Source organism: Lytechinus variegatus, chromosome 10 (genome assembly GCF_018143015.1).
Source record: "Lytechinus variegatus isolate NC3 chromosome 10, Lvar_3.0, whole genome shotgun sequence".
Taxonomy (NCBI): Eukaryota; Metazoa; Echinodermata; class Echinoidea; order Temnopleuroida; family Toxopneustidae; genus Lytechinus; species Lytechinus variegatus.
In genome coordinates, this window is record NC_054749.1 from 24,969,992 (window position 1) to 25,042,080 (window position 72,089).

Sequence of the window (72,089 nt, forward strand, 5' to 3'; positions counted from 1 at the left end):
AATCAAATTTCTAACAATTCAAAGCTGAAATTTTGTAGGACAAGTTGACCGGGCCCCCTTTCATAAAGATTATTTTATGATAACAAATGCACAATTTCTATGAAAAGTTTACAGCCAAATTGAATCATTTCAGTAGCTTTAAACTGTTATTGCAATTATGTTATAATAAACGAGCCACTTTTTTCAACACTGAATAATCCAATCAAGTTATACGACCAAGGCTCCCAGTTCAATAATTATTTACCTTCTTAATTTCCCTTCCGTTCTGACTTACTCTTTATCCTATTGTCCTATTTTCAATATACTTGACAAATCATAAGGGGGAGGGGTGGGGCGCCCCAGATTCAAGGCCATATCAATGCAAAATACAAGTTAATTTGAAATAAGGATACAATTATCATTCAATCTTCGGGAATTTCGTCGAATTCAGATGTGAAACTTTGAAGGTAAAGGAGTAATTCGTGTTCTACTTAAATTTTCTTGATAATTTGATTATCAGTTGTGGTGTTAGTGACGTCACATATTTTTCTTTAGGGTATTTCCAATCACAATCTGAAATATAAACATGGTCTGACCCCTTATGGAATAATCATTGCGATTTTGTTTTGATCTCCTCACACACTTTGCATTATATTTTAGAAAATTAATAGTTTTTATATACCTCATGCCATGAAATAAAAATTATGAAATTTCGTTTTATTTTTTTATTCTAAGCATTAACTTTTGCTAGAATATAAATCTAAAATAAAATACATTTTAAATTACATTTATAATCGGCCCCAAAATCCCAAAGTCTAAAGTCACGTATTCCTATTCTCAAAAAGTCACTGTACTCTGACTAGTAGGTCCATGCTCAGAACAAACACAGGCTAAATGTAAACAAACTGTTTTTTTTGCCTGCTTGTATATTGATTGCATTCCTCTTTTGATATACTTGCTAGTCATGAATTTAGTAAATGGTTTTAAAAAAAATGCATCAAGTTGATGTGCAGAATCGTTTTTTTAATTCAAGATTATAGTCGCACATGTCAATAGTATTGATATCAATCAGAAGATATTTTTCAGATATATTTTCTGCTAAATAATTGATCAATAGAATATCAAATGACAAATCATTCAAAAAAATATGAATAATATAAACTAATTTAAACAATGGAAAAAAAAGAAATTCTAATAGAGTCAATGATCACTACTATGTGTTAGAACTCTGAATAAAACCGTTCAACTGGATAAAATCCGTAATCCTTTTTCATGAACGATGTGGGGCTGTTAGGAGGGCAGATACCGCCTCCCGGTGAACTTTTGAAGAAATTACAGAGCGGGCAATCGAGACTATGCGACGGTACGATCACAGGAGCGAGTTGAGATGGACTACCGTACACGAAGACAGTATTCGACGTCATGAACCGGTTTTCCGGCCAGATGACGTGGGGGTGAGCGGGTTGCAACTTTTTCATGACGGACTCGGCGATGTCGTCACCATGTGTATGGTCTTTATTGGAAAGGTTTCCGTTCATGTCTTTCAGCATGGCGCTGCTGTGTTTCATCGTCTTGCGTCTGTTTTTGGCAGCGCTGACGCACCTGTCTCCCTCATCGTTGCTTAAAGCTCCTTCGGAGAGTTCGGGCGTGGCGATTTCACTTCGCATCGGCATCTTTCTCTCGTCAGTTTCGGAACTCGTCGGCCGCGTCGTGCAAGCGATCGTGTCCGAGTTATAACCGCATTCGTTTCCCTCCCAATGAACTCGATGTTCTTTTGAGTTGCAGCTGTCGCTGTCTTTGTCACCGCCATTGTCATCATCTTCAAGTCGTGCGAGGATGACATCTTCCAAGGTTGCAGTACTTAAATCAACATCGACGTCGATTGGTTTATTTTCGACACGTGGTAATCGGAAAAACGCTGACCTAGTTGGTCGCTCCGTTTCTTCAATTTCCTTCGTTGGTTTTCTTTCCTTTGCTGGTGGCAGCTTATCCCGATTTCTTACTTTCTTTCTTTTCGTATCGTCATCACTCCCGTTTGACGACACCGACGATGTCGCTACCTTGACACTGGCCTTACCTCTGACCATTCCCTCGCTATCACCCCAACTGACTGAGTCTACTTTCGATGTCGAGCATCGCTGTCTCCGCTCACTTTTCGTCGCTGGTTTGTTCGATTTCGCCCGATCAGCAACTGGTGCCGACAACGACTTCCTATGTTTCTGCAAGTTTTTCACCATATCTACCCTGCTGCAACTTTTCCCTCTAACTCGTTGAATCCCATCCACTGCATCTTGCTGTTTGACCGACTCCTCTTCGTTCCCCGAATCTTTCCGACTGTCCGACGGGGATGACCGAGACGATTTTGTCGATGACGTATCACTCGGCTTCGGCTCGGTAATTTTCGGCAGCTGTAGATCCTCCTGATTCCCAGCTGGTGCGGTCGAAGGCTTCGGTGGGTTAACGATCCCAGCATCCTTCCACATCTCTTCCATCACTTCATTCGCCGTTTTCGTCAACATCTCCAGTTGCTTGTCACTGACCCTCCCAAGAGGCCGAAAATCGACCCTCCGCTCAAGCGACGATAAACGCCTGCAATGCTGATACTGATCGCTCTGCGATTGGCTGACATTCCGACTCTGCTTCCGCGACTGTCTCTCCGATGCATTCGAATGTTTTTGATTAACGGCACTGCGACGTTTAATCGACGTCGACGCTCGCCACTCCTTCTTATATCTGATACTGGTGACCGTTCTTTCGACCGCCGAGAGGGCGATTCGAGCTGGGGGATGTGAGAATGGGGTGGTAGCGAGCAAGGTCGCTGGCATCACTTCCATCATTGAGTCTAATCTTATATCTTGCTTCATCCAAACTTTGCTTTCAGTCAAGTCTGAAGACGGTTTTCATTTTGAGTTGATGAGATCTTCCTCCCTGGTATCAATTCATTTACACCCATCTGCGAGAAAATGAAAAGAGGAATTTTATATTTAACACAAATCAAAATCAGAATAAATCAACAGTTAAAAAACCGAATCGCCCAAACTTAGGAGCTTGAGTAACTCGATTCTGGTTCATAAATCTTCGAGTAATTGCGATTTTTTAAAAGATACTATTGCAGGCTGTTGAAATGATGTAATCTGATTTATCAACATAAAATTTGTCATATAATTTGAGCATTTCTTTTTAGCCGTAATAATAAGTCAATGGCTTTCATAATGAAATATTATACGTTGCTATAACGTGTGTTTTATTTAGTGTAAGTCATAAATTATGTGAAAGAATTCCAATGTAGTATTTACAAGAGATAAAAATCTGGAAAAAAGAAAAACAATCAATAGCAAAATTGTATGAATTATGGTACCCATTATATATTTCAAGAGAAGTCTGTTTTCATTAATCATTAGTTTCAAATTCACGGTATGAATGACTTTGAAAATAATGTTTCCTCGTTACCCCCTCCAACAGTGGTTCAATCAATAATGAACGGAATATTTTGAACTCATTGTACTGAAATAAATATCTGTAAAGATATCAAAATCATACTGACAGTGATCCATTTTTAAATGCAGTTACAATGCCTACACTCCCGTGTATACAAATATAGACTGATTCAGATTCTTCGAACAATTTCTACCACCTCGTATCAATTTGTATCAACAGGTATACTGCGTGCATGATTGGCACTAAAAGTTTGTATTGAAGTATTTATTTATTCCTCCATTCTGAATGAAATCTCTCCTAGGGCGTGGATATAATTACCAACAATATTTACCCCCTTGGAGTGACGAACGATATACTTTGGACAAAGGATTGTTAGGATTAGTTTTCAAATTGGCTTGTAAATGAGAAACCGTTGTACGTTGAATAAAAAACAAGCAAAATAAAAAGGTGTATTTTTCTTGTATGATCATGGAGTGTCAATGTTTAATTTGATCCGGTTATAGTTAAATGAACTATTAGAGTCGAAATAGAATTTTAAAATGAATTTGACGAAGTTACACATGCACTAACATGAACATCGCTCTAGACTCGGACCAAAATAATCAATTTCTAAAGATGTCATATTATTATATCTATTCCTGGTATTCGTGTCATCATCATCGTAAATATGGTGCAAGATATTTGTCAGGTTAACAACACAGTATAGGTATTGCCACTAAAAAGCTTTCAGTGCCCATCAGTTTTATTTATCAGTTTTATTTATTCAACAATACAGCAACCAGCTGTAGATCTCCGGGATCAGCGGAGGAAGAAGATCAAACATTATGGTTAAGTATTGGATTGATCATAACAACGTTATTATATGAAGGAACGGTTTTGCCATTTTTATTTGATTCCTTGTCAATAAAAAACATTGTTAATGAGATTAAGAGCCCCTTTCGGTGTCATTCAGTGTCATTATTGAAAAAATCGTCATCATCGTCACCATCATCATCATCATGTGTTATCATCATTATTACTACCATTATAATCGTAACAATGTTAACTTGATCATCATCGTTATCATTAACTTTTAAGGATATTACAATTGTCACCTTCATAGCTATCGTCATTACTTTACTATTGTAATTTTCATTATCGTCACTATAGTTATCATGTTAATTAAACTGTGGAAAATCATCTTCGTTCTTAAATGGATATTCAAAACGCTTAGGTTGTTCAGTGGTCCTTTACCGAATCATCAGAGTATGATTTTCTTTTGCTTTAGACATTATAAAACGAACCTTAACAAAAGCATGTATAAATATATCTACATTGCATTCATTTCAAACAAAATTAAGCCTTTTAACGTATAATCTTTCAGTTTGTCTGAAGTTGAGTTAAAACTTTAAAAATGAATATTCTTGAGAAATTAAAGCTAAACACAGATTGTTAATTTACTTACCTATGAATTGAACATGGAGGATATCCTTGTTATGTTTTCAAAAGAAACCGTCATCTTCATCATATTGTTGTCGGAAGTAAGACAATGATCATCTCTCTCACTTGAACAGTCGAAACAATGATGTAGCTGCAGAGATGCAGCTCGCATTCCTGCACTAACCTCTCCAAACGTGAACTCCTCAGAATACAGTCTTCGAATTACACCTGAAACTTAACTCTTGTCATCGGCTACTGTTAACTGAGATCACGAGGTCATGTCAATGAGATCAACAAATTAAGAAAATATAACCCTAAAAATGTCAAAATAAAGATTCGAGAAGATCATATCGCTGTATGATTCGGATTGAGGGTTGCATATACACGCGAGTATAATGTCGTCCCGTTACCAAAGCAAGTTTTACAGCTCCGCGATGTTGATGAATAGAGCGAATCGTGTTCTGAGCGAACAGGAAGAAAGAAATCAAAATGTAAATCGATTTAACTCGAAGTCTCGTGTACTACAAAGCCATTTGGAATATAATTCCTTTGTCATAGAGAATTCCAAATCAATATTAGGACCTTTCAATACAGTGGTGCTTCATGTTTTTCGGGGGAGATAGAGCGAGGAATCCCTTAATTCTATCAATGCATCGCTACCCCCAAATTTAACTACTCTTTTGCTAATAATGTAATAATTACACAGATTTATTGATTTCTGTGGTGCAAATGTAGTATATATCAACCACAGTAAAAAGGGAGCCCGATAATTATGTAATAAAAAATTCCAATATTTCTTTTATAATCCTAGACGTATGCAATGACGAAGTTATTGATTGAATAAAAGGTTATAAGTTTAATTCAGAGGCGATTCAAGTCTATCACTTCCGGAATGATTTTGCGTCACTCATCGTCAGAAAACATCAGGCGGGCTGCTTAATGAATTGATAAAGTAATAATAACTAATGAAACAACATAAATCAGAGTTTGGAAAACCTAATTCCGATATATGTTTAAAAGTAATGATTATTGTCATTATTTTTTATTATTGTCACATTTGTATAAGCATAAAAATGAAAATATAATGTCTTGTCTTATCAAGATGTTTGCAGGAAACTTATTTGCATAATTCATGAAGGGTGACACTGAATACATCCGTTGGTCCTGGCCGGCAGGTGTTTATACCACCAGATGAAACAACAAGGCTAGGTTTACCAACAAGGAGTGCTTGTTGAAAACGGTGACAAACGTTTCTATTTACCTTTAACTTGAAAAAACCCATCCTTGTCAAGCGAATATCGACAATCTAACCACTTGAAGAAAAACATCGACCGTGTTCCTCGAGTACCTCGCCCGAAGAAAGTCGGTACCAATTAGAGTTCACTCTGTATAGAACAAAGGCTTTAAAACAAAGGGTCCGTGAATGAGATCAGTGTCCGAAAAGGCCAAAGATCTATTCAGATCAATGACCCTTATTGACATCTCAGAGAACTTCATGGATGAACTCTTGTTTTCAGTGTCGAAATTATAGTGCGTGCAATAGATGTCGACGGGTGTCTTTAACCCCCGCGTTCACCCAGTTATTGAGTCAACTCAGGTTTTTTTCGTTATTCTTGTCATCTTGGCTTACGGACGTCAATCGTTCTCGGTTAAAAATGTAAGCTAGCCTCAATGCAAAAATATCTGTTATTATGCCAGTCATTAAAAAAAACTTTTTACGGGAACTTTCAACCAATCGAAAGCACGCTTGATTATGTGAGTCGCGATTAAAAATCAACTCTTTTCGCAACTGGCTCCAGATGAATGGGATTGGTTCCCTAATCAGCTTTACACATCGGTAAAACAATTGCTGATTATTCTTTGGTTGACCTATATGGGCATTTTAACGCTCTGGTGTGTTTTATTAACGTTTGTTGATGGAACAGTCAGATTTATCCTTGATTCTGGTTGGCTAAGAAGCACTGTAACATGATAACTGTTGGATAAAACATGAATTGTCGGACAAAACTTTTGACAAAACCTTTAATGAAACGCTCCATAGATCGAATTCAATTACACATTCAGTTCCTTTTTAAATGTCGAATGAAAAAAATAGGACACATTTTCGCGAGGATCGAGGGCGGGTCCCAAGCCCGATCAGTTTCTGGTGCCTAAATGAGAATAATGGAATCACTATTAAAACATTAACTTCTGATAATGTACTTATAGATTGATAGTCACCTTGGGCAAATCTTGTCCAATTCTTTTTCTGCGCAACCTGATTTTTATATCAAAATTTAAAACTCGTCTTGCTCATTAATGTGTGAAAATGAATAATTTAATTGTATGATAATGTAAATGAAATATCATAATTAATTTGCATTTGAAGAAAAATGATATGGGAATCCCGATTTCCTTTTTTTCTGGGACGCACTGTATTTTGAACAAAACGAAAGAACGCTTTGTTACTGTCTAATTCTGACATATGTCTGCTTTGGAATATTTTGAAAATGTATACCACAGCGATTGCTTTAACATGTTTAAGCACACAGCAAAAACTGTGGTGTTAACCGGTGTACATAGAGGACCACACCAGTTATTTTACACCGGTGTTAGTTTTACAACTATAGGTGTTATTACAACACATCTGGTTGTTACATTTACACTCTTTGGTGTTCCATGTTCCATCTCTAGGGTGTAATTTTAACACCTCAGGGTGTGGTCCCCTATTAACACCAATTGGTGTCAGTTTTAACACCACAGTTTTAACAGTGCATGTCATGTTTAAATCATATACGTAGTTGAGAAAAAACGCCCCAAATACGCGAAGTTCTGTCATTAGTACCATTAATCTGGAACATATAAAAAAAAATCTTCCTTTAATTCGGAGGATGGGGGGGGGGGGTGCATTCAAAGGTTTGATCCTTGCTTTGTCCGTTTGTGATGAAGCCGTATCTTTCCTTGCTGGGCCAGAGTCAAGACATTATTACAGATGAAGATATTTTTAGGAAGATTGTTAATAATTTATTGATTCAAAAGAAAAAACCTAACTAAACATGCATATCATATGTTACAAAAAAGTATTGTACTTCCAATACTAAGAGGGAGAGTAAGTGGGAAGAGCTTTTTGGGCGCCAGCCAAAAGAGATAGACTGGTCCATAATACACAGGGATAATTTTAGATGTACAATAGAAACTCAACTGAGAAGTTTTTATTTTAAGATTTTTCACAATGCTTTTGGAGTTAATGCCTTTTTGTTTAGGATAAGGAAACGAGATTCCCCCGATTGTTATTTTTGCTCAGAAGAACCTGAAACATTGGATCATTTATTTTGCAACTGTAATAAAGTAGTCCCTCTCTGGGAAAATTTGATGGATAAAATATATACTAATTCTGACATTTCCCGTGAATTAGTATTCTCAAAATTCAATTATTATTTTGTTTGGTGTACATACGGGAAGTAAACATGACTCTTGTATTAATGTTCTATTTTTGTATTTGAAATTTTACATTTACTCTTGCAAACTTTAGGAGAAAGAACTGAGGTTTGAAGCTTTTATCTCAATGGTTAAATCAAAACAAAATGTAGAATATAAGATAGCTCAAAAAAAGAATAAGCTGAGTGCTCATTTTAAGAAATGGACCATACAGTTTTAAGGAAATTTATCCTGTTTCAATTATTTTACTTATTTGATGTAATTTGTACTTGTTATGCAGTAATGAGGGTCCTCTTTTATAACATAGGAAAGTATGCAGAAAGTTAAACTTTATACAAGCTTTTAACATTGGGAAGAAGTGCGTGTGTGTGTGTGGGTCTGTGTATGTGTGAGTGGTATGCTGTGAGGATGGATGTCTGTGGCTGATTATTAAGTTAACTTTAGATGATTTAGCTTGTTAATGTGTTTAAATAGCCTTGAACTTATTGTCAGCCTATATTGCTTGTTACTGTTATTTTATGAAAACCAATAAAAACAGAAAAAAGACATTATTATAGAGTGGCTGGTTCTGAGAGAGGCATACAGTTTGGAACACATACATGTATACGCATGTGCGTGCGCATGATCAGATGAGTGTCGTTTACAGCGTTTGTTGCAGAGTTGCAAAACTTTTGAGGGTCTCCTATCTGCGTGCAGTCACAAAAATACGACGCGGCGGGGATATTTTTTTTATGTTTTAACTTCGCTTTACTTAAATGAATAAATAAAGGCAAAATATGTCTTCGTCTAAACTGTTCTTGAATAAGTATATTGTCGAAATTAGTTTTTCTTGCTTTCTTTTATCGTTTGATGCATGTGCATATAGCTTTCTTCGTAGTAGTTTCGGTTTTCTAATTTTGTACATTAGCATTATTGTTTATCATTGGCTTTATTATATCACCTGTTAAATTGAGAAAAAAAGGAACACAACGGCTGGAAACAGTCTTTTTCAATCACGGTATTTGATTAAAAATATATTTATAGATCCTACATTAGGAAGGTATGATAAACCAGTGTGGGTCATACCTACAATTTGAAATGCCCGACCAAACCGAATGGATTTATGGTCTTCCTATATTATATAAAATCGCATCATAGATGAAAAACAGATCATTCCTAGGAGGTTCAATATCATGTTGATGTAGAATTTTTAAAAAATGTTGATTCCGGTGGCCAGAACAATTTCTAATTTTATTTTTAAAAATAATAACATAAATTTCCTGCGCCAACATCATAGGTTGCGGGAATCCACCTATCATTCGGTTAACTTATACATTCAGTTAACATCATCATCATACTAATGATGATGATGATAATAATAATGATAATAATTATTTTTTGTATAGCGTATATATCATGTACCGTTTACATTTCTAGTATATGTCTAAGCGCTTTCAAAAGACATGGATTTTGTTCCCTGACTTTATAGCCCAGCATGCGTCCAAGTTTTTCAAGGAATAAACTTCATGGAATATATTTCAAATGACGCAATGATGGATCATGAAGATACTATGGGAAGAGAAGAGAGATAAACCAGAATCAAATTTCACGTTTCAATTAAGAAAGAGAGAATATTTATTCCTCTTTAACGCTTTCACCCTTTCCTTACAAATATATTTTTTTAAATGCCCTCTCTTTCTGTACCCCCCTAAATTTCTGTCCCCTCCTCTATTTTATTACGTTTTCTAGGGACCGGCAGTGGGTCACATGCCTCCATGGCTCGTCTTGTGACGTCATGACATCACTCATTATGACGACTAAAAAGGTAAAGGAAAATGATCAGTAGATCAAGATTTGTTGCATCGATTAAAATATATTTCAACTGCTAGAAACGAAGAAGAAAAATAACTAACAAACAAGGACGACATTTCGAGGAAACATTTCGCTCTGGGTGTCAATTAAGAGTATTACTATTGTTTCCATTATATGACTCAACATTGACATGGACAAAGTCTCAATGAGATGAGGAAGGAATAACTTTGACCAAAACAAGATTACAATGATCAGTTCTTCCGATGCAGGTCAGAAAAGAAAGGAGGGTGTGTGATCGACAAGAGATGACAATAGAAAGTTCACATTCAGCATTCATGGGAGTATTGATATCTATTAGAAAACATACGTCACTCAAGTCTGGGGATAAAGCCCTAAAGACAATGGTGAGATTACCCGGAAGCGTGAAGGACATACCCGTCAGCGATGGTTTCAATTGAATTAGCCACTCAATTAGGTTAATTGGGAGAAAAGGTGTCATCTATTAGGGTGTGATCCATTTCAGGCCTTTGTAGCATCAAGTGGTCAAGTGCCAGGCAAAGAATCGTTCTCATAAAGGATTTCAGGATAACAGGGATAGATCGGGTCATTGAAAAGACGGGAGTGGATAGAGAGTAGGACACAGTTACGATCAGAAATGATGGACATCTGACGATTTCATAACGGCATTTGCAAGAGATCTTAGATTCACTTTCTTGTTCGCAGTCGAAACGAGAGGACATGACTAGCAAATTTCGTCCATCAGTGTCAAAAATATTGTATTTAACTCTGTTAAATGACACTCTCCTTCCGAAGTTTCAACTATTTTGAAGTGACAATTACATTCATTCGAGAAAGACAATTTCCAGTTTGGAAATAATCTATTTCGTTTTTCATCGAGAGAGTCTTTTTCCTGCCTTCATACGACTATTCCATCTGTGAATGTGAATGCCCTCAAGATGGTGGTTAAAGAGAGCACAGAACTGCCGATGGGAAAACGACCAAGATCACCTAATGACCACAAATCGATCTGCGAGAAAGAAAACAAGCGACATGACAAACGTGACAAAGACAAAACAAGAATCCATTCCAAAATTCGCTCAATCCTGACAGCCAACGACAAGCATGACATGGATTCTTTCACAAAAAGCGGTTCAGAGATCGACGTCGACATGCGGACCCCGAGTCCGTCGATGTACGACGTCCCAGGGTCGCCGACGGCATCGGCTCCAAGGCTTCCCAGCAAACTGAAACATGTGCTTTTGTATGAAAACACGATGGAACAGAGGCTTCTCGATCAGCAGATACGAAGGCTAGACTCACAACAACACCGCGGAGCGATCGCCATGGCTACCGACATCGCCAAAGTTCGTGAATCGTCTTCGAGACTGAAGCGATCGGCGCGGAGTTCGAGAATTAATTCAGCCGACGCTGCTGGAGCATTGCGATCAAGCTTGCCTCCCATCATCAACGACCTCAATCAACATTTTGCAACTTATGCAGGAGCACCGACTATTCGCGCACAGAGTCCAACGGAGGTGATACGACAACGGGCTCTACGGCAAAAGTCTCGTTCGGCGGGAACTTTTCTTCCTAAAATTTCGAAAGACGAGACTAAATCTGAGCAGAAGCATAAGACCAAACAAGCCAATGTTTCACTGCCCAATCTGATCTCTTCCAAATATGACATGAGTACTCGAGTGCAGAACGTGCACAACGACGAAACGGCGTCGCGTCCGAAACCATTGTCGCATTCGGCGATTACGAGGCGATCTGTCAACGACGAACGATTCAAACAATTACAGGAACGTCTCCTAGATATGTCAAGTGTTTTGGAGTTGGAGAAGCGACTTCGACCGTGGGTGTTGAAGAACGCCAACGGTACAGGTACAAGCGTTGAACAGGACAATGCCAAAAATGTGAAGGGAAAAGAGGACACGGAGAGGGTCAACAAAACTGTGGTCAATGCTTTCGAAGACGAAAATGATGAGAACCTGTTCATTGCAGACTATTTCGACAAACGGCATCCTAATACCCCAGTGAACAATTTCAAGTGTAATGATGTAACTATAAATGAACTATGAGATCAAATCGAATTTATTAGTTGTTCATGTGCACATTTTTGACAATTGTCTAATTAGCATGTTTGGTGTAATTAACTTTATATTTGCATAATTATCGTGTCTGAGATTACCATAACACAATGAAGAATGTTTGCAAATATTTTGAGTATATTCTGTCGTGCAAAATGTGTGTTTATTTTATATAAATAATTTGACAAGGTTTATTGGTTAAATCAACATAACACGATGAACATTCTGATCAAACTACCTCATTAAATATGACTGTTATTGATGCATTTCATCAAAGATAAATCTTAATATGTAATTCAGACATGTATATAATATGTAATCTAACATTGCCATTAGCTGGTGCTTGTGTAAAAGGTGAATACTACGGTATTATGGAATGACGGAAACTTGTCGGCAGATATCTCTTTCAATCTAAAATAATTATAATATACTCTGAAATTACAACACTTGGCACGTTTATCTTTCAGTGCGTATGAAGGAGTGAGAGTGTAAAATAAAACCCCAGAAGTGTTTCTATAACATATTATTTGAATAATTTTCAGATCTTCGTTAGGTTTTGATCGGCCGCCGAGGAGCCAAAGTAGGCCTATTTGTAACTTTTATTATGGTTAACTGTCGGATAAAACCGACTTTGTCGGATTCCATTCAAGTCCTTTCATAAAATGCTCCCCAATAGAGACGGGGGTGGGGGCACTGGGGGCATTCCATGAAACGACTTGTCGGATCTTTTATCCGGCAAAGTAGGATTTATCCGACAGTTATACTATAGCAACAGTTGGACACTAATTTTGCCTTTCAATAAAAAAAACCAAGGAATCTATTCAGATCCGACAATGGTCTGATTACAAATATTGATGAAACACTCCCCTTATCCGTCTCAAAAGATGGTGACGGCGACGATGGTAGCTTATGATGATTGTGCAGGCAATGGTGAAGGTTAATGGTGATGATGATAGGCCTATATGACGACGATTTTTTGTTGATGATGGTGTGATGATTAATTTTTTGTTGCTAATGATTTTTATGGTGACGATGACGATAAAGATGATGGTAATGTTGGTGATTAGATGATGACGGCGACAATAATGTAAGAGTGTTGATGATGGTGCCGATGACTATTAGAGGACGATGATGATGAGTATAATGATAATCTTGTTTTTGTTTGGCGAATGGAGTGAGGCAGATGATGATGTTAACGATAGTGTTGCCGATGATGTTGCTAATAATGACATTGCTGCTATGATAATGGTATATATCACAACCATTGTTTTGCTGCTTATGGTTGATATAAGCGAGCTATAGATTTCATAACCTAGCCCAAGACCCAGAATCTTCTCTTCATCAACGCAACGCTCTCCTCCTTATTCATGAGCAGTAAGGCTACTTCTTTCTCTCTCCCCCCCCTGTCCTTTCACTCTCTTTCTTTCTCTCTTTCCTTCCATCTGTAATCCTGCAATCCTCCTGCTCTTTAAACTTACTCTCAAATCCCCTGTTCCCGTCTGTTCACTTCTTTTTTTGTCTGTCTTTCTCTCGGTCTTCTCTTTCTCAGTCACACCCCCTACCCATCTGACTTCTACCCTCCCTCCCCCTCTCTGTCTGTCTCCTGTTCTCTCCTTTTCTCTCCTCATTTTCTCACTGCCCCCATCACTTTTCTCCACTCTTTTACCTCCTCCATTGGCGGCGGAAGCCAAAATCTTTAAGGGGGGGGAACAACCAAAATGTTTTGACAAGCAAAAATATTTTTTTTAAGTTTTCAACCAAAAATTTTAGTGGGGACGCAGGAAACAAAATTGACAAGCAGGAAACAAAATTGAGAAGCAAAGAAAAAAGGTTATCAACTAAAAATTTAGGGAGGGGGGACTGTCACCCCACCCCCACTTCCAGCACCTATGACCTCCTCTCTCTCTCTTATTCTCATCCCATCTCTAATGCCCCAGTCACATATTAGCGAATCAGACTCCAAACCAAACAAATCTATGACACCGTTTCCTATGACATACCATCGGTCAGTTTGGAGTTATTTTACTCAGTGTGACTGTAACTTTTAAATTCAAATCTCTTTATCGCAATCTCATAATGAACAAGATTGGTAAATGGATATATTCAACTTCTAGAATCTCTTTATTACACAATTTAATAGCTCAAAATAGAATCTTGTGACATAACAATATAAAGCACCACAACCACTTAGTACTCAGTATAGATAATTAGTAGAAACATATGGGTCAATATGATAGATGATGTCCATGTTAGTTTATATGTCAATATGATAGTTATCAACATAAGACACAATAAGTAGGGCCAATGGGAAGGTGAAAAGATTGTACTTTTTGGACCAATTGAGGTAGGTAATTAATCTCACAATTCATGATTTCATTAAATATAATGGTCTTATAATAAGTAATTAATAAAATAACATTTTTTTAATTGAACAATTAGTGGAATGCATAGAGTGGATGAAGGAAGGACACATACATAAAAATACAAATCATGCACAAAAGTATTTATTTTTGAAGTAGATAATATAGACTAAAATTTGTAGTAATAGAATGTCCAATCTAAAAAAAACAACATTGATAATGTGTTTGAGTTTGTATTATATGATAATGTGAATAAAAAACCAGAGTTCACAACCGGGTAGAGAGCATTAGTATCACAACTATCACATATATTACTGTAGTAGGTTTCACGGTACACCATGTATCTTTCTTGGGCAAGTGTTGGTCCTGAAAAGGACCATCCAATCTTGACGTTTTGACAAGTGTGTTCTTGTCGTCCTCAGGAGAATGAGCAAAGTTTGTAAAAGCAGGCCTTATATACTCTGCCAAAGTGCCGTATGCACGGAACCTTCCAGGGTACACATCTCTGATTGGCTAGATAAGTCACATGACATCCACATATGCGGACGTGGGTGACAACACACACAAAAAAAATGAATATCACATATATTGATAATATAAGGAATTTGCAGACTGAGGAACCCTAACCACACTTGTGATGCGTCTTTTAGCTAGAAAGGTGCAACATGACTCTAACAGCCACCTTAGGATCTAGATTTACCGATGTGATTCGTTTTTCAGATCAACCTCACCCACATATGCACAGATGAGTGAGGTTTGAAATGATGAGAAGAAAAAGAGGACAGATGGATGGAGGCACAATACTTTCTGAACCTTTTTTTTGAAGTTTGCACCGCCAGGGCAGTAGACTGCAAATCACCAGCGTGCTGCTCACGTGTGGGTTAGAGTGTTGCTCTAAAACTTTCTACTGATGTTTTATTTTTTATATGAGGATTTAAGTCAAGCTCTGATTGTTCTAGGAAAGAATGAGTTTTTGTAAGTTTCTGTCCGGGCAAATGGCACTTCTATGCGAGTACCACTATTCTTCCTCGTCTCCCTTGTCAAAATCAAGTTAATGTATTCCTCTTTGTTTATATTAAAATTATTATTCTGGGTTTTGTCCATCATTGTCAGTCTGCTCTTTTACCTTCTACTTTCCAGTGTATCGAGTTGGAGATCTTTTAACATTCCACTAGCTTGGTCGGTAGAGCGGAGGTTTCAGATTTCAGTGACCCGGGTTCGATTCCCATTAGGTGTGCTAGAGCCCTTGGGTAAGGCATTATCCTGCTTATAAGCAATCATGCTTTTCTTAGCAATCACATAAAAAATCACCACCAAATCACTTTTAAAAAAAATAGTACCAGAGGCATGACACTAATTCAAAGAAAGTAGTGATAATAATATTACAGGATATTAACTCTTTATAACCGTACATAATTACATAGAATTATTAAAATTATGAATATATTGATAGAAAAATATATAATAGTACTATCATAATTGATAATGACCAATGTAAGTCAATTTCGGCAAAAAAATCTACATTGTCCATTGGGAAGGAAGCACACAAATTTCTGATAATTCCAATATAACACATCACAAAAATTTGTAATTAAGAAGGCATTTACACATGTACAGTTTTGTTTATAAATTTCATCACTGTCATGTATCTTAATTACAGGCACTTTATAGTCTTGAAATAAAAATAAGTCTGGCAATCTCATACATATATGAAGACATATATAGTCAAATTCAAACAAATCGCCGTGCAATATCGGATAAAGAAATGGCAATTTGTTATTCAAACGTTGCAGAATAATCTATACACATTATGATTTTATAGACTAATATACTGATATTCACAGAATGACTTTGATGGCACTTGCATCACATAAAACACTCAAGTCACAAAGCCATCATCGGTAATACTGTCTTTCTTTTTCCTTTCCTTTCTTTTCTACTTCTAACTACAATATGTATTCAGAAAAAATTCTGCTTGAAAAACATTTTTAACATCATCCACTTTTTTTCTGACAAAATGACACAAAAGCATTTTGATTCTCTATTTATATTCAAAATGGCAGATACTATTTGAGGCTTTGTCAGTAAATGATTTCACCCACCATTTATCACTGCTTCATTTCTCGGGTCGTTGACCCCATTCTCTCTGTCTCAGTTCCACCCTTCTGATCTTCCCGCTGGTCGTCTTAGGAAGCAAATCCACAAACTCAATCTGAGAGGGGGTAAAACAAGAATTATTCATCGATTGATTCTTATACAGAGTAGCCTGATAGGCATAAAATTAATCAAACAAATGCAAAATAGACCTTTAAAAAAAATCAAATGGGCATAATGAAGTCGAATGAAGATCATATCTTCAGGGAAGGTCACAGGAGAAAACCTCTCCCATAGATTTTGTACACATGACTTGGCAGGCCTTGACTACATCTCTACATGTCTTACAGTATGAAAATAGATGAAATCTTGACTGCACAGAGTAAAAATGGCCTGAATTCACAAAGTGGTTTTGAAAACCCATGGTTGAGTCCATGGTTTATGCAGATTTCCTGTATAAATTAGGCTTATTTTACCACATATATTAAAAAATGTCCAATGCTGATGCGGAAAATTGACGCCTGTTCTGTGGTTATCCACGCTACTTTGTTAATGAGTCCACTGTTTTGAATGAGTCGACTCTTCGAACAGTGGACTCATGAATAAAATAGCGTATCTAACCATGGTAACAGGCTTCAATTTGGCACACTGTGACAAAAGCGCAGACCAGCATTGGACATGTTTTTTACACGCGCCTGATACGCACTAAATTAAGCATAATTTATACAGGAAATCTGTATAAACCATGGATTCAACCGTGGGTTTTCAAAAACCACCTTTCTGAATTCAGGCCAATATGATTCTCTGCAACTGCCAGATCAACAATAGGCTATATAACAAACCAAATTCCCAAAATTTTTATGCATGTAACTTTGCATAAGTGAACTCACTTTGGACCACAGAGTTCTGTTCGACTTGGGAGATATTTTGGTTTATAACCCATTTTCCATATTCCAGTATTAAAACAATGCTTCACCTTGGCTTCATTAACATTTCAAGTGCTTAAATTCCATGACATACATGTAGACCTCTCACTTAAAAATTATTCCTTCTTTATTTTTCTTCCATTTCCACCACTTTTTTTTTTTACTTGAAAAAAAAATTGTAGTGGGAAGGAAGGGGGGTTGCAGGCTCCCCTTGATTCCTGCCTACGAGGTGCTGCCTCTGCTAAACGACCATATGGTATAAAGAGAAACAGGAAAAAAAATAATGAAATAATAATAATAATAAGAGCATTTATACTGCACAACTACTATAACAGAGCTGCCAACCTGAAAAAAAAACATTTCAGTATCTTAAAAAGTTGAAAATCAGTATTTTGGTGAGGAAATCAGTATTTTCAAAAAATACCATAGGACAACACATAAAGCTGAAACTTTAGAAATCAGTATTTCACATTTAACTATCAGTATTTTTCTCACTTTTCAGTACTAAATACTGAAAATCAGTACTACTTGGCAGCTCTGCATAGTATAATATATTCTAATTATAATCAAGTAACCAAAATGGTAATCAGACCATTTCAATGTTGAATAAAAAAAAACTTAAAATAAATCATGAGCTTACCTTTCTAGGGTACTTGTATGGTGCGGTGAGTTGCTTGGAGTGTTCTTGGAGCTCTGTAATAAGTTCAGCTTGATCTCTACTCTTGTAGTCCTCTGCTAATACCACAAATGTTTTCACGACCTGGCAGGGACGAACACAAGACATTACGTACAAAGAATTATTGAATTATGAATACAAGGCGATTGATAAACAACAATAGTATGCAACATTTATAAAGCCATTGCTACAAATACTGCTATCGCTGGGCTTTAGAGAAGACACCCTGACCAGGTGCTTGAGCATTCCATTGACCTTAATCATATGACCTGAAATTCAGGACAAGTGGAATGCCTCTGGCCGTCTCACCTGCACCACGCGGTTCAATATAGCAGCAGTGCTGACTTTGAATACTACTCTAACTCGCACAAGATGTTCAGTGATACATGGTTACTCTTATGTCCACTTTTTATGAACTAGACCAATAAACTTACAGAGATATGATGGTTATTCAACAAAAAACCCCAACATGGCCAAAGTTCATTGACCTTACATGACCTGTGACCTTGATCATGTGACCTGAAACTCGCACAGGATGTTCAGTGATACTTGATTACTCTTATGTACAAGTTTCATGAATCAGATCCATAAACTTTCAAAGTTATGATGGTAATTCAACAGATACACCCAGTTCGGCCAAAGTTCATTGACCTTTGACCTTGGTCATGTGACCTGAAACGCGCACAGGATGTTCAAAGATACTTGATTACTATAATATCCAAGTTTAATGAACTAGACCAATAAACTTTCAAAGTTATGATGGTAATTCAACAGATATCCGCAATTCGGCCAAAGTTCATTGACCCTAAATGACCTTTGACCTTGGTCATGTGACGTGAAACTCGTGCAGGATGTTCAGTGATACTTGATTAACCTTATGTCCAAGTTTCATGAACTAGGTCCATATATTTTCTAAGTTATGATGACATTTCAAAAACTTAACCTCAGGTTAAGATTTCGATGTTGATCCCTCCAACATGGTCTAAGTTCATTGACCCTAAATGACCTTTGACCTTGGTCATGTGACATGAAACTCTAATAGGATGTTCAGTAATACTTGATTAACGTTATGGCCAAGTTTTATTAACTAGGTCCATATACTTTCTAAGTTATGACGTCATTTCAAAAACTTAACCTCAGGTTAAGATTTGATGTTGACGCCGCCGCCGCCGTCGGAAAAGCGGCGCCTATAGTCTCACTCTGCTTCGCAGGTGAGACAAAAAATGATCACTGATACTTGATTACCCATATGGCCAAGTTTCATGAACTAGGTCCATACACTTTCTCAGTTTTGATGACTTTTCAAAATCCTTTATTTGTATTTACGACTCCTGTATAAGAAGTGATATAGCGCCAGCTGGTGGCAGTTCACGTGTTGACGATAATGTAAACAATCGCCCTCTTTGCAGCACTGTATCAAATCATGATGTTCCTATAAAAAATGGTAAGCACTTTATCAACAATTGTGATCGAAGTGCCTTTTTTTTATTGTCATTGGTTAAAATTTTCCACCGCCGTCATCAGAACGCAATGCCTATAGTCTTGCTAAGTTATTGGAATGCTAACCTCTCCCCTTGTAGGGTCTGGTGAACTAACTGCAGCTACCTCAGCAACAGCCGGATGCTTGATCAGAGCACTCTCTACTTCAAATGGTCCAATCCGATATCTATTACAATGATAAAAATGCATTATTGTTTTAATTTCATTGGGAAGCAATCAAAATAATACCTGTGCTGGGAGAATTCATAATAATAATAATATAGGATTTGCATAGCGCACGTATCCACCTTGCTAGGTGCTCAAGGCGCTCCTATATTACCCCGGCTAAGCTAGTCTACCGATTCTGGTGCGCACAGCTTTTCATACATGTGCTTAAACTTATCTAATAAACACCTAGCAGAGATAGAACAGGGGGGTGCTTCACAAAGATTTAAGTATGACTTAGAGTCGCACTTAAATACCGAGTTGTGTACGGTATGAAAGGCTTGACCGCATTGGTCAGATCTTGCCATGAGGACGCGCACTACTGCGTATCTATCAATAAGATCGCGTGTTGCATATCATGTACGCGTCTGCATTTAAGTATGACTTAAGTCATACTTAAGTCTGGCTTAAGTCATACTTAAGTATGACTTAAGTCATACTTAAGTCTTTGTGAAACATCCCCCAGTAGTGGTAACTGAAAAGAAGTCCTGTTGGAAGCAGTCTTATAGTATTCTGGATGCATACAAAGGTATGTGTGTGAAATTGAGTGACATTCCTCCCATAAATTTTGATGAATTTAGTGCCTTTATCCAATTGAACCAAGATATACTGGTCAATCTCAGCGCTCAGATGCCTCCATGCCTACAGGTGTGGATGCATCTATTATGCTTTTTTGATAATCGGCTAAAGAGACCTTTTACATACTGTACCTATTTCTGAATCAATTTGCCCAAATAAATGGTGAATATATCAAAAATCTGTAATTTAATGAAGTTATATGTACTCAATTTCACTACATCTGATAAAGTAGTTAGAAATCCCAGGTGCTATACATGTATCTCTACACAATGGCACTTAAACATGACTCTTCACTCTCTCTTCAACGTCCCCTGGGGCCGTTTCATAAAGCTGTCGGTAAGTTAACAATGACTTTAAGAACGACTGGTGATCCTTTCTTACGCGTAAACCATCGCCAATGAACATTTTGGCATATTCCATTTACCACAAGAAAGGATCACCACTCGTTCTTAAAGTCGCTCTTAACTTACAAACAGCTTTATGAAACACCCACCTGAAATTAATTTGAAGGTATTTCTCACAATGATCAATAGATTCCATGGATGTGACAAGAATAGAAACTTTTTTAGGCACCAAGATTTAAACTGACAAAAAGGCATATCTTACCCTGCAGATGTTATGACATCATCATTACGACCCATTAACCAGAAGTAACCATCTTCGTCTTGAATGGCCTTATCTCCAGTCACGTAATAATCTCCTCGGAACACAGACTTTGTCCTTTCAGGATCATCCTATTGGGAAATTTAGTAGAAAATTATATACGGCAGGTTCCCCCAAGTTTGCGCAGTCCCCCTTGTATGCGCACACTCGTATCTACGCAACTCTAGTAAAAGACGCAACGAGCACGAACTTTAAACATGCAATAGGTATTCATTAAAAAATCTGACTCAAAATGGTGGAAAAATAATGAATTTAAGGTATTTCATGTGATGGCCTCAAAATGCAGCCTTTCTCTTCAAAATCCCTGAATTGTGTGCAAAGTGAATGAGTGCGCAGACATGGGGTATCATTTTTTTTCAATCTGAAAAATGATTGCCCGAGGTTTTTTCAAGAAAATCCTATATTTTCTTTCATTTTGTTAATGAGAAATTTGATAAGGAACGTTATTAACTGAAAGATTTTGTGAAATAAGAAGATATTCATGTTAAATCTTAACTCAAATTGTTAGGTGCGCACACTTGGGGCCCACCATCATACTAATGGTAGGTAATTTATTTCAAAACTGATTTAAAAGCATGAGCTGAAAGTTCAATTCATGTTTAGATAAAAAATCGAAAGCAGAAATATGGAAATATTTGATAAGAAATACTAATACAAAATATATACAATGAGTTAAGAAATAATGAACCGATAATACAATTTTGAGGACAACATGAATGAAGTTTAATGACATCATCAGCAGAAAATTTCAAATAATATTAATAATGATTATAGTTAAATCTATAGGTTTTCATATATGCTTAATAAAAAAAAAGGGTTGGGTTGGATCAATCACAACTTTTTTGTAAGACAGAGTATTTTTGTTGATCCTCAATATTAGACGTACAAATATCACAGAAAAATACACCATAAATGTACTGATATTTATCTTCACATAAAATCTCTTTCCCCTAGAATTTCGGCATTTTGACAAATCTATATATAGGCATGTTTTACAGGCTCAGGTTCCTGTAAGTTTACATACAGTATCTTTGTTTAAAGACTTCGATTTTCTTTGCAGTGCATGCGATATGGAATACCAGCAAATATATATGAAATATGAGCACAAAGATAATAATCAAATGATGATCAAGATTGTAAAGGAAGCTTTCTCTTGTCATAGTACCTTAACACAAAATGTATACTGTATCTGATCAATTGATTATCTGAGTAAGAAATACAATGACAACAAGTAATACTTTCCGCCTTATTAACTAAATAATCACTCCCTTTTATTCTTACTTTAACACCCTTTCTTTCAACCAATGCTTGCAAATAGATAATTGTTGCTATTTGCCATGATATGTTTGCTATGATCTGAAATTCGTAAAAATGTTTCTAGAGTTACATGTATGCATGACTATATGAATGACATGAATATCATTCTAGCTGGTATATCAATTGAATATCAAAAGCGCTATCTCTCCAACTATTGAACGATATCTTTAATGAACAACTTTATGGAAAATACCCTCAATTGCTGCTCTTACCACATACTGAGAGAAGAGACCTAACGGTCTAACAGGTTTCACCTTCATGCCAACGATACCAACCTCCCCTCTTGGGAGTTCATTACCGTCCTCATCAACGATGGCTATATCATAACCAGGACAGGCCTTACCACAGGATCCTGGCTTGGTCTGAATACAGCGATATGATGCTATCATTGCTACCTAAGTGAACGAAAAAAGAGAAATCAAACACAAAAAGAAAATTCTATTATTGCAGGATGTGGTTGTACAGGATCCATGTAATTTGACTGATAGATAAATCTCCAATTTGATATGATTTTATTCCATTCAATATAGAAATTGTGATATCACCAGGTATAAACATGATATTTAAAGTACAATATTACATTCATTTAGATAAAATTACATGATTAAAATGGAAATTGGTGGCTGCAAACAAGCCTAGAAGGTTTGTATGGACATCCGTCAAAGATAGAAGAAGAGTTTAATATGAAGTTGACCTGAATATAATGGAAGCAATTTGACATCTCACAGTAATAACTTCCAACTTTCCTATCTCTCTAAGGTGATTAACTCTCAAGCCCAGCGCACACGATTGGACACCGGAGATTGCATCAAGATCCGATTACAACAAAATCACAGATTGTGCGCCAACCTACAACCCGCTTTGTTGCAGTAGGATCGCAGACCAAATCTCACACATGTGACAACTCAAAGCTTTCTATGACTTTTCAGCGATTTTGCTAATTTCAGCCAATCAGACTTGTTCTAGACAATGGCGTCATGGCCAATTTGCTGCACGAACATACGGGTAACAGAAGAGGCGCCATGGATATGCAGGGCATTGCAGATCTGTTGCAATATGTGTGAGGCTTTATTAAAACTGACATAAAGTTATTAAGAGGAACCAACTTACAGTTTCCGTTTGTCCATATCCTTCTCTGATAAATTTCCCACTAACTTGTCTCCATGCCTCGTTCACCTCAGGACTCTAGGAAAAAAATGAAGAGCACACCATCATCTCTTGACTCTTCTCACACAGTTTCACTAGGGAGACCAATATAAACATCCACTTAAAATTTATGGCAAGGAATATTATCACAAATTCAATTTTCAGAGGAAAATTTTTTTCTTGAGCATCTGTAATTGGTAAACTGTCACACATCCCATTGTCAGAGGAGCTGTTTTCACAAGATCAATTGCGAAGATGATAATTTAGGGGCTACTACTGATATATTGCAACAGGACCATTTTTTTTATTTCTGGAGCAAACATAACAAAAACATTCCCCATATGAAATATTGTAATAAAATTGTTATGATTTGATAAGCTTTGCTTATGCTGTAAATTGTTTTTGTGTTTTTACAGAAATGGGGAATATAAACTTTGAATTTTGAAATCATCTGTCACACACTGTGTACTTTGTCAGTGGCGCAATTATTATATCAGCAAAAACAGGAGGAGCTTTTATCAAGCAAACTATGTAACAGAAGCAACATTATAACATCAAGTGTTAGGTATATAATGCCATGCTAAAATCTCAATATATGCTGATCACAACCAACCTGGTTTTCAGTTTTACTTTGCCATGGAAATTGTTAATACTTCATAAAATAAATCAAATATTTCATGGAATTACCAAAAACTCTCCAGCACTGACGCAGTCCCTCAGAGATCTTAGATTATACTTTGTTGTATCTTGCTGGACCATCATATTGTAGGCTAATGGAGGACCACAGAATATTGAGATTGGATAGTCATTGAACACCTACCAAGAGGAATACAATTTAGAGACAATGGTGATGACCATTTAATCACCATAAGATTGAGGTGAGGAGAAGGAAGACGGAAAAGGAGAAGAAGCAAATGATATGTTTAGGAGCAAAAACAGGACAATAAGGAGATGAAGGAGAAGATGGAGAAGGAAAAGAAAATTAGCAGAAGTTCACAGAAGAGTAAAATAAGAGATTGAAGAACAAGAACAAATACTGTATGTATGAATGTATAAATATACAAGACCTACACATACACTCCGGTGAAAATGTATCTTGCATTCCTATGATCATAAACCAAGCCAATGACAAATTTACAAATTCAAAAAAATGAGGACTCTGCAATCATCTTGCTATAGCAAGAATCGGGCTATATTTAAATATGAAGTGCATTACAAGCTATACAAGCTTTTGTTTTAAGAGGGGGTATCTTGCCAAAAATATAGTTCTCATGGACATTCCACAGTGGACTATGAAAGGATTAATGCTTGAATCCTTGGATATTTGACAAGCTAAAAAATGAAGATGGGGAGGTCGCACTTGTCTTGCAAACTTCTAGTTTGCAATCAATGCCATGCAATACAAGGGACACAATATTGACAATTAGAAAGTACAACAAAGCGCAAAGTTGATGATCCTACATCCTTTGTGACGGGAGAACAGGAAATTTGACACCTTACCTGCAGGGTTTGAAGTGGGTCAAATCGAGGTGAATGATGAATGAATACACACGATCCCTGGGTCCACGGAGCAAAGATGTTGCTGTAAGCAGACTTGGCCCAACCGGTATCTGACATGTTCCAGAAAATATCATGCTGCGTTAGATCCAACCAATACCTGGTGGAATTTATAAGTGAAATGAATTGTTAATCACAAAGTTGCTTTTAAAATCGTAGCGGTGGTAAATTTGATGGCATCTACTGGACTTGCATCGAATATATAGACTCAAAACATCAGTCGTGAAGATGAAAATATTACAAATGCCTAGTAGATAATGGGTGGGGGGTGATCTACTAGCTAATATCTGTAAGGAAAAACAAGATTCTTGTAATTTCTTGTGTCAGTCCTTCCTTTCTGGTCTTTTCTTGTGAACACAAAAAATGTGAACTTAGGGAGTCTCGCAAAACAAAACAGAAAAAAATAATGGAATAATCCCCCCCCCTGATTGATGGATCTGCCACTGAAAATATAAGATCCAGGGGAAGGCGGGTAAGTTAAGCCAAGTACCTTGCCTTAAAATTTTAATTCTTGGGAAACATTTTCTACCTATATTCATGTATAAAATTCTACCCCCCGTCCACACTGAAAGTCACTGTCACCTTTGAAAAAATAGATGTCAAATGGCTCAACTTGCCCCATCCATGGGGTAAGGTGAGCCACAAAAACTATGTACAAAAGGTATGGAACAAGAACCAGCATGATAATTTTTATTCAAAGTCTTTTTACCTGCTATTTCTCTATAAATACACCTCCAAAAGTAAAACTGCCTTGTGAATTTGGTCCTTTCTGCCTGCATATCAATGGCTTTTCATTTATATTACCATGGCTCAACCTACCCCAGTCCAAACTTAATGTGATATTTTCACATCAACACATTTCTTATGCATCCATCATGTAAAAGACAAGAATAAAGATCCATACCTGTGGCCTGTTGCATAAAAACTTTTACCTGAGAAAACTCTGGTAAAAATTGAAAACTAAGGCTAGTTTGATTTCTGCCATTGACTTTAACATAGGGCAAAAACTCCGGTAAAAACAACCTGAGTTTTCTCGGGTAAAAGTTTTATGCAACGGGACCCTGGACTAACAATATTGTTTTTATGTCCTTATTACATTTAAAGAGGCATGTAGGTAAACAGCGTTTTTCTATTTCACACTTTTTTAATACTTTTCTTACTAAAATTTTTATTTTTCCCACGAAAAATTATTTTTTGTTTCAACGTTGAAAACAATGTGGTGGAGTTAGGGGTTATGCAATGGCTCATCAATATATGGTGCCACCATAATGTCTGACTCATTCATTATCGGCCAGGGGGTGGTGGCTCAACTTTCCCCTATGCTCAAATTACCCCGCCTTTCCCTACTATTTTATCACATTTGGGGAAACCTTGGCATGCATATTAACTCCAACATAATCTTCCATTCAACAAGCTTAAATGATCACAATACATTTTCTCACCATTGTAACACATTTGCTTATGCTTAAAGCAATAAAGAACATGGATTTGAAAAGGCTGAATTGAGAATTGAAAAGCAGATTTCTTTTTCTTCTTATATGCAAGGACCCAGATGTTAGCGGATATTCTAAGCATCTACTTAAGGTAAAGAGGAAATCCTAATCAATAATCTAGAATTACCTCACAAGCAGAATATGGAATGCATTAATATTGTTAATTACTTTGTCAGAAGTAGTCAGAGGTGTGAGTGGTCACAAAAAAAAATCTGAAAAAAGCTGAAGAGTGTTGAAAAAGTCTGAAAAAGAAAGACCTCTCATACTTTTTGCACATAGGAAAGCCCAAAATAAGCTGAAATTCAGATGACAAGTGGAATGCCTCTGGCCGTCTCACCTGCATCACGCGGTTCAATATAGCAGCAGTGCTCACTTTGAATACTACTCTAACTCGCACAAGATGTTCAGTGATACATGGTTACTCTTATTTCCCTTTTTTATGAACTAGACCAATAACCTTACAGAGATATGATGGTTATTCAACAAAAAAACCCAACATGGCCAAAGTTCATTGACCGTACATGACCTTTGACCTTGATCATGTGACCTGAAACTCGAACAGGATGTTCAGTAATACTTGATTACTCTTATGTACAAGTTTCATGAATCAGATCCATAAACTTTCAAAGTTATGATGGTAATTCAACAGATACACCCAATTCGGCCAAAGTTCATTGACCTTTGACCTTGGTCATGTGACCTGAAACGCGCACAGGATGTTCAGTGATACTTGATTACTCTAATGTCCAAGTTTAATGAACTAGACCAATAAACTTTCAAAGTTATGATGGTAATTCAACAGATACCCCCGATTCGGCCAAAGTTCATTGACCCTAAATGACCTTTGACCTTAATCATGAGACCTGAAACTTGCACAAAATTTTCAGTGATGCTTGATTACTATTATGTCCAAGTTTCATGAATCAGATCCATAAACTATCAAAGTTATGATGGGAATTCAACAGATATCCCCAATTCGGCCAAAGTTCATTGACCCTAAATGACCTTTGACCTTGGTCATGTGACGTGAAACTCACGCAGGATGTTCAGTGATACTTGATTAACCTTATGTCCAAGTTTCATGAACTAGGTCCATATATTTTCTAAGTTATGATGACATTTCAAAAACTTAACCTCAGGTTAAGATTTCGATGTTGATTCCTCCAACATGGTCTAAGTTCATTGACCCTAAATGACCTTTGACCTTGGTCATGTGACATGAAACTCTAATAGGATGTTCAGTAATACTTGATTAACCTTATGGCCAAGTTTTATTAACTAGGTCCATATACTTTCTAAGTTATGACGTCATTTCAAAAACTTAACCTCAGGTTAAGATTTGATGTTGACGACGCCGCCGTCGGAAAAGCGGCGCCTATAGTCTCACTTTGCTTCGCAGGTGAGACAAAAAACAAAACAAAAAAATCTGAAATCAACAAAATCTGAACTCTCACACCCCTGAGTAGTGTGATCAAATCATGTTCAGGGTGTTGATCAAGTAATCTAGTTGAAAAACACCCCAAACCTTGGAAAATATTGGCTGATTGTACTCACTTTGCTGTAATTATATGACCAAGACCATAGCTTGCATGTGTGTGTTCTGCCATCTTCGGCTTGGCTGTAGTCCCACTTGTAAAGAAAACTGTCATGGGGTCACTGCTGCGGCTCTTGACACACTGCAATATGGAAAAAAATCAAAGAATGATAATCTCAAGACAGATAATAATAATACATCACTTATAGCAAATAATGGACAGAAAGTTTCTCTATGCGCTTTACAATAGAGGAAACAAAAATACAAATAAAATAATCAAGAAATAGACCTACAAATTACAGCATTCCTTAATATCTCTCAGCAATACATACATTGTAGACCTGATCTTGAAAAAAGTTGTGATTTTTTTTCGGGGAGAAGTAAAATGTCCTGATCATAAACTTTGTTCCTTTGAGTATTTTATAGACCACCAAACGGTAATTAGAAATTGTGAATGAATTACATGAATCTATGTCCTTATTGTCCAAAGATGGTAAGATTTTTTTTTCTAACTAGTGAATAGTATCCCTTAATTAAAGTAGTGCGATGATTATATCAAATAAATTGATTATTCTATTCTTGAGGATATTTTATATATATCCATTTCATATATATCTATATTTTATTGTTCAAAATAGACATCACAAAATGAAATACTCTGAAAATTTGTTTTGCCCTATCCCTTTAAATATTGTTGAATGCCAAACAGGGTAGCAGCAACTCCCATCTTTTAACATCTTTTGGTCTGACGCAGCCGGGTTGAACCCCCGACCTCCCGGTTGCGAGACCGACGCTCTACCAACTGAGCCAACACACCAACATGAGTAATTTACAGCATTTTTCATCAGATCCCTCTACAGTTGATGTAGATATTGATTAGGGTAATAGCGACAATGATGCCATTGTTTTTTATGATTGATAGTCTCAAGAAACCTGCATGTTCAATTTGTATTGTACAACGCCTACTTAGCTTGTTGTACGCGATCAAATGGGAGGCTGAATGTCACACATTCGTACCGTTGCACACAAGACGTACCATCCAAAATGTACCATTGCACGGCTTTAGGAGGTGACGTCACAATGCGATTTCATTGAATAAGGTGATAATGCGCGTACAGCCCGCTGGCTAAATGCGCAATGCTGTCCAAGATCATGGCGCTTGGGGGATTTTGCTTTTCGCTTTCAATATTTTTGCTCACTTTTCATAGATTACTGGAGGGAGAAACTCTTTTTTTTTCATATTTTCGCTAGATTCCGAGCCGTTGTACAACACAAATAGCGAATATTCTTATTCGTGCAATGGTGCGAGATTTCGCATTCGGTGAAAGAAATAAACGCTCTATTCAACGAGGCGTTAGCCGAGTTGAATAGAGCATCTTTCTTTCACCTCATGCGAAATCTCGCACCATCGCACTCATGCCTATTCGCTATTTGTATAATTTGCAATGCTTTATATTTTGTTTTTAAGCTTACATTTTGATCTTGATGTACTTGTATTGTGATGTATTTTTCATCAGGGATACAAACTTGTATAAGTTTTTCAAACTCTTTCTTGTTTACATATATCAAAATGCAGGATTTCACCTTCGCCACAATTTTGGAGAGTGCATTTTAACTGCTGACTTCAGAAACATGTCCGGTCCGACAGCTCGAATGAATTAAGAGGAAGTATATTGTAATGGGGGTACTCATGGGATAGTAACGGGTACATAAGGGTTGTGTGTAAAGAATTAGTATATGTTCAATCAGCTTTATTCATGAATGAACTAGCACAACAGGTAGACACATACATCTTATTACTGAAGTAGATTTGTAAAGATGAAATCATAACTTGCCTCATGATGGTCCGAAGCTGCATCAAAGAGCTCTTGAAAATGTAACCAACCAGCTCTGTAATGGATAAAAAAATCATTGATGAGAATGAGGATCAAAGAAAAATTATGTTTATTTCATGCAATTCGCTTGTCATCAATCATTATCTAATATTCTTCAATAAATGTACATTTCATGCGATGAGAACAGTGTTGCTGAAAAACAAAAAAATAATTTGAATTAAATGCCGTTTCTCATGTTTAAAGGTAATGTAAATCACTACCATCCTGTATACAAGAGGATTATCATGTGACAATGTTTGGAATTATAGGAGTCCACTGTTTTGAACAGGGGATTCATAAATAAAACAGCATGCTCATCCACCGCAGCAAGCATCAATTCATCGCAATGTAAAAAAACCCCAAAAAACGCACATCGACAATGGACATTTTTAAAAGCATAATTTATAGAGGAAATCTGCATAAACCATGGGTTCAACCACCGGCATTCAAAACCACCTTAGTGAATTGAGGCCAATAGGTCTACCTTTTTATCACCAATAAAAATTCAGGGTGTTTTATCTTCTTTCTTTTGGGGGGTGGTGGGGAAAATGTTTACCATTCACCATTGAGCATTATTCCTGGCTAAATATAAATGCAGAATGAGAGCTTTTCTAAAGCATTATTTTTCTTTCAGTCATTTAGACTGAATAGCATGAATGTGTCAAAATGGATGAAAATTGCATAATATATAATGCAGAAAAATATGCCATTTTACAAGATCCACATAAAGTACTCATATTCAAGAGTAGGCCTACTGGTCATCATATAATTTCATGAATTGTCAATTTATCAAGTAAAATTAAACAACTCTTACTAAAAAGAATACAAAAGGGAATAAATGAGTCGAAATAAAAATATATACATATTCTCTTTCAGTGGCGGACCGTGACCCGTAGGAGACAAAGCATTGGGGGGGCACAGCATTGTTCACAGACAATGCAGTGCCCCCCCCCCCAATGCTTTGTCTCCTCCGGGTCACGGTTCGTTACTGTTCTCTTTCAACTCATTTATCATAAGTGATAAATGTATATTGCAAATACTTGAAAGTTACTTAATAAACCCATGTTTATCCTCATACCATCAATTTCCTGTATCAAAAAGATTGAAATTCCAATCTTAAAACTTGGGTCATGTGCAATAGGATTACAAGTACAAACACATGTGAACCAACTTAGCAACCAAAAAGCCACTAAAGGTTTAAATTCATTTCTGGGATGGAGGAAATGTAATTTGCAAGATTTGTCTAAATTCTTTTCACACCACTTAGGGAAGAAGGTCATGATCAAATGTCAATTGCATAGTATAACTCTTTAAACAGTATAATGAAGAAAACATGGCATGAATATCTGAAATATAATCTGTATTCAATTGTGTTGTATTAATTGTATCACTACTTGACTTGTCTTTTATTTGTTATGGGTCCCACTACTTTCCAAGCCACTGGCTTTTCTAGGGTGTTTAATCTAATCCTCACATTTTACAATTCATACATTTACTCACATAATTTTTTTAATTTAATAAATGAATCGAATTGAAAATATCTGGCGTTGTGATTAAAAACTGCAAGATTTCTGTGCGGTCCAACATACTTGTTTCTGTTTGTAGTACTTAACTCAATTATCCCCAAATATCACACTAGACACCCTTGGTTATGTTACACTACATTGATTTTCCCAAATGCTAGATAAATTATATATTATAATTTTTTTTCATGATCTGACTTGATCTTTACCATTAAGTATGTCAGCATAGATAACACTTACCTATCCTTCTTGTTCATATTATCCTCATCTCCAATAAGAATTTTGTGTTGAAAACCATCTGTATCCTTTTCAACCTAAAAATATATTGGAGAATCAAATTTAAGAGAAATTAATTGCAAGTTACTCTAAACAAGTGGAATGCCTCTGGCCGTCTCACCTGCATCACGTGGTTCAATATAGCATCAGTGCTGACTTTGAAAACTACTCTAACTTGCACAAGATGTTCAGTGATACATGGTTACTTTTATGTCCACTTTTTATGAACTAGACCAATAAACTTACAGAGATATGATGGTTATTCAACAAAAAAACCCAACATGGCCAAAGTTCATTGACCTTACATGACCTTTGACCTTGATCATGTGACTTGAAACTCGCACAGGATGTTCAGTGATACTTGATTACTCTTATGTCCAAGATTCATGAATCAGATCCATAAACTTTCAAAGTTATGATGGTAATTCAACAGATACACCCAATTCGGCCAAAGTTCATTGACCTTTGACCTTGGTCATGTGACATGAAATGCGCACAGGATGTTCAGTGATACTTGATTACTCTAATGTCCAAGTTTAACGAACTAGACCAATAAACTTTCAAAGTTATGATGGTAATTCAACAGATACCTCCAATTCAGTCAAAGTTCATTGACCCTAATGACCTTTGACCTTAATCATGAGAGCTGAAACTTGCACAAAATGTTCAGTGATGCTTGATTACTATTATGTCCATGTTTCATGAATCAGATCCATAAACTGTCAAAGTGATGATGGGAATTCAACAGATACCCCCAATTCGGCCAAAGTTCATTGACCCTAAATGACCTTTGACCTTGGTCATGTGACATAAAACTCATGCAGGATGTTCAGTGATAATTGATTAACCTTATGGCCAAGTTTCATGAACTAGGTCCATATACTTTCTAAGTTATGATGTCATTTCAAAAACTTAACCTCAGGTTAAGATTTGATGTTGACGCCGCCGCCGTCGGAAAAGCGGCGCCTATAGTCTCACTCTGCTATGCAGGTGAGACAACAAAATGATTCCAAATTATCTTTCCAACATCTAGGTTATAATTCACATAAACACTTTCATTTTTTTTTATTTGTAGTTGCTAGTGCTATCAACCTAGGTGTCGGCTGGGCATTATCAAGACAGATACAAACATTGATGTTGTTTCTCAGCTTTAAGAGTGTCAATGTAGGGCCTAATCAGGAGGTATCCCATGGAGTGGGGAATGTCAACATAGAATAAGCAGACATGACTGTATGACCTACAAATTACACAAATATTACAAAATAGGTAAGAGAATTATTATGTATTATAGCCAAACAGGGTACCTGTTGGAAAACCGGTAGTTCTTACATGTTAAAGAAATTAAGGACAAGAGTCTTGAGACATTATGACACTTTGAGTATTATTAAATATCATTGTCTGAGCAAAATGATTGGTATCACTTTTAAAGTAACTGTAAGCATATGGATTTTTGTTATTTGATAAGTCAAACTCACCTTAAAATTATAAATGTCTGGCCATGTGTAAGAACCAATTATTTGATTAGGATTCATTTCATCCATCTTACAGTTGCTCATCGCCATCAACATCAATTATCATCATCATCGTCGTCGTTGTCGTCATCAATTATCATCATCTTCATATTCAACATCATCATCGTCATCATCATCATCACCAACATCAATTAATATCAATATCATCATGATAATCATCACCACCACCACCATCATCATCATCATCATCATCATCATCATCACCACCATCATCATCATCATCACCACCATCATCATCTCCATCATTGTCATTGTTATCAATCACCATTATAGTCATCATCATCATCAGCGTATTTATCATTGTCTATCATCATCACTGTCATCATCATCATCACCATCATCATCATAACAACCACCAAAATAACTAGGTATTTACATTATCAACTAGACGTGATATTTCTTCATCAGTAATGATGCAGACAGCTTTAGAGCTTTCAAGTCTATCTCTGATATCCATCTCTCTGAGCTGGGTGGATCCCGGTACAAGGACAGCCCCTGAAAAAAAAAAGAAAATTGTGTGCCCTAACTTGTAAAGAATTGTGATTGATTCAAGCCTTAGTATAGTCCAGATAGGACCTTGTTGTTTGGAAGTGCCCTAATCAGCGCCAATCCACTCATCTTCCCTCCCAAACAAGAGGAAAGATGAGTGGATTGGCGCTGATTAGAGATTGGTAGACATGTGCCCTCTATGTTAGCTTTGGGAAAGGGCACTTCCAAACAACAAGGTCCAATCTGGACTAGTCTCAGTATGGAAAGCAAGCAATACAAGGGTTAACCCACTGACCCTGCTCCCCTCCATCCACTTACATGTACAGTTGTCCTCAAAATTATTCATACCCCTTGTGGAAAAACATTCTTCGGTAGATTCTTTACTTGTAAAAGCTATTATGATGTAACTTTCTTTGTATCTTTTGTCTGCTTGTTGCTATGCATGATTTGACATATGAGCTGGCAAGTCTTCATTAGCATAATAATAGATAGGGTCGAAAGTTATTTTTTGCACTTGTTCAGAATTATTCATACCCTTGCCAATACCTCAACAAAAATGTCCTTTTATGACAATGCGCATTATTTTCACTGTCTGGGAATGTGCTATTCTTTGTTCTATAGTTATTTCAAGATGTTCCAATGAATTAAATACCCTCTTTGTTAAACAAGCCATTGAACAATGATGGAAAATAGCATCTTTCTAAAAGGGTATAGAGGAAAGCATTCTGGTTATTCTCAGTCTCTGATAATCATGGCCAAGTAGAAGGAGCTCAGTGAGGACCTACGGCAACGTCTTGTGAATGCCCACATTGAGGGAAAAGGTTACAAGGCCATTTCAAAGCAGTATGACGTCCCTGTGGCAACAGTCCAGAGCGTAATCAAGAAGCACAAGAGGTACAGCACTGTGAAGAACCTTAGTGGGCGTGGCAGGAAGTGCAAGGTGTCCCCTAAACTTGCCAGGAAAATCTGCAGAGAGGTCAACAACAACCCCCGGACCACAACCAAGGCCCTACTTGAAACGCTTGACCGGTCAGGGACGAAGGTGTCCCGGTCCACCATCGAGCAAGTCTTGCACAAAGGAGGTCTCCATGGACGCAGGCCTCGGAAGACACCGTTGCTCAGGAAGAAACACCTGAAGGCTCGACTGGCCTTTGCTAGAGGTCATCTGAAGCAAAATCCAAGCTTTTGGTCAACCATCCTGTGGTCTGATGAGACGAAGTTGGAGTTATTTGGCCATATGAATGTTGAATACGTCTGGAGGAAGAAAGGGGAAGCATACAATCCAAAGAACACTGTGCCAACCGTCAAGCATGGTGGTGGGCACATAATGCTATGGGGATGTTTCTCTTCCAGTGGCAAAGGGAACCTCGTTAGAGTCAAAGGAATCATGAAAAAGGAGGATTACATCCAGATCCTTGATGAGAACTTGAAGGAATCTGCCGAAAAACTCCAGCTTGGCCCCAACTGGAAGTACCAACAAGACAATGACCCAAAGCATACCGCCAAGCTGGTGAAGAAATGGTTCAAGGACCATGATGTCAACGTCCTAGAATGGCCAAGTCAGAGTCCTGACCTGAATCCGATCGAGAACTTGTGACGAGACCTGAAAGTCAGAGTGATGGCTAGGAACCCGACCAACCTGACCCAGCTTGAGGCCTACGCCAAGGAAGAATGGGCCAACATCCCGCAGGAGACGTGCAGGAAGCTTGTGGACACTTACAGGAATCGTCTAGAAGCAGTCGTAAAGAACAAAGGCTATGCTATTGACTATTAATGAAAGACATTGGACTCAGAAAACCTAGGGTATGAATAATTTTGAACATGACATTGTTTGAATATCTATGAATAAAATACCCCTGAAAAGAGAAATTTCTTGAATTGTGCATTGTTGTTATTCTTTCACTAGTAGGTCACACATAAATCATAGAGAAACTTGATAAAATGCATTTATTTCATCACAAACATGAAAAATCACAAATATCAACAAGGGTATGAATAATTTTGAGGACGACTGTAGGTGATAAAGTTACACATTGACCTTTTGGTGTTGGTGTTAGGTCAATTTTTACATGAGTATAACACCAAACATAGAATAAAGATGGTCCTGAAAAGCCACTCACTAGTTGTTGAGATGTCAATAATGTGATCTGGATCAGTTTTACAAACTCTGAATAAGTTTTGGGGCTAGGGGAAGCAATCCAAATTCCAACACTAACACCAACACCAATGCCAACACCGGACTTGAAATCACCCACTCACTTGTTCCATATTCCTGGAATTTTACCCCTTCAGGGATGGAAATTTGTCTGAATTTTGACTCTCTAGCCTGTATTCTGAAATCAGGTTTAACTTAGACCATGGTCTAACTCTGTGCTAAAATTATGGGAAGCCAAAAACTGTCAATTTTTTATTAAGTTGTATGCTTTTTACGTTTACTGCACTCTTTCCTGATTCATCGATGGTGAAGACAATCTCTATTTATACTTCCTAGACAATTATGAATGATTTGAGAGCCAAATGAGCTGAAATATAGTATCTCTACTGTTAGTGATTTATTTAACAATTGGTTATCCATACTTAAACCACAACTTTAAACCTGAGTTTAAGCTAAACCCGACTTCAGAATACAGGCCTCTATAATCAATTTATGGAAGGGAAGCTAGCAAATCATTAATAACCCCCTAAATGTAGAATGTCAAGATGAAGAGTGGCGTTGACGATTGTTCACATAGATATGTAATCGAATCAAAACTATTTCAGGGAGTAGAAAATGCTCAGAGACCCCCTACTTCAACCATTTTTTACGGGATATTATTTTCAAGCCAAGCCCTGAATATCAAGTACCCCTTTTCCAGATAGAAAAGGAAGGTGCATGTGAGGGGGCTGGGATTCTGCTCCTTTGTATTAAAGCACAAAGGAGCTTAGTGTTTGGTCAAGATAATAACATACATGTACATGAGCATGACGAAACATAGATTTCACAAGACTCTTTCTTGTCTTTGGATTACATATGTAGTCTACTGCTACTGTGAGACAAACCCTTTGAATATCAAGAATCAAAATGTTCAGAATAGAATACATGGCTGCCACAATACCATATTTACTTATACCTCAGTCACATTTGCTCTACGGCAACCGTACGGCGAGTCGAAAACAGCCGTTTTATTTTTATTCAAACCACATATATCTAGCTGGTACAAAAAAAGTTAAAACGGCTGTTTTCGACTCGCCGTAGAGCAAATGTGACCGAGGTATAGGGAATTATCATTTTCAGCACAGAGTACCCCTTTGAATTACTTACCTATTCTCAGACAAGCCAAATTGAGGAGCCACCATTCTGGAAGGCGTGGTAGGATGACCATTACTCTGTCATGTTGCTTGATGTTACAGTTTTTCTCAAGCAAATTGGCAACCCTTGAATAGAAAAATAAAGGAAAATATAAAACTGTAGTGATACAATGTTAAAGGGGTTAAATCTGACCAACCATGGTGGATGAATGAAGCCCATGCTAGATTGGCAAGTCACTTCCATTTCATAGATGCAGACCATGGTTCCTTTTTTTTCTTGGTCATGACTTTTTAATCTTTATTTTTATCTATTTTTTTTATTCATTTTATTTATTATTATTATTATTATCATCATTTTTTTTTGGGGGGGGGGTCCATAGCCCAAGCGCCCCCCCCCCACCCAACCTGTATTCCAGTGTTGACCTCAATATTTGCGATGATGAACTCCATCGATTGGAGTTTCATCCTTACAGCAGGCGTACTGACAAATAATACTGAAGATTTGCTTACTTCTTTGACTTTGTTGATAGGTCCCTGAATGACCACTTGATTTCATTTCCTTCGGTATCAATCCACCAGAAAGCTGGGATATTGGAAGATCTCTCTCCTGTCTGTCAAAGGAATATTATAACCATTGATTTTAAAAACTCAATGCTTTGAAAGGAAAAACAGGCATGTCTTCAAAGCTTTGCTGCCATGGGCCCACACAGATAAAGATGTCTCCAAAACTACTTAAGCACATTTTTTTAATCTATTACCTGCTGATGATAGGTGTATCCCATCAAAATTTTGAGGCATCAATTTTCAGAGTTTTGGGGGATCCTGATTCTTTTAAGTTGTCATCTTTTTAACTCAGACCAATGAAATATAGCTTTCATGACATACCAGTAGAAAAGTAAAAACTTGACCAGGCATGATCCAGACCATAAGTATTTTAAATATTGGGACTGGTTATGATTTTGAGATGAGGATGAAAAGGATGCTCCAAATCACCACATGGTAAAACTATCAACATATATTTGAGCAATATTACCCATACTCTGTCCGTTTGTAAATGCAACTCCAAGGTACATGTACCAATTTGTGGGAAACTGTTAATGATATCCTCACTAACAATTTGTTTACCATCAGTTAATAAATTATACAATTAGTTGCTTTAGAATTAGTAACTGTTCCCTTTTGATAACTTAAAATATTTTAGTTTGATTAACATATAAGCATTTAAGTAACAATAATTGTTTATTTATGTTACTAAGTATTGTTATCTTTGACTTAGATTTTGACTTTATTTTCATGTATGATATAATGATTTATGTTGTTCTTTTTGTTTTCATCAGGTCATTGATGAAAAACAGTTTTATGCTGATCTTTTGTACTGAATGAATATGTTCTAATAAATAAATAAATAAAACATTACCACGTACCTCTTCCTTCCTGGCCCATTCATCCATTACATCACTTGCAAAGTTGAAATACTCTGGAACATCAATTTTGAACTCTCTGCGGCCCAACTCATAATCGTTGAACCCGGTCATGGAGACTGCCGAACGGGATGACAGTTGCCATGGCAATGGGATCACATTTGCTGTATCTACTATGTTCTTCCATAATGGCTTTCCAATTACTGTTCTGGATATACATGGAGATGGATAATGCTTGGCGAAGATTAAAGGCGATGTACAAGTAGCCATTGAACTCCTTTGGGGGACGGTAGGCAACATGGGAGTCCTAACTTCATCTCGACAGAGGATGGAGGTTGGACTAGAGCCCTCATAAGAGGGAAATATTCTCAAGTTATAAAGTTTGGATTTCCTGCTGGCAGATCTAAAAGTTTGTAGGTTTCGGCTCACAAACCCAATTTGACTCCACATTTTGAATGCGGCGTTTGTTATTCAGTACTAAATAGAGGAATCTAGCTGTTGAGATATTGAAATTATCTTTCTTTGGAATGGGAAAGGAAGTCTATTTTGTATAATCAGTCTACTTTTAAACTCTGTCTACAACACTGGACATTCAGTCCTGAACAGCCTCTGGAATAGTTAATGTTACCATATGTCTCGTATCAGAGTCATTTGACATTCAAATCCAAAAATGTTCTTTGTATATTTTAGGATTCCTATTTATACTGTCCACTCTCTTTAAGCTTCCTTGGGGTGTTCCGACATCAACTATTTCCACTAAAGACACTGGCATCAAAACGTGACCTAGGACATTAAAAAAGAGGACAATAGATGGATTCTCCATTATGTAAAGAAAAAAAATTATGCCTCTGACTCTGTCATTTGGACACTTCAGTTTCCAATATTTTCTATAATGTAGGATGGGGGGGAGGTCTAGTGTCCGGACACTTTATATTTTTGAAGCCTTCTTCTTTGTCTTTGGAATACACTAAAAATATGAATTCAATACTTGTAACCATCTTCAATTTTATTCTCTATATTTTTCCGAACATTTTTGTACTGGAAATTTATAAAACTTTGCTTGTAAATTTTTCCAAATGACTTTCTAAAATTGATCATCTGGACACATAAACTGTCCGGACACGCAACAACTGGGTATACATTCATTATGTCACAATCTATTAATTCTATTCAAAATGATCACTTGGCATAACTTCACTACCGTGCATAAATTGAGGTTTGATTCTACGTGATAATCTTATTTTGCTTTTCTATTCTATCTATTGGATCTAGTAAGAGTTTGATATTCTCTAGATCTATCTATGATCGATATTTGATCTACAAATTAGATTGGATTACAACACTTCTTCATTAAGAGTCAATCCAAACACAAAGAAATATTACCTCCGAGTCTGAACTTTTTTTTAATCTTTGAAATCGTGACCCTAACTGTTAAGGTTAAATCCAATTAGATTTATGTAAATGTAATGTGTATATTCTTATTGGGCCAGGCCCAAGACAAACCTCGAACTGAACTATGATTTAACTTAATAATTATCTTATGAGATCCAACAAACATTCAGCAAAACAATCAGTCAATATAGATCTACTATACAGAGTGAGAAAATTTGAAGGAGATTAGACCTAACTCTGGCCCAGTCTTTGTTTGAATGAATGAATCTTTATTTCATTTCAATTCCGATAATAAACATCAGTAAATCATTGCGATACAAGTAAATAGCAAAGAACAAAAGTAAATAATTACAGAATACATGCACTACTTTTTATGGAACATTAGTAACACCCATGAGACAAGATGGAAATGAAACGTGGTGACCTACTTAGCTTAGCTTCAGTTAACCCAGGGAGCTCCGGACCGTGAAGCGGGCCGGAGCCAGGCCAGGAGTCCACCGTGCAAAACGAGGGAGACACGAGCTGGGGTATGTGTGTGTGTGTATTTGATTTTTTTTTAAACGTGTATCAATCAGATATGATTATTTACGTCTGGGACCGACCTTTAACGTCACCATCCGAAAGACGTGGCCAGGGTTCGAACTAGCCAGGCAGCTTCTAGAGAGTAAAAATCATTTACTGACGTAAGGTTACTCTCAATGAAGCCAGGTATCCCTATCCATTCACGTGCGTGTAGGCCGCCAAAACCTGAAACTTTCGCCCCCGAGATTTCTACTTTCCTTCTAAAAGATCTAGCCCTAAATCATGTACATGGGATGCAACTTGATTTCCGACATTTCTGCGCCATCAATTTTATTTTTAAACATGATTTCATAAAAGAAATGAGAAAAATATAATGACAAGATGGAAGAGACTTGCCCGATGTTTACGCCACCATCTTGTTTCCCATTGTTCTTCGCCAACGTTACAGATGCATGAGTCGGGTAATGTTGGTGAAGAACAATAGGAAACAAGATGGCGGCGTAAACATCGGGCAAGTCTCTTCCGTCTTGTCATGATATTGTAACATGACCGTTTGTACACTTCCAAAATCATAAACTCAGTCTCCTATGCTCTCCTGTACATTCATCTCCAAAGCTCTCCTTTACTTTAATCAAACTAAAATTATCAAACTGAAGATACTGATAGGGTGAACACAGAATAAATTAGAAGTTAACACAATTAAGTCCAGATCAGCACTGACTTTACTTTCCAATCCAATCTTTTGGGAAGTTCTGCCAATGTACCCACGTTGGATAATCATAGAAATCCACCAATCAAATACAAGGAAAATGGTATGAACTATAAAATGAACTAACCCTATTTAAAAATGAGAACCAATCAGAGAATAGAGAAGGGTGATCATGAGTTAAACTGAATCCTAAAGAGAATTAAACAATAACACCATGTGGAGTGGAAAGCTAATGGAGAACCGGGACGCATGACTGAGGGGAAACTGAAAGAAGGGTCATTCCATCTGGATTCACCCAGTGGTTGCACCCGACCGTCTCAGAATTCGTTGTAAATTGGTATACATAAAATTCACCATGGCCCAAGCACAAAACAAAAAAAATTAGTCCAATCGGTCCGACGGATCTCGCGCTACGGAACGCCATTTTCTCCTTGTTTTGACAAAAATGGGCGTGACCTTCAACTTTCAATGGCCACTGCGTTGTTACGTGTTGACCAATTTTCATGAAACTGGTACCATTTGATAGGAAATTCAGAGAGGAATCCAAAACATGCATCGAATAATGTATTGGAGCAATTTATAAGGTCATGACCTTTGACCTTAACTTTGACCTTGAGTTTGACCCCCGGACAAATAATTTTTTAACTTGCTTTTCGTGTATGTTAATTATTGGTATGATATTGACAAAATATGTTAAAATCAATGATGATATTTTATTTCTTCACCTTTAAAAACTCTTCCAAAGATACCATGAAATTTCACTCTAGTCCCACACACTGATATTCATGTTAGTAAAGTGTTTACCAGTTACATGATTTCTTCCAATCTTAAGTTACAGTATGCAAGCACATGAAAAGAAATTAAGCTTAATCAGTTCACAAACAAAAGATTAAACCTTTATGCTCATGAATAGGTATCTGTTTAGGCATTTTGATGTTCATCAATATATATTCATTTTGATGTTCGGCAATATATATCATATATATTCATGGTAGTAAAGTCTTCACTTTTATCATCAAAATATATACATGTATATATATGTATATGATATATATTGCTGAATCATAAAATGCCTAAACAGATACCTATTCATGAGCATAAAGGTTTAATCTTTTATTTGTGAACTGATTAAGCTTAATTTCTTTTCATGTGCTTGCATACTGTAACTTAAGATTGGAAGAAATCATGTAACTGGTAAACACTTTACTAACATGAATATCAGTGTGTGGGACTAGAGTGAAATTTCATGGTATCTTTGGAAGAGTTTTTAAAGGTGAAGAAATAAAATATCATCGTTGATTTTAACATATTTTGTCAATATCATACCAATAATTAACATACACGAAAATCAAGTTAAAAAATTATTTGTCCGGGGGTCAAACTCGAAGTCAAAGTTAAGGTCAAAGGTCATGACCTTATAAATTGCTCCAATACATTATTCGATGCATGTTTTGGATTCCTCTCTGAATTTCCTATCAAATGGTACCAGTTTCATGAAAATTGGTCAACACGTAACAACGCAGTGGCCATTGAAAGTTGAAGGTCACGCCCATTTTTGTCAAAACAAGGAGAAAAGGGCGGGCCGTAGCGCGAGAACCGACGGACCGATTGGACTAATTTTTTTTGTTTTGTGCTTGGGCCATGGTGAATTTTATGTATACCAAATTACAACAAATTCTGAGACGGTCGGGTGCAAAATTGCACATTCATTGGGTGAATTGGCATGGAATGACCCAGAATGAAATGCAATGAACCTGTGTTGCTATGTGAGATGTATTGTGGAGATGAAATGAAAGATGAGATCATGACAATGTATGTGGATTGAGAGGATGGAAAGAAGGATGAGATGAGTTGGAATGGAAATAAACAAGTTGAATGTAAAAAATAAAGTATGGAAAGCCAAATGCAAGAGTACAGATTAAAGAACTAAACCCAGCAAAATTTACTGTTACAATATTTTTCTCATTCTTTTTAATGAATTTGTGTTTAAAAATAAAATCGAAGGAGCAGAAATGTCGGAAAGGAAGTTACATCCCCATGTACATGATTTAGCCTAGGGCTAGATCTTTTACAAGTAGAAATCTCCGGGGCGAAAGTTTCAGGTTTTGGCGGCCTACACGCACGTGAATGGATAGGGATACCTCCAGGGCTTCATTTAAAGTAACCTTACATCAGTAAATGATTTTTACTCTCTCGAAGCCGCCTGGCTAGTTCGAACCTCGAACTTTGTTCTGCATCAATTTGTAACTTCCCCACGTAGCTTGGATTACAGGCGCACGCCACAACGCCCAGTTTGTGTTTGGGTAGATTGGGGTCTCAATAGTCTCACAGGCTGGAACCTCAAAAAAAAAAAATATAGCCTCAGTCTCGATCAGCCATTTTGTTTTGAATTTTGAAACAAGAACTGAAGGAGTGGTATCGTGACAGAACTTTTCGGGGTGTTTTTGAGGTTCCACTTCCAGTCTGGGCCTCGATGGCAGGATTTGTGTGTCACGTTAATACTATGCCAGGCCTGGTAAGTGCACAATTTCTGTTTTCACATTTTATTAACAGTAGAGGTGCACGGCCAATATTGGAGACTGTCTCCAATGTGGGAGATTATCTCCAATATCAGAGACTTTTGTAAAGAATTTGGGTATCCAATTTCAGAGACAGTCTCCAGTTTTGGAGACTAATTTCCTTTGTTTACATTTGCGGCAAGAGAATTACCTTGGCAGCAAATAAAAATGTGATGAGCAGATTCCTCATGAAAAATTACCCCTTTTCACCGTCTACTTTAAAAATTCACGTCTACTTTTGTTTTGATAAGGATTTTTGTTGTCAATCACACACAAAACAAATGGGCTTCTGACCTCAGTGAGACAAAATTTTGGGTGGAAAAAATCATGCTTTTGTTGGTGTTGTTTCTTTTGTCCTTTTGCAAAGGAAGTCTCCAATGTGGGAGATTGTCTCCCCTAAGGGCCCTAGTATTGGAGAGTCTCCCATATTGGCCGTGTGCCTCTACTGATTAAGATTACTATTCAAGGTGAGAACCCAATCTACCCCATATTGTCTCCCTCGTTTTGCACGGTCGACTCATAATAGACATAAGCTCCGGCCTTCGCAGGCCGGAGCTCCCTGGGTTAAGCTCAAGTTCAGTGGGCCATACCGGGTATATTTATAGGCCTAATACTATAGTACTTCGGCCACCAGAATCATGAAAATGTATTATAAAGCCTAATTTGGCATTTTTGTCTCTCATTCTGAATTAACATTGAACAATGAAATTAAACATACCGGTATGTTAGTCATTCGAACGATTCTCACGTTTACCTTCATTGCATCCATGTCTTCATAATCATAGGCGAATAAAATCAGTTTATAATATTAATACACTCCTAACTCCTCGTCCCGCGCGACCAGCTCACCGCAGCCTGTACTGTCCATCCGGCGCGGCGTCGGCCGAGTCCCCCAGTGCAGCGCCAGCCCGTCCCAGGCCCGTTGGTTCAAGGCGCGGTGGTGCCTGGATTGATTGCGGTAGGTTCATTTCAAGGTTCGCTTGACGTTCTTGCAGTCTAACTCTTTACTAAACGAGTTGCTATCTTTGTGACATCACTTAGATGGTAATTTTGTCATACTCATATATATAATTTTGTCAAGGGATCAAATATTCTTAACGTATTTTATGGAATAAAAAATCAAAGTGTAGTAGAATCCCTATAATAATCTACAACATTGATAGGGAAAATATGAATAGAGACTACACTAGTTAGTAGGGAAGGGAAATTCCCCAATCCACGTGTTACGCCCATTTACTCGACAATCCCTGGTTCAGCGGCTCGGTAAGGCCCCCATTCCACAGACATGACAGCACGGAGACCATTGAAAGGCACTGAAAGAATTGGTGAGGTCTTCACGATCACTAGAATTTGTCATCTCTGTGGAATGGCTCAGAAATTAAGACCCCTCAAAGAAGTCTGTAAAAAAGACTGATGGATATTTCTTTACTGGTCTTAGACTAGTCCTGTATGGAGATCTTTCAATGGTCTTTCAGAGATCTTTTCAGAATTCTTTCCATGGACTTTGCCTGGTGTTTCAGTGATCTTTGAATGATCTTTCAATGATCTCTCCCGAGTCTTACAATGATCTCCACAAAAATCTTGATACTGCTGAAAGATCATTGAAAGACTATTAAGACCTTTGAAAGTTCAAGACCGCTCGAAGACCATTTTCCTGTAAGACTGTGAACCGTTTCAAAAAGTTTTGGAGCCCATGAAGACCACTGAAAGATTGGTCAGGACTCGCGTAAGACCTCAAGTCAAAGACCATTGTAGGTTCACTGAGAGACCTCTAACAGATCAACCAGAATTCATGGTCTTTCAAAGGTCTTTCAGCGGTCTTGTTCTCTGTGGAATGGGGATTTAAAACGTTTTAGGAAGAATGTCAAACTCACCAATGTCCTGACGTTTCAATGTTCACAGCCCGCTAGACCGAGGGTCCGCGAGACCGAGGGTCCACGAGACCGAGGGTCCGCGAGACCGAAGGCCCGCGAGACCGACTTTTCCCCCTTCATCTGTTGCCGCGGTCGAGTGGTTTAAGGCGCCTCGTTGCAGCGGCGTAACAGGTGCCTGTTATCAGGGGGGGGGGGGGCAGTGTAAAAAAAATCCCGGTAACTAAGTCCAGAATCAGTGGCTTTGCTAGGATTTCATTTTAGGCATGTTAGGGGCGGTGATGAGCACGCGAAGTGTGAGAATTACTTAATAATGAGCGCGCGAAAGGCGATCCATATTTTAAGGGTAGTTTCCCCCTTCCCGCGCGAAGCATGGAAGCTCTGACGTTTTCTTCGAATTGTTCCTTGTCTGCTCTCGCTCGTCTTACGTTCTCCTATACCTTTTTATTTTCTCGCTCACGTTCCCCCCCCCCTTTTTTTGGGGGGTGGCTTCTTTTGGCTACAAAGTTGTTATCAATTAATACTTATAATTGTTCATTTTTGTTATTCATTCATTTATTCAACTATTCATTAATAGATTCTCTTTTTTCATATCAATTAGTATTATTAGACTGGGAATAGTTTGCAAAATGATTTTCATAATACTACGAAATCGGACACCCCATCCCCTCTCTTACTTTATCGTCTAACGAAATCATACCATAGTATACATAACTTTAACAAAGAGGACTGTTTATAAAACGTTGTCTGGTATTAGAAAAATATTCATCCATTTATTTGGAGTGTCGGTTTTAAAAATTGATTGAATAAACTAAAGTGCTGAATAATATTAACAATTTAAATGATAGTAATAATAATAATTATGATGATAAAAACAACGGTGATAATATAACTGCTACTACTACTACTACTACTACTACTTCTACGAATATGAATACGACTCCTACTACAACAACTACTACTACTACTACGAATTCTACTTCTACTACTGCTGCAGCTGCTGACATCATAACAAAAATAGTAACAACACCAATAAAAAATGGGTGTTAGTAGAACTCCCCCAGAGGACTACTTCTCCGGAGGGCGAATCCCCCATGGCCCCAATGAAAACTCCCCCGAAGGACCATTTTCCCGAGGACAGGTATTAATGTACGTTCTTTTCTTTAGAACTTTCACCTTCTTGTTCTTATTATTCTGTTTAAATGAAAAAAAGCTAAGATAGGATTGCCCATAATGAAGGTTCAATGTTCCAGGTGTTTGTATATTTCCATAATATTTCCAGTTTTCTTGTTTAACATTAAATGCACAAGATCATGAAGCAGAATTACCATAAAAAACGTTAAATGAGTAGAGTTAATGATTAAGCAGTGTCAGTGAAATAAGGCATCGTTAGTTTATACTGTAAGTACACCCTCTCCCTACAGTACACCCCCTAGAGAGACGTTTCGTGCGCGCAGTACGTGTTTCGCACGATTCGCTTACTCACCACCGCCCCCTAAAATGAAATCCTAGCAACGCCACTGATTCTATTTAGTTACAGGGAATTATTGGCCTCCCCGATAACAGGCACCTGTTACGCCGCTGCAACGAGGCGTTTTAAACCCCTCGACCGCGGAAACCGATGATGGGAAAAAAGTCGGTCTCGCGGGCCTTCGGTCTCGCGGACCCTCGGTCTCGCGGACCCTCGGCCTCGCGGACCTTCGGTCAAGTGGTCGGACCCCGTTAATTCCATCTGCTCCTATAAATGTCTTCCTTTTCTTGCTCAATTACCACCTTGGCCCCGTCTAACAAAATTGAGGAGTTACCATTCATTTCATGAAATGGGAGATCGAGATTGTCATGGGTTCAAATCTTAAAATAATGAACACTCCTCCGCTAAAACAATGCAGCATAATACAAACGTGATTATATAGAAAATGCTGTAGGTGAGGGCCACAGCTGTTTTCTGGTAGCAATTATAGATTCGATGATAACGATAATTACAGTAATATGTTCGAAAATATTATCTTGACCATGCATTGCCTGTAGATATTTAGGCCTACGTGCAATTAAAATGTCCGCCCGATTTAGGCTATCAAGTCCCATGATTAAAGGTCAAGTCCACCTCTGAAAATGTTGATTTGAATCAATAGAGAAAAAACCAAAATCAAACAAACATAATGCTGAAAATTTCATCAAAATCGGATGTAAAATAAGAAAGTTATACAATGGTAATTCATTCAACATGTCCAGGGAGAAATAAAACTTTGTTTCACAGGACAATGAGTAAAAAATTCGAAAATCTTGCATTTCATGTAATAAAATACAAAATAAAGAGTGAGTGAGTAAACTCATCAGTCCCCTCATTTGTATACTAGCCAGGATGTGCATATAACTGTTTTGTGAAATTAAGCGAAACTTTAAAATGTCATAACTTTCTCATGAAATTTTCAGTGTTATGCTTGTTGCATTTTTCTCACTTCATTCAAATCAACTTTTTGTTGGGGTGGACTTGTCCTTTAATGGTAGAAACTTGGTCTGGTCCTAATACTTTCTACAGTGCGTATAAAAAAAGTTTACACTTTGAAAAAATCCTGTAAAATTATACATTTGTAATATCCTGAAGATTTTTCCACATTTTAACATTGGTACAGATCCATTTCAGCAAATGACGATATAACTGCCGAAAAATATTTCCGCTTGAGTGAGCACCATTTACTTTTGAAAAGTTAGTGAAAAATTATTTGCGCAGAACTTTGAAATATTTATGCGAATATAAGTAAACCTTAATCAAGAAGAATACGTGGGATTGAGTTATTAAAATTGATTTGAAGTTATCTTCTACCTTTTTTTTACTTGTTTCCTTGCCCAAAGTACTTCGAAGAGTGCATTTTGCCCCACCCCACTCCCCCACACACCGAGGCCATCGTGACGATATTTGCTTTACACTGAGCTGTCATTTACAGGGAATGGCTTAAGCTTGATTTTCATTTTGTTAATCATTGCCAAGCTAGGGAAAGTGTGGAGAAACAAGTATTAAATGAAAAATGAAATGTAAACTCACTTTCAATGATAAAAACCTAGTGAAAAAATGCTGGAGATGTCTGATATAAACTTTTGTTCAGATTCAGTAATGTTATGTCCTCAGATCCAGCTGGCACAAAAAGGGTATAGGTTGAGCTAACTAAGTGTTGAAATGTCAAATTTGGGTGGCCAAATGGTTACGAAATGCTTTAATGTATCCGTTTTATTTCAATTGGCTAAAAGTGCAAGGAAAATGTATGAGAAATGTTTCGCAGGGTAAGTTGGATTTCTGCACAAACAGATTTCTGCGAGCTTTACACAAATGGACAGTGCTCACTCATGTGTAACATTCTGACAAAACTTTTATTTTCATTTGATAGATGAGACCCAAACCCAAGATTATATGTGAAAAAAATTACCCACATGTATATTTTTTAATTCCCAGGGCTTTTTCAAAGTGTAAACTTTTTTTGATAGGCACTGTAGATCTATTTCAAGTAGACAACAAATCAACACAATATTTAGCGATTTATTAAACAGGCCTTTATAGAATAAACAATTAACATCTCATCTCCAAGCCTGTGTGCAAAGTCAATGTTGATTTATAGATAATAATAATAATAGCTGTATTTATAAAGCGCCTTTTGCCTGAGGATACAAAGCGCTGCTATTATTACCCCGGCTTTAGCTCGAGCTACCATCACCGGCGCTCAGTGCATGCAAGGAATTAATCCTGCCGGATACCCATTCACCTCACCTGGGTCGAGTTCACCACAGTGCGGATAAATTTCTTGCTGAAGGAAAACACGCCATGGTTAGGATTGAACCCACGACCCTCTGTTTGAAAGGCGAGAGTCAGAACCACTAGACCACGACGCGCCCATTGAGGTAAGTTTCATGACCTAGTTTATTTTGCATTAGTTTCTAGAAGTTTATTCCTTCAGTTTGTCTAATTCTGCAATGTCCTTTTCGCTTGTTATTGTTACCTCAAGTATCATGGAAATCCTTTCTAAAAATCTAATGGTTTTCAATTTATTATTGCCCGTCTTACCAGGTATGCAAAGGGTTGCGATAACTTTAATCAAATCAAGCCTGATATGTACCTCAAATTCAGCACAAGAGATCAATCTCAGTGTGATATTAATTTGATCAAAATACATGGTCCTAGATTTTTTTTTTCTTAACCTTGTAATCCACTTGAAACTTTGAAAAGAATTAGACGTGGAAGTTTAATTTCGCGTGATGCCATGACCGTAACGACTTATTTTGATGAAACTATCAGACTGACATCTTCAGCCTGAAAGGAATCCGAGTTAATTATTTCTATTATGTGACAATCATTATCATTATCGAGTTTCATTTTCTGATCAGCATGATCATAAAACAAAATCAAATAGACAATAGTTTAAGCTATGAAGAGTAAATTAGCTTTCAGTTCAGTAATAATATGAATAGGGCCTAGGATGAAGATGAATAATAAGGTGTGTTCTGAATAATTATGATCTCATTTGTAGTGTGGGTTCATTTACTGTCGATGAAATTCATGTTCGGTCTATGAAAAAAAAATGTAGAGTAAATGTCTGCAGTAATGTAGCATATTACTGAATTCATGTACGGCCTCTATGGCATGTTCGTGAGGCATGATATACATTATTAGTCTTGTTAAACATAATGGTGATTTAAATGTTATAAAACTCACTTATGAATAGTTCCGTATGCATTATCTGCACGTACATATTAAATTTGATAACTTTCTAAAATATGAAAATAAATGTACGCTGTCAAATAAAAAAGTTGCAGAGTCCCATGTCTGTATGTCATTAAGGGGGGGGGGGCGGGGGCAGTCCTTAAGACTTCTTAAGAGCTATAGATCAAGAATGCGATTATTAAGTGCGAGGTGAAATTTTTGAGAAAAAAAATTGTTTGAAAATAAGTCATTTTTCAGGACTCTTATCGGTTATCATGGTTAATTTCCTGTTAATCGTACATCGTTTGTATGTTTTCCACTCATTTTATAATATAACATGAGTGGAAAACATGATATCATAAACCTTGATAGAGAAGTGCAACAAATACGAAGTAATATTCAAAAGAGTGTAAAACAAGTGGGACACATCTATGCGCTTGGTTGCCAGGAGGGGGTAAATTGAAAAAAAGATGTCGTGTAGAACATATAAACATAAACAAATTATAATACATCATACATTCTCTAACCATCTGTTTGTAACATGGTTCCATTCAATTGCATCAAACAAAAGAAAAAATGTGGGAAAAACGAAAGTATTGGTCATCACTAATATGGTAATTAATCACTATCACCATCATATAGTCGTCGCTATAATAATCATCATTAATATATTTTTATTTATTTATTCAACTATTCATTCATTTATTAATTATCATTATTATTATTATCACTTATCATTACTATTGTTATATAGGTTCATGATGACATTTGTCAGATTATTTATTATATCACAATGTTAAGGATAATTGACCTTAAATCATTGTGGGATGACAGCACAGGCCATCCCCACATGAAATATTGAAAAGGGACATATCCACACTTTCACCCACCCCTCCTTCAGGGCTTAACGCCCATACTATGTCATGTAGGTAGGGCAAGGGCCAAAATGTCGAGATGAAGGGGGACCAAGATGGGATGAAGACTTTTAATGACTTCAGTTGTTTTCTCTTAATAAGTATAAAGACATGTATAAAGTTCTGCAACCCGAAACTTTCCTGTAATTAATATATTTCCCCCCCTCTGTCCCTTTCCTTCTGTTCCTTTTATGCAAAATGCAAAAGCAAAATATTGTATTTGTTCACATGTGCACATCGTTTTGTATAAACGTAAATATCGATCTAGTGTTTAGGGGAAGAATACACTGTCGAAAATATTTAAAACAACACTGTTGACTATGTGAATAGCAAAGTAATTATTTAAACACTTTAAACAAGTTGTTTAAACACTTTAAACAAGTGTTTAAATTATAAACAACCATGCCAAAATTATTGATAATTAAATATTTGAGTTTGAACTTTGTTAGATTTTTAATACATTTTCATTATTTAAACAACTACTGTGCGATTCACATAGTAAAAAAGTGTTGTTTAATTAAATTATTTTGACAATGTACATATACGGTATATTCAAATATATAAGATATACCTTCTGTCAGTGAGTCACTCTCTTCTTCACACATTAATGTTACGACAGTCTAAGTTTCTCGATAAAGTCATATTTTTCAGATACGACAGTCGGAGCGATTTCCATAGATATATAAAATTTGTAATCCCTATTTTTACAAAGAAATAAAAATATTCTCACTATGAAATTCAATTTTCACACACTCGCTTCGATATATTTCGCATCTGACCCGATAATCATAATAGAATAGTAGAGACTTTTGGTTGATGGAGGACAAATAAACATAATAATCGAGTGGTAAGGTAACAGAATATCCACTAGTTTCTTATTATCTTATAGGAATACAGTAATACACAGTACGTTTTACCGACTAATATTGTTTTGACATAAAAAAATATATTTCTCGCCAAAGAGAATGTTATCAAGTTAGAATATGGGTTGTTTTCAGAATATAGATATAAATACCAGGCCTCGAAATAGGATTTTTGGGGGGCAAGGCCACTTTTTTTGAGGGGCACTTTTTCACTGAGGCCAGGCAGCAGAGGGCACCAAGGCCATACAGAGGGGCACCAAGGCCACTTTTTAAGGGGCATGTAATAAATTATTTGTAGGTGTTACAGTTTCGCGGCGTGGGGGGCGGGGGCTTTCCATAGTCGATGCGCTAGTGCACAGCTAGCTACATGTAGCTGAGCCCTTTTTCTTTCAAGTAGTCAGTCCACGTGACTTTCATGTACGTGTTCACTTGGCTTTGGACAAGCCTAAATTCAACCTTCCAACGATCGACATAAAAACACAACTCGGAGAAATTTTGTAATTGCTGTACATATTTTTTGCTCGCATCTCGTGCCTTTCGATCAAATTGCACCAGCTACATGCTACTCACTCAATTCTAAACATGTACTTGTACGGATATATCGGAGGGAGGGGGGGTGTTTCATAAAGCTGTTCGTAAGTTACGAACGACTTTACGCACGACTGGTGATACCTTCTTGAGCTACATGTAATTAAATGTGAATCTGATTAGCACCCAAGAAAGTATCACCGGTCGTTCGTAAGTTGTTCGTAACTAGGCCTGGGACGAATACCCTTTTTGCCATTCGATTGTTCGCCAGAGGAAACAATCGATTAGTTCGATTAATCGAGATTCCTGGAATATCAGAAATCACACACTAAAAAATTGACCGACTTTGATGACCTACCGGTAGCTGCGCTTACTGATATGATGGGAGTGGAACTTGGAATAAATGCATTGTATGTATACATACATAGAACATGTACTTGTACTGTGTTTGTCATTTATCCCGCCCTCTATACACACCATGAACGAATAGCAAAGGAGTTGTACTGCGTTTGTCATTTTATCCCGCCCTCTCTGCACACTATGAACGAATAGCAAAGGAGTTTGAGAACTGTGCGTGACCGCTATGGTGCATGGATGTTAGGCCTGGGACGATTGTCATTTTTACCATTCAATTATTTCCTGAAAAAAATAATCGAATGATATGATTGTTCGTCGGGAATCAGGTCTTTTAAGTCACAATAGTTGACCTACTTTATGGTGACCCCCCCATGAAGAAATCTCCATCAAAGTCACATGTTTAGAATAAATGAAAGTAGGACCTTTTTCCCTTTCTCCATGATATTTATATCAAAGGAAACTACATGAAATGAGATTAAAACTTTCAGTTTATTGTTCCAATGAAAATCCTTCCAAAATCCATGCTGGTACTCTGGTATTATGCTTGCACCCTCCAAGTGCCACACCCCTGCATATGAATGAATCAGCCCAGATCAGCCGAGTCCAAAGCCCAAAGATGTAAACAACTCATTCATGAACTATTCTTTGAGACTGACCCCAGGTTTAGCATTTCTTGAACAATTTCATCCATTGCCCAGCCCATGTCCCCGCCCCCACTTGTGGCACTGCCCACGATTCTACACATGTATTTCAAAAAAATATTTTGCAAAATATTTAATTTGAAATACCTTTTAAAATTACGATTTTTTATCATTTGAACCTACATGTATAACTGGGTCTATTTTTGGAGACTAGTCGAGAAAGTACCGGTGAAGACGGGCGCATATTGGAATGTAGTTTTCATTGTGTGAGGCAAGGTCGCATTATTGTTTTGAAACATGAAAGGAATCCTCCAGCTCCCACCCTTTCTCCTTCTCTCTCTCTCACACACACACACAGATGGGGGAGGGGTCAATTTATTTCTGAAGTCATGACCTCTCCTGATAAGGGAACCACGTGCCTTCTATGTTTCCCCAAAAGTTTCATTGGCTATCCGAAGGTCCAATCAGCTCAAGTGAGCTGGGTTGTGTGTTTTCTTATTGTTTTGTGTACGCAGACAATGGCCGGCCGGCCAGCTGTGTATAGCTAGCTAGCTATGTTAAGGCCCTAAACCGCAAATTGCACCTAAACCGCAAATCGCCGCCTAAGCTTGTAGAAAAAAAGTATTTTTGAAACGAAGGACCTTGGATGAGTGGTTTCACTCCCCTGGTAACATTTAGTATTAAAGTTTGAAAATTTTTGAAAATAAGCTACTATTACTACTACTACTACCACTACTACTACTCCTACTCCTATACTACTACTCCTACTCCTACTCCTACTACTACTCCTACTACTACTAAAACTACTACTACTACTACTACTACTCTTACTGCTACTACTACTACTCTTACTGCTACTACTACTTCTACTACTGCTACTCCTACTACTACTACTACTACTAAAACTACTACTACTACTACTCTTACTGCTACTACTACTACTCTTACTGCTACTACTACTTCTACTACTGCTACTCCTACTACTACTACTACTACTCTTACTGCTTCTACTACTACTCTTACTGCTACTACTACTTCTACTACTGCTACTCCTACTACTACTACTACTACTACTACTCCTACTCCTACTACTACTCCTACTACTACTACTACTACTACTACTACTACTACTACTAAAACTACTACTACTACTACTCTTACTGCTACTACTACTTCTACTACTGCTACTCCTACTACTACTACTACTATTTCGTACTGATTATGACTATAATAATATGAGTACATGGCTTCATTACCCTCGTAACATTTTGTATTAAAGTTTTAAAAAGATTATAATAAATATTTAAAAAATTATTTATAGCGATTCTTTCTTTATTTTCCGCCTTTCATTTCTTCCCTTTTCCTTTTCCTTTGCTTAAACCTACAGGCGTTAGATTATACTAGGGGAGAATTAGGGATACACAAAAAAAACACCATCCCTTTGTTGATACACGTATTTATTTATTTATTTATTTAAATATTTTACCAGGGTGCTCATTCAACATAAAGTTGGTCTCCCATGGGGCCCTAAAAGGCTATCATTATAGTTCTTCTTGTTTGTTGGTTTTGGACTCTTGGTTATGGTGGGAGTTGGGCAACTTGGGCTGTACATAGTGCCGTTTTTTTTTTGTGTATCCCTAATTCTCCCCTAGTATAATCTAACGCCTGTAGGTTTAAGCAAAGGAAAAGGAAAAGGGAAGAAATGAAAGGCGGAAAATAAAGAAAGAATCGCTATAAATAATTTTTTAAATATTTATCATAATCTTTTTAAAACTTTAATACAAAATGTTACGAGGGTAATGAAGCCATGTACTCATATTATTATAGTCATAATCAGTACGAAATAGTAGTAGTAGTAGGAGTAGGAGTATAGTAGAAGTAGTAGTAGCAGTAAGAGTAGTAGTAGTAGTAGTAGTAGTAGTTGCAGTAGGAGTAGTAGTAGTAGTTTTAGTAGTAGTAGTAGTAGTAGTAGTAGTAGCAGTAAGAGTAGTAGTAGTAGTAGTAGTTTTAGTAGTAGTAGTAGTAGTAGTAGTAGTAGTAGTAGTAGTAGTAGGAGTAGGAGTAGCAGTAGTAGAAGTAGTAGTAGCAGTAAGAGTAGTAGTAGTAGCAGTAAGAGTAGTAGTAGTAGTAGTTTTAGTAGTAGGAGTAGGAGTAGTAGTAGGAGTAAGAGTAGTAGTAGTAGTAGTAGTAGTAGTAGGAGTAGGAGTAGCAGTAGTAGAAGTAGTAGTAGCAGTAAGAGTAGTAGTAGTAGCAGTAAGAGTAGTAGTAGTAGTAGTTTTAGTAGTAGGAGTAGGAGTAGTAGTAGTAGTATAGGAGTAGGAGTAGTAGTAGTAGTGGTGGTAGTAGTAGTAGTAATAGTAACTTATTTTCAAAAATTTTCAAACTTTAATACTAAATGTTACCAGGGGAGTGAAACCACTCATCCAAGGTCCTTCGTTTCAAAAATACTTTTTTTCTACAAGCTTAGGCGGCGATTTGCGGTTTAGGTGCAATTTGCGGTTTAGGGCCTTAACAGACGTCGCTGGTAAAGCTAAGGTATTGAATACTTTTTGAGATCGGAGAAAAGTTTTCCTCTCTCAGAAAAAAAAGGTGCAGACTTTCAAAAGGGGCACATTATATATCAGAAAAAGGGCACATTTATGAGAAATAGGGCACCACGGCCATATAAAAAAGGGCACATTTTTAGTGGCCGTAACTTTTAGCAAAAAGAAGAAGGGCATGACGGCCAGTAATGGGGGCATCGACGGCAATGGCCGTCGATTATTTCGAGGCCTGAAATACCCTATATTATAATTATTATAAATACCCTATATTATTATTATTTCGTTCGCTAATATTGGAGCAATACGAGTGGAAAAATAAGAGTCATTTTTGACAAATTGCCATTTCTATCATCATTTTCAGCGAGGAAAGCTGGGGGGGGGGGGGGAATCGCCCGTTTGGTATTTGGCAACAGGTAAAATGATGAAAATGCCAGTCTGATTAATAGCATGATAGTTTGAAGTGGACAATTTAATAACAGCAGATAAGATTCCCAACCCCGTTTCATCTGGTCTTCGTGGTCTTCATGGTTTATGTATCTAGGGGTTCCTTCATTGGAGTTGAGAATAGCGCAGATTGTTATAATCGTGATAATGCCATTAAAAAAAAGAAATATGATCGTTGACAGAAAAAAGGACAAGACTTCAACAAAATTAAACAGTAGGCTACAAATACAAAATTATACATCGTTATTGCGTGCTATCGGGTGACAGTGTTTTTGGCACGATAAAAATGAATTGATAAGACCTAAATTCCATCCCAAATTGCAAGCGCAGACGAAAGCAATGATAGTATAATAACACAATGACTACTTGGTTGTAATGTTATTTAAATCAAGGATCGCAATCTCGTTTTTGATTTGTCAATATCAGCGAAATTTGTATGTGCCTTTGCCAAGTCTGATGTTGGAGGAAGAAATTTACCGCCAAAGAGTCGGCTTAGTTACTGATGCGGAGACTTTGTTTATAGAGGTTTAAGTATATTATATGGCTTTTATAAGCCTATATATCAAAATCATATTTTGCAGGTGATGCATTGGGCCTATATTCGCTTGTTTAAGAATAAACTCCGATCAAATTATTTTGAAAAATGGTGTATAAAAAGTGTTTCATCTAAACAAAACCTACTGTTGTGGTGACTTGCCTTTGTGGTATGCCTCTATTTATAACCTCGAGTACTTGACTACTCAAAATTGGTAGTGACGTGAATCGATTTGCTACTAACCTTCCTTGTCATACTAACGGGGAATGTCATTTACATGATTCAGGTCATCTCACTTTATAAAGGAACAATTTTCGCAACATGGAGACGGCCACAGCTGTTTCGAACCTGATTAACATGGAGCCAACGGCCAATCCAATATTTGAGTTCACTGATTACAACCAGCGAATCGCCGTCGCAGTCCTCATGGCCATCATCTTCATCGTCGGCATCATCGGCAATGGCCTGGTTTTAATGGCTGTTGCTGTTTCCAGAAAGCTGCACACTTCCACAAACGCCTTCGTCGTCAGTCTTAGCGTGACGGATTTCCTGACATGCCTCGTGCTCCCGTTCCAGATCAGTGGTGTTTTGAGCAGGACAGGATGGATGCTACCGTGTGCTTTATGCAAAATTGTCGGCGGCATCGCAATCAGTTCCGCCATAGCAAGTGTCATCACCCTCGCGCAGATCGCAATCAACCGTTACGTCATCATTACGTCCGACCGACGCCGTTACGAGCAAATCTTTTCGCCTCGCAACGTGTTCCTCATGGTCGCGTTCTCCTGGCTATTCCCATTCATGACGATGGTTTTCCCACAGGCCATTGGGTATGGCAGGATCGGCTATACCAATAAATATAAAATTTGTCTCATGGACGGAAATCACAGATACGCTCTCATCTACGAGTTCGGTGCCGCCATCATCCAATTCACCTGTTTCGTCGTCATCACGGTCTGCTACGGACTGATCTATCGCTTCTTGAGCCAGAAGATGTTCTTTGAACGATCTCCATCATTTAAATTCACATCAAACGGCGGCAACACTCGTCACGTCGCTCCAAGCACGTCATCAACGGAGTTATCGAATACGCAGGCAACCAAGGACAGCGTCAAAGAAATGAACGGCAATGTGGCTGCGGGGGAGACTGAAAAGGGCGCGAAAATGCCGACGCGTCGAGAAGTGCATATCACGCGGAATCTGTTTTACGTCGTCTGCGCGTTCTTCGTATCCATCATACCGTACGCGATCGCAGTGGCGATTCCGAACAGCGGAAAGGTGCTGGTGTACCTAGGTGTGCTGTTGACCGCGTCGAGTATCCTCAACCCCATCATTTATGGCTTCAACCATCCTCATTTTCGCGTCATATTCAGGATCATTTTGCGTTGTGACTGGAATAGGATTCCCGAACCATCTGCGTTTTTGAGAGCTATACAGGGAAAGAGATAACTTTGGAAAATGTGTTTTGTTCGAACACGAATGCTCCCACAGAAATGAGAATGACAAATCTAAAGCTTGACAAATGAATTGAATAATTATACCGCTAACTGTATAAATTTACGATCTTTATAAGGGTTCTTAGACTTTTATAATATTGACTATCATGGACATAGCTTTAGGCAAAATATTTAAACCTGAATTTCTCTAAGTCTTTTTTTATATGCTCTAGTTGGTAAATCAAATTGGGTATCAAAATGTTGGTAAGAATTTTACCAAAGTTGTGAAAACCTTGTTTACGTGGTCGCCACCATTTGACCGATGGGGAATATGCGCTTTTCTCAATGTTGGTGGTAATCTATATATAATACTCCCCTCAAGCCAACGAAAGCGACCCTAAACCGACCGATGGTTTGCCATTAGAAGTAACGTAATAAGCTTGGTTTGTTTGGATTTGGTTTCACGGGTATGAAGGTGGCCATAATCATGGTCGCATTGACCATGTTGGCGTTGGGCTAAGTACAGTTAGTTAATTCTATGAACATATTATCCACTGGTAAGTCTTTTAGCAAAATTGGCAAAATAAAATATTGATCATTCATGAATTTTATAATACTTAATGATTGACAGAAAATATCGTTCTGTCTTAGCACAAAATGGAGAATGAGATTAACGTTCATGGTGCAAAAAACATGCAGCTCTGTATATACAATATATGAAGAGTTTAGTTGCAAAAGGGGTAAGGTCCATTATTGACCATTCCGAGAAAAACCATGTTTTTCACTCTCACTAATTGCAATATTCTTATGAGAAACTAAATTGTCATGATGTACTACCCTAACATGTGAACATAAAATTGGGTATAAAAGAAATCTACCTGCCTTCAATTGTTTTTCTATATATTTAAAAAAAATATCATTGTGGACCTAACCCGTTTTGCAAGTAAACTGAAATGAATCCAAAATCTTTTTATTAAGTGATTTTTTTTGCCATTTTCATTCACATTTTCGTTTGAATTTAAAATGTTCTTTGGTATTATCAGAGCGACTAAAATTTAGAGGTTTAGAGACAGAAAGCAATAAAATTTATGAACAAGTGGAATGCCTCTGGTGGTCTCACCTCCATCACGCGATTCAATATAGCAGCAGTGCTGACTTTGAAAACTACTATAACTCGCACAAGATGTTCTACTTGGTTACTCTTATGTCCAAGTTTTATGAACTAGACCAACATACTTTTAAAGTTATGATGGTAATTCAACAGATACCCCCATTATAGCCAAAGTTCATTGACCTTGGTCATGTGACCTAAAATACGCACAGGATGTTCAGTGATACTTAATTACTACTATGTCCAAGTTTCATGAATCAGATCCATAAACTTTCAAAGTTATGATGGTAATTCAACAGATATCCCCAATTCGGCCAAAGTTCATTGACCCTAAATGACCTTTGACCTTGGTCATGTGACGTGAAACTCATGCAGGATGTTCAGTGATACTTGATTAACCTTATGTCCAAGTTTCATGAACTAGGGCCATGTATTTTCTAAGTTATGATGACATAACAAAAACTTAACCTTAGGTTAAGATTTTGATGTTGATTCCCCAACATGGTCTAAGTTCATTGACCCCAAATGACCTTTGACCTTGGTCATGTGACATGAAACTCAGAAAGTATGTTCAGTGATACTTGATTAACCTTATGGCCAAGTTTTATGAACTAGGTCCATATACTTTGTAAGTTATGCTGTCATTTCAAAAACTTAACTTCGGTCAAGATTTGATGTTGACGCCGCCGCCGTCAGAAAAGCGGCGCCTATAGTCTCACTCTGCTATGCAGGTGAGACAAAAATTGACTGAAGATTATTTGGTTGTTGATTGTCAGTTATCACTGTAACAGTAATCACTGTTAGTGAAGGTGATGGGCAAATTTATCACTTTCAAGGCAAGATGAATGTAGTAGGCTAATCTTTCCGAAGTGAAGCTGAGGAAAGATGTAGAGTACATTCTTCTCACTGAGTGAGTTGCCTCATCTCCTGAAATCAATAGGTTATCAGACATCTTAGCTTAATATTCCTTGCTCAAACAAGATAATTATGACCTCACTGAGGAATTTTACCATAAAAAAAGAGGGCCAATACACTTTTTTGCATATATTTTCAAGACTTGCATGTACATGTATGTACACTGCTCACACAAATCTAGATCTCACACGATCACTACTACATGTACAGGTGATAGAGAAAGATGGAATAAAAAAAATGGAATAAAAAAAATCACAATCCAATCAAAAAGTCACAATGACCTCTTTATTTTGTACTCAGAATAGTCAACGCATTATGACCCTAGGGCTGAAGTGATCAGCGAAACATAAAAGTTCCCTCACTTTTTTATCACAGGACTGACTTTTGACCAATCCTATAAAGCATGATTCTTATGTGGTACCTAACACTCACTTCACAAGCACTGTAAGAGAATAGATGAAATCTGCACTTCCTTCAGAACTGCAATCACTATTTCCTTATATGTTATACAGTAATAAGTTCCAGTCTCAAAAGTAGGAAAAGCCGACAGATTTGTAATTGGTGATCTTCAATCATTCCCCATCATGCAACAAATCATGTCTTCTCCACAAACAGATCCTTCACTGCTCACTCTCACATTACCCTTTGAAAGGTCTCATCTTCGAATCCAGCCTGAAATTGCCGAATCCTATTATCATTTCAAAACGGAACAATGGTAAAGTAGTATCACATGTTGGGCATCACCAGTTTGGAACCTCCGGCTTACCCTCATCCAGACTCAGCCCTCTAGGTAATGATCTCATTCTTGACAGTCGTTTTCTGCACACACAAGCTTGATATGAGAGGGGCAATCTTGTATAGACTTCAAAAGTTGTAGTTGTACTAATAGAGCAAAGTCACATGCAGATGCTCTCAATTTTCCAGCTGGACCACTCGAAGGCACCTCCCCATTGCCATCCATCTCTCGTATCACATAGAAGCAAAACAGATACCATCCCAATTTTCATTCTTGCCAATCACTATGTCTAATCAATATCCCTCAAGAAAAGGAATCTTAAACCTGCTCTACCAGTTTAAAATTGCCAACCTCCTCCTCTGGAATCACATGCACAAATGTTCTCTCCATCTCTTCATCTGTCATCTGTGGAGCAATTTCCCGTCCGAACTGTGTGTTATGGGTTGGATGCCATCTCTGTTTTGAGAAGCAGACCGTCCCAGCCACTTGGGCCACTAGTGTTTTGTCTCGCCCGGTCTTTACCTGTTGAAGGTAAGAGGAATGAAAAAAAAAGTGTTATACATGTAGTCTGTGAAAGGTCAGTAGACCATGTGTACACAAAACTAAATCTCCCAGTTGTCTGTTGATTGAAATGTCTATATTGGCAAACAAGAATGAACAAGAGTGTCGCTAAGGCGAGCACATAATACGCCCGTCTGTAACACGGAAAATGGAGCTATTGGTCAAGCAAGAAAAGTGGAAGATGGCGACTTTACCTTTGACCTTCTGACCTCAAAATCAATAGAATTGCTAGGATCTATGCTAGTATCATACACACCAAACTACATGAGCTTAGGTTAAGTTCAACTTAAGTAATCACATTAACAAGGACTTCAGAAGGATAAGATGAAAACATGTCACTGTGATCTTGACCTTTGACTTTGACCTCTAAATCGATAGGCTTGCTGGGATCCATGCTCGTATCATACACACCAAATTATATGAGCCTAGGTTAAGTTCAACCGAAGTTATCACGTTTACAAGGACTGCAGAAGGGTACAATGAAAATACATCACTGTGACCTTGACCATTGACCTTTTGACCTCAAAATCAATAGGCTTCCTAGGATCCATGCTAGTATCATACACACCAAATTATATGAGCCTAGGTTAAGTTCAACTTAAGTTATCGCGTTTACAAGGAAAAGTTAACGGATGGACAGACGGACGGACACCGAGCGTGATACCATAATACGTCCCGTAAAGACGGGCGTATAAAAAGAGGGTAAATGTCACTCAAATTATGGTTTTTAGGGTTTCATGTTCTCTTGAAAACACATATTTAGGAATCATCATGCTAATTTTGCATTCCAATTGAAAAATTGGGGCAAAGTTATGAGAAATAAAAGAAACTTGCTAAAAAAATTAGCATTTGAATATAATTATAAAAGTCTGTATGATCAATCTCACATCATGTTTAATTGCAACTAGCAATTCTAACAGAGTTATTCAAGTTTTTGTAAAAATAATTGACAGACAATGGAAAGACCGAGGTCAAACTCGTCCACTTTGGGCATATTTCATGAAACAAATACTGGTATTACTATTTTGATATGCTACTACAAATCCTTGTATCCTATCGGAAGAGATAAATAAGATTAATGTCAAAACTTGTTAAAAACGATCCGTTTTAGTTACCCTCCACCTTTCGGGGGCTCATTTCTTTCCTGAGGTGTCCTACCAAAAGAGCATGATATGAATTTTTATACCCCTCTCTTAAATCAGGTTTTTTATAAGAGAATGGCTATGAATATTATGCATCTTCTTGTAAACTAAATCTCACAGACTGGGTGCACCTGGCTGAGATATGCATGTATATATATATAGGCCAAAGTGGTTAATAGCAGATAGTCCTTTGGCTAACTTTGTCAAATACCTAGCAGGCAGCAGCCCAGCAAGGCACACTTTGTGTGTAAGTTGTTCATATCATTATGATCTAAAGTGTATGCCTAATTATTATATCTACTTTTTTTCATTCACTTTCACATTTTCTCCGAAAGTAAAATAATAGCTTCAAGAAATAGTATTTTTACCTTAAAATTGTTTTTACGAGCTGTCATGTAACATTCGCACATGAAATTGGAATCAGCCAAGTTGCAACAAATGAAAGAAAATTAAATTTTGATAAATATGAGTCGGTTATTTACAATACTTGTGATAAAGTACAAATGGTAAAGCAGTAATAATTCTGTCGTCTTTCTAGGACTAATCGATTCCTTGGGTACTTACGAATTGTCCAGGGTAGTACCTAAAGTGCATCTTCTGCCTGACGAGTATCTGGTTCTCATATACTTGCTGACCTGATAAATACACATCAAGAAGATTAATTCCAATTAAATTAAGAAATCACCTTCCTTCTGGTGCCCTTTATGAAAACGGTTCTTGTATATTACTATTGCAAAATGGGCATCATTAAAAATGTATCAAATGAAAAAGTATGATAATATAATAATTGTTACATAAACTTATGTTCAAAACAGAATATCATTGAAAAAAAATTATATTCACTATGATTTTACTTACAACCTTAATTCAAGTCAATGATTCGTCTACCCAATTCAACTGTCTAGTAGAAAGAAAGAGAAAAAAGGATCTATCAGGCATTTTTTTTTAATTTACCAAAACTGAATATGAAAATGGTTTGATGCCCAGGTGCAGACACTGTCAATAAAAAGTGATATTCAAATAAATGAGTAAAAAAATATTTCTTACCATGAGTCTTCTTGGTACCCAATCGTTTTCCTGGACTTTTGCCACCAGTATTCCTCTTTGAACTACCTGCTTTTTTTGAAGCCCATCGTATGCAGCTGGTTGTCATAGGCAAGTATGGCTCTAATATCTGTGAAGAATCTATATTAAAAAAAAGAAATTGATTAAAACAATCTCTGGAACTGCCACCCTCTACCACAGGAAGAAATGAGCGACTGTGCTAGCCATAGATGCCAAGTTCAAAGGGTCTCTCAGGAAATGAAGAAAGGTTACGTGTATCTTCTTGCCTAAATACTGATGCAAAAAAGTCATTTAACATCTCAGCTTTGTCAAAGTCTCCATCCACAGTTGTGCCGTCTGGCCGAATCAACTCTCCAAGACAGGATTGGACTTTGTCTTATTTTGCACATACTGCCAAAACCTTTTTGGATTTGTTTTAACTTCTGATGCCTGTTTATTTTCAAAGTTATTTTTAGCCTGCTTGATAGTACTTGTAGCTTTATTCCTGGCTTTGTTGTAATATAATCTTTTAGAGATAGTTCTATTCTATGCTTTATGTTTCTCTTGAAATGCCTCACTTGCTTTCCTATCCAACCATCTCCATGTTCTTCTACATGTACATGATGGTTTGATCTGAGGATAATACAGATATGTCACTTCTCTCAATGCCTGTACTATTTGTGCACACATCTGGTGTTTACATCAGAGTTAGATGGTACTGCAAAAGTTTTTTGCCTTTTAATACGTAATTTTTCATTCCATCATATTTGCCATGAAAGTATGTATAAAGAGGTCCTGGTTTAACTCTAACTGGGTACATCTCAATTCTAAAAGAAAGTACAAGATGGCCACTTTTTCCTAGTGGAGAGTTCAATATCCAGTATTAAATTATCAGTTTATCTCTTCATGGTTTTTAATTAAGTCAAAAAAATTTGACCACTGGCCACTTCTCTGTCTTGTTGGTTCAGATTTTAACTGGGTCAGAAATAAATCATAAAGCAAATAGACAAGGTTCTCATATAAAGCAATTCCAAAATCTGATTAGAAAAGTTTCTCTGACTTTTCGTGGAGCTTCCTTCCCAGTCTATATTTGGCAAATTAAAGTCATCAATAATAATGACAAAAGTATGATTGTATCGAGAAACAATTTCTTGAAGTTGGTTTAGAAGGCTTTAATTATTTTCCTCAGAATTATTTGGGCTTCTGTAAATGCATCCGATTAAAATCTTGTCCCTTGCCGTTTCCATAAGACAACACACACTCTTCAAAGTCACATGAGATTGGCAACAGTTCTTGTAGGTGTTCATTAAAATACATGGTAGCCTGGCAAATGAAATTCAACTACTTCAATATCAATATGTTTTGGGGAAAAATCTCAGTCAATAATGCAATAATCAGTAGAGGCGCTGGTCCAAAAAATTGGGATTGTCCCAGAAAACAAGGATATCCTTATAAACCAAGACAAATTATGTCTTGATAAATTGAGACTGTCCTTGTTTATGGGGACGTTTTTTCTTCACTTCTCTCTACGGGACAAAGACAGCAATTAGGGGAATTGAGAGTGCTAAAAATTCAGTGACCTCAATTCCCCCCAGTTCACCGTTTATTTATTATGACTTGCCCTAGTTATGAAAACCGATATGTTTATATTGACTAGGACTCTTGATTGGTGTCGGCACTCAACAGGTGAATGAACTTTCCTAGATTTCTTGTGTGAAGAAATCCTTATAAACTGAGACAGTCCCTGTAAGGCCAAGTAAAAAAAGAAAGTAGTTGATAGTCCTCGCGCGCATCTATTTTGGCCGCCGCATGGAAATTTTTTATATTTACTATTTTCAAAAATTGGCTAAAAAAAAAAAAAAATCGTGATGTTCCTTTTTTGATGTTCCCTTTTTCATTGCAGCATCAATTTTCTTGATATTTACTATTTTTTATGGCTGCTGCATAGCGAAAAAAATCACAAAATTGGCGAGCGATTTGATCTCATGTGCTTTGGGAACCCTCTCGCAACTTCAAAAACAATTGCAAAGTCCGATATTGCCGTAACTGCAAGAAAGAAAAAAATTCTAATTTGTTTTTCTATTGGAATTTTGAAGATACCATCATAAATTAGCGTGAAAATAAAGTTTGCAAACTCGGGGAAGATCACGGATTTCTTCATTTTTAGTGCTTTTTTGGGGACCCCACTTCCTGAATCTGAACTAATCCGTCGCATGCTTTGGAAATATGGCGCAGAAAAATCAATTTTAATGACGTAAATTTGTATTTCGGCGGGGTTTTTGGTGAGTGATAGCACCTGTACTTCAATGTGTGTTACGGTGATTGACTGCTTGTTGCATGTTGTGACTCTGTTGGGTAATGCATGACTTATGTGCTGGGAAGATGTTATTGACTGTGCTGGCGCAACATGTGAATTTGTGAAATGAATTGAATTTTCTAACATCAGCAGGCAGTGCATCGAATATTCAACAAATAATTTCAAGTGGGTTATTCTTCATGAAGATTGAAAATAATTAATGGGATTCCAAGAAGTGCCAATTCTGTTCAAATTTGATAAACTTTATTCTTCCTTGAGCTATTCAATTTGAAAATTGTAAAAATTAGTATCTAACACTTACAGTTACAAACATGAAAATAATAAACATTAGGCCCATGTGAACAATTAACAATTAACTCAATCATCATTTAACATTTGATATCAATTAAAAATGAATAAAAATTGAACAGTATTAAACAACATGTAAATGAATATACAAGCAGCTGGAAAACTGCGATGCGAAACCATGCCCAGAGCTAAAAAAAAGAGATTGGCTCTGGAAAACTAAACATGGCTCCATGGTAATAAAATGACCCCACCCCCCAGGCATTTTACCTTTACAAGAATAATGTTTAAATCATTCACTTGACATGAACATTTTGTTTTACAATACAGTACCGGTATACATCAGTATAAATACATCAATAGATTTTTATCACATAATACATTTTCCATAGATTTCCAATCAATTGTATATATATATATATATATATATACATTTCTACTCATTTATTATTAATATTGAGCATGCATCGATCACATATTTCGAGCTTGACATGGCCTGACGATTTCAATAAAAAATAGCAAAAAAAATAGTAAATAGTATTAAAGGACCTCCCTCATCACTGATGTCAAAAAAGGGCCGAGAAAATGCCTCCTTGTTTTAAAAAAAAATAGTAAGATAGCAAATAGTAAGGACCTCCCTCATCACCGCTCTCAAAAAAACCCGGACGATCAACTACTTTCTTTTTTTACTTGGCCTAAACTGGGACTATCCCAATTTTCTGACCAGCGCATCTACTGATAATGTCAGACACTGCCAATTCAGATGCATCACAATCATAACTATTGCTCCGGCTGCTGGGCACGCATACGATGGTGATGTTTTCACATCGGCAGTGAATTTACATGACCTTAGGAGGGACAAGATTATATTATACATGTAGCCAAGGTGGAATACTCTCTCTCGAGCTCTCCTCTCACTCTCCCCCTCAGGCATGTCAGGCTCAGTTTTTTTGACAACTGTCTTACTCTGACTTAGTTAAAGTAAACTTCTAAAAAAATCACTATGTTCATTATAATATTCTGCCCTTCATGGTAGATAATACAACCTTGTTCACATAACAGACTACAGCGGCAGAGAAGTATGTAAGCCAAGGTCAGGGCTTAACGACGCGGAGGAGCAGCCGCTAGCTTTATAGCTAGCCGAGTACCGTGCGAATGCGAATGCCGCACGCGTACTGTAGGCCTACCGGTATATGTACGAGTGGGACTAGGCTTAAATTGGCTAAATCCACTCTTGTAAAACCATGGAGAAAACAAGTTGTGTGAAGCACACGTAGCAAATAAATCGCACCTTGGCCCATAGTCTCTTACTGTAATAACTTCTACTTACTATAAAACACTTTTCCGACTCTGAGCACCCGGTTTATCAATGGTAAAATCATGATGGAATTGTAATATTCAATTCTCAATTCCCATTCCATTCAATTCAATTCCCACGGTGTCATTGGTAACGCAAATAAGAAAGGAAAATACTGAGAGTAAAGAAAAAAGGAATCTCGAGAATAAAACTTTAAATTGCGGGTAAATGGCCACTGTCTCCATCAGTGGAGTAATATGCCAAACATTTAGAGAGGGGGTTAGATTTGCGAGCGAGCAAATTTTCTTTTTTTTTATAATTTTGTGATCTAGACATGATTCACATGAATCAGGAAATCATATTTCACCCTTTTCTCTTTCATTTTTTTTGGTGGTGATTTTGGGGGAGGAGGGGGGGGGGGCACCCTCCTGATCTAGTAGTAGTAATAGTAGTAGAGTAGTAGTAGTAGTAGTAGTAGTAGTAGTAGTAGTAGTAGTAGTAGTAGTTTAGTTGTAGTAGTTAGAAAAGTCTGTATATCAATAGGAGTGGGCTAGACATGGGTCAAAAATACTTTTTTAGTTATTTTAATATGGCAACATTTTTTTAAAATTCATTTTAATGTATATCTCAACATGAAATGACAATATTTCTTTTTCTCGAGTCTGAGGAAAAAGTGTGCTGGGCCAAAATCCAAAAGGCCGCAACCCCCCCCCCAAAAAAAAAAAATCACAGTTGGCCACAGCTTTTCTATTTGGTGGCCCTTTTCTCTGGTTTTGCATTTATGTGTTTTTTGGGGCAGCCGGGTAGGCAATTTGTTTTTCCTAAAATAAGGACTTTTTAAACCATTATTTTGTAGAGTTAAGAGATGATTTTACCTGATCTAGTAGTAGTAGTAATAGTAGTAGAGTAGTAGTAGTACACGTAATAGTAGTAGTAGTAGTAGTAGTAGTAGTAGTAGTAGTAGTAGTAGTTGTAGTAGTTAGTTGTAGTAGTTAGAAAAGTCTGTATATCAATAGGAGTGGGCTAGACATGGGTCAAAAATACTTTTTTAGCTATTTTAATATGGCAACAATTTTTTTATTCATTTTAATGTTTATCTCAACATGAAATAACAATATTTTTTTTCTCGGGTCCGAGGAAAAAGTGTGCTGGGCCAAAATCCAAAAGGCTGCAACCCCCCCCCCAAAAAAAAAAATCACAGTTGGCCACAGCTTTCCTATTTGGTGGCCCTTTTCTCTGGTTTTGCATTAATATGTTTTTTGGGGCAGCCGGGTAGGCAATTTGTTTTTCCTAAAATAAGGACTTTTTAAACCATTATTTTGTAGAGTTAAGAGATGATTTTACCTAAATTTACAAATTTTTAGAGCCTTTTTGCAGCTAAAAGGTAGTTTCATTGTCATGTGGTTCTTGGATAGTAGACGATTCAAGTTCAACAATAGCACGCAGCTTCATATAACTATATTGCTTTTATTCTTCTACTTTGGGTTTTACGGATATTTGAGAAATATATCTTATTAAATAAAAAAAATGCCATTTATCCACATGGGCTATACAGTATACAATATGTACATACTGCATAGTTACATGTATGTCTATGCATTGACAACCATGACATTTAACAAGGACTTATGTCTGTATAAACTATATTGTCATAGAAACTAGCTCTTAGGTTTAGAATTAGATGCCTCTGACATTGAAGACATGATTTGTCTCAGAAATTGATGACATGTTTTATCAAACATGCTATACGTGCATGTGTATATATATATATATATATATATATATATATAGCCTACTTGTGATGTTTATATGTAATTTATGTTACATCGGGTTACATCATGTAAATCAGCTGACAAGCAATCAAATTCACAATCTCATTTTTAACATCAGGAGCTAATTTCTATGACACTACAGTGCGTATCAAAAAAAGTTTACACTTTGAAAAAGCTCTGGGAATTAAAAAAATATACAACATGAAGGTAATTTTTTCACATATAATCTTGGGTTTGGGTCTCATCTATCCAATGAAAGTAAAAGTTCTGACAGAATGTTACACTTGAGTGAGCACTGTCCATTTTTGTAAAGCTCGCAGAAATCTGTTTGCGCAGAAATGCTTGTTTTCACGCTGTGTCCAGGAGAAAGGGTGAAATCAAACTTACCCTGCAAAACATTTCTCACACATTTCCCTTGTACTTTTAGTCAATTGAAATAAAACGGATACATTCAAACATTTTGTAATAGTTTTGCCACCCAAATTGGAATTTCAATACTTAGTAAGCACAGCCTTTACCCTTTTTGTGCCAGCTCGATCTGAGGACATAACTGAATCTGAACAAAAATTTACTGTCAAGATATGACTGTATTTATTGTATGTATCATGTGTAATTATAACTGTGTATTAATTATAAGACTGTTCATATTATGTGTTATATGAAATGTTATTATTGCAAATGTATGTCATTGCAGTTACAGAGAAATTAAGGTTAAATTCTGTTATGTATTTGATTATTTCTATATGTATCATCTATGTTATTGTGTGTTCTATAATGTAGTAGTAAACATTCCAATGTTATGAATGAAATTCATAAGAAGGAAATAGAAAGCTTCCGGTGGAAGGTTTTCCCAGTAATTATGACGATGGTCAAACGTCATACAGGTACCACTTGTGAGTCAGGTTTTCTTAGCATTCATCCTTGAATAGGAAGCCTCATGAACATAAAAGGAGAAAGGCCCAAAATCAATGGGGTAAAACGTTAGACGGGTCAGACACTTTCCAAGAAGAATCAGAGTTCTCGGCTGTTTCTGACCATTTCCTGCGGTAGAGAGTAAATAGCTCTTAACCAATCAAATGCAAGGGACAGAATGAGTGACCCAGCATTAGCCAATGATATTTAGAAGGGCGTATACTTCAGAAAACTTTCCAAGAATATCAGAGTTCCAAACTCTTGAACATTAGGTCTATGGGATAAAATTATTATAAATTTAGCTATAATTTGATTCTACATCAGAAGCAACAGAGATACTACTTGTTAAAGATACTGCACAAAAGTATTACAAGTTTTCATCAGAATACTATATTCAGCTCTCGGTGAATACAACAAGGTGTTGTTAAGGACAACCTGATAGTCCGGGTCTTGGGATTCCACATTGGCAAAATTTGAATCGTTATAAATCAGTAAACACCAACGAGAAGTTGTGAGTACACATTATTTTAATATTATAGCATTGTTAAAGTTATGCATTGTTATTGTATAATGTAAAGGATATAATATCATTCTGAGTTTTACTGTACTGAATATTGTTGTGATACCTTTCCATGTTACTACATGTATATTACATACCTATGTTTAACTATTATGTAAAGAATATTGTGTTAGTATAATTTACAATGTTTATTAATAATTATCATCATCTACTATAAAAAAAGTGGTGGATGTGAGGAAACATACTTTTGGAAAATAATAAATATATTCTAAATAAGATGTTTAACCTGTCAAGAAGTTTTAACTTGATATATCTATAAATGTTTGGGGTTTTGAACAAATCACTAGAAGTGGGTTATATTTATATCTAATTTGACAGGGTGTTTAGATTTATGATCTGTAACTGGAGTTAAAGAGACGGGGACGGAATCATTGGTCTAGGTCTATATCCAGGAGACAGGAGCTGACGTCAGACAGATAGTCATCGTCAGGGAACTCAAGTGTGAAACCAAGAATCCAAGAAGAAGAAGAATAAGCTAAGCATCGTCATTATCATTGAATTGTAGAAACTGTTAATATTTCATATGTTTATACTTCGTTCATAATCTGTAACCCTTGTTAGAATAGTTTGTTGTAATAAAGGTTTTCATAAACCTAATTACTGGTGTGAATTGGTACTCTGTTTAACAAGTTTACAAGAGTCTGTGGGGTGGAATAACACTGCAGTTAAAACGATCCCATCACAAGGTGGATCAAGTTCAAATTGAAAGTAGACCCTGTGACATTTACATCAGACATCTCCATTCTCCAGCATTTTTTTCACTACGTTTTTATCATTTAAAGTGGGTTTACATTTCATTTTTCATTTAATACTTGTTTCTCCACACTTTTC

General features: G+C 36.9%; 4 protein-coding genes across 6 annotated transcripts in view; 1 reads left to right on the plus strand and 3 right to left on the minus strand.

Moving 5' to 3' along the window:
- The window catches only part of LOC121422944, a 5,601-nt gene extending 286 nt beyond the window's left edge, over positions 1-5,315 (minus strand). The window contains exons 1-2 of the mRNA XM_041618186.1: positions 4,862-5,315; positions 1-2,932 (exon numbers count right to left, since the gene is read on the minus strand). The exon at positions 1-2,932 is cut by the window's left edge and continues 286 nt beyond it. Coding sequence (XP_041474120.1) covers positions 1,200-2,843 — 1,644 coding nt within the window. The 5' untranslated portion in view covers positions 2,844-2,932; positions 4,862-5,315 and the 3' untranslated portion in view covers positions 1-1,199. The remainder of the gene's footprint in view (positions 2,933-4,861) is intronic.
- Positions 5,316-14,254: 8,939 nt separating this feature from the next.
- On the minus strand, positions 14,255-44,575 carry LOC121422468 (acyl-coenzyme A synthetase ACSM3, mitochondrial-like). 3 transcript variants are annotated; one of them, XM_041617537.1, is made up of 16 exons: positions 44,522-44,575; positions 38,590-39,369; positions 37,676-37,776; positions 37,179-37,291; positions 33,765-33,883; positions 31,821-31,894; positions 30,019-30,073; positions 28,204-28,325; positions 25,100-25,256; positions 24,287-24,415; positions 23,564-23,638; positions 22,666-22,848; positions 21,080-21,207; positions 19,757-19,856; positions 18,155-18,274; positions 14,255-16,706 (listed from the first exon to the last, which is right to left on the minus strand). In XM_041617537.1, the coding sequence occupies exons 2-16, from the start codon at positions 39,034-39,036 to the stop codon at positions 16,611-16,613; spliced, it is 2,019 nt and encodes a 672-aa protein (XP_041473471.1). In that variant the 5' UTR covers positions 39,037-39,369; positions 44,522-44,575; the 3' UTR covers positions 14,255-16,610. The 3 variants fall into 3 exon arrangements, with proteins under 3 accessions (XP_041473471.1, XP_041473470.1, XP_041473472.1); XM_041617536.1 differs by having other exon boundaries at positions 44,486-44,569; XM_041617538.1 differs by having other exon boundaries at positions 44,516-44,565.
- A 12,558-nt stretch (positions 44,576-57,133) lies between these two features.
- LOC121422828 (G-protein coupled receptor moody-like) lies at positions 57,134-59,257 on the plus strand. Its single transcript, XM_041618040.1, has one exon. The coding sequence runs from the start codon at positions 57,475-57,477 to the stop codon at positions 58,597-58,599; it is 1,125 nt and encodes a 374-aa protein (XP_041473974.1). The 5' UTR covers positions 57,134-57,474; the 3' UTR covers positions 58,600-59,257.
- Positions 59,258-60,875: 1,618 nt separating this feature from the next.
- Positions 60,876-68,140, minus strand: LOC121423097 (39S ribosomal protein L27, mitochondrial-like). The gene is made up of 4 exons (XM_041618386.1): positions 68,028-68,140; positions 64,099-64,236; positions 63,616-63,686; positions 60,876-61,870 (listed from the first exon to the last, which is right to left on the minus strand). Exons 1-4 carry the CDS (start codon positions 68,116-68,118, stop codon positions 61,667-61,669), a joined length of 504 nt encoding a protein of 167 aa, XP_041474320.1. The 5' UTR covers positions 68,119-68,140; the 3' UTR covers positions 60,876-61,666.
- Between the last annotated feature and the right edge of the window lie 3,949 nt (positions 68,141-72,089).

What these genes read in the sequence shown, in the direction of transcription:
- LOC121422468 (XM_041617537.1), bottom strand. Translation starts at nt 39,036, where the DNA reads ATGTGGAGTCAAATTGGGTTTGTGAGCCGAAACCTACAAACTTTTAGA. An exon ending in TATCACGTCTAGTTGATAAT is followed by an intron (nt 31,895 to 33,764) that starts GTAAATACCTAG and finishes ATATATTTTTAG; the next exon opens with GTTGAAAAGGATACAGATGG. An exon ending in CATACAAGTACCCTAGAAAG is followed by an intron (nt 16,707 to 18,154) that starts GTAAGCTCATGA and finishes ACCCCCTCTCAG; the next exon opens with ATTGAGTTTGTGGATTTGCT.
- LOC121422828 (XM_041618040.1), top strand. Translation starts at nt 57,475, where the DNA reads ATGGAGACGGCCACAGCTGTTTCGAACCTGATTAACATGGAGCCAACG.
- LOC121423097 (XM_041618386.1), bottom strand. Translation starts at nt 68,118, where the DNA reads ATGGAATGGGAATTGAGAATTGAATATTACAATTCCATCATGATTTTA. An exon ending in AGTCGGAAAAGTGTTTTATA is followed by an intron (nt 64,237 to 68,027) that starts GTAAGTAGAAGT and finishes TTTTTAATATAG; the next exon opens with ATTCTTCACAGATATTAGAG. An exon ending in GGGTACCAAGAAGACTCATG is followed by an intron (nt 63,687 to 64,098) that starts GTAAGAAATATT and finishes TGTATTTATCAG; the next exon opens with GTCAGCAAGTATATGAGAAC.